The following is a 72089-nucleotide window of genomic DNA, read 5'->3' on the forward strand; positions in this document are numbered from 1 at the left end:
AACCATCAGGGGGGGTTTCCTATACAAATCGTGGGTTTGCGGGGTTATTACATTGAAATCAATGTAAAATCGGGTCTCAGGGACCATTTAACATTGATTCCAATGTAAAAATCTGGTTGATCGCGTCACCGCATACGATGCGATTCGATTTAAAATGAAATCGGATCGGATCGGATAGCATCGTATGCCATCGTACATCATCGAGTACCGAATCCGATGCGATGCGATCGGATTTCGTTACGGTGCCGTACGTAGAAAACCTGGGCGCCCAGATAGGAAACAAGTACCCATATTTCTCTGGAACCAAACTGCCCAGTTTCACGGGACCAAAATCATTTGAAGCCAACTCAAAAGTTCTTCAATATGATACTGGTCTCATGTAAATGGGTCAGTTGGTTCCGAAGATATAGCTGGTTGGTTAAAGGGGGGTAGGGAGATGGGAGTGGTTGTCTCTCCCCCTCACACCAGAAAATGCAGGGACTAGGCTGGTGTATAAGGGGTCAGCCTGGGAATGTCCCTGCATGATCCTGGGACCATATTCCTAGGTAAATCCATGCATTTTCTGTTGTGAAAGGGGTATTATTTCAAACAGCCGTGACCTGCAGTGCTCTGAATACAGCCGGGCAGCCCCCTGCTCTCTGCCCAGCAGCATCATGTGTAATGGTTACTATGGTACACGGCATCATGTGTAATGGGTACTATGGTGTGCGGCATCATGTGTAATGGGTACTATGATGTGCAGCATCATGTGTAATGGGTACTATGGTGCCATCAAGCAAGAACCCCCTAGCAATAAGCAAGTAGGTAAGCAGCACCTTTGTGGCAAATATGTAATGGGCATTACGGTTTGTTATATAGTATGTAATGGGCATCATGATGTGTGGCACAATGTGTAATGGGCATTATGGTGTGTGGCCTTATGTGTAATTGGCATTACGGCGTGTGGCTTTATGTGTAATAGGTATTATGGAGTTTGCTAAAATGTGTAATGGGCATTACTGTGTATGGTCTAAAGTGTAATACCACACCCCTTTTGTGATGCCACGCCTCCTCCCCATGAGACCACGCCCCCTTTTGCCACGCGGCTACGCCGCGCAAAGGTCACCGTACTATTGTGTCTGAATCTGGGACCACCCATTACCATAATTCTAGATTCGCCTATGCTCACACTGGACACTAGATATATGCCCTCACACTGGACACTAGATATATGCCGTCACACTGGCCAATGGATATATGCCGTCACACTGGACAATGGATATAGTCCGTCACACTGGACACTAGATATATATGTCCTCACACTGGACACTAGATATATGCCGTCACACTGGCCAATAGATATATGCCGTCTCACTGGACAATGGATATAGTCTGTCACACTGGACACTAGATATATATGCCCTCACACTGGACACTAGATATATGCCGTCACACTGGCCAATGGATATATGCCGTCACACTGGACATTGGATATAGTCCGTCATACTGGACACTGGATATAGGCCGTCACACTGGACACTAGATATATATGCCCTCACACTGGACACTAGATATATGCCCTCACACTGGACACTAGATATATGCCGTCACACTGGCCAATGGATATATGCCGTCACACTGGAAAATGGATATAGTCCGTCATACTGGACACTAGATATATATGCCGTCACACTGGACACTAGATATATGCTGTCATACTGGCCAATGTATATATGACGTCACTCTGGACAATGGATATATGCCGTCACACTGGACACTGGATATAGGCCGTCACACTGGACACTAGATATATATGCCCTCACACTGGACACAGCCCGTTACACTGGACACTGGATACAGCCTGTCGCCCTGGACACAGTCCCTGGACAATGGACACAGCCCCTGGACAATGGACACAGCCCCTGGACAATGGACACAGCCCCTGGACACTGGACACAGCCCCTGGACACAGCCCCTGGACAGTGGACACAGCCCCTGGACTGTGGACACAGCCCCTGTACACTGGACACAGCCCCTGTACACGGGATGCAGTTAAAATCCCGGCGGTCGGGATCCCGGCGTTCAGAATCCCGACGCCGGAATCCCGACCGCCGAAATGCCGACACATTCTCCCTCCTGGGGTGTCCACGACACCCCTGGAGGGAGAATAAATTAGCGTGCCGAGCGTAGCGAGGCACCGGGCCCGCTGCGTGGCGAGCGCAGCGAGCCCGCAAGGGGGGGCGATCCACGTCCCCCCCTTGTCGGCATTTCGGCTGTCGGGATTCCGGCGTCGGGATTCTGAACGCCGGGATCCCGACCGCCGGGATTCAATACTGAATCCCTGTACACAGCCCCTGTACACAGACCCTGACACACTGGACACAGCCCCTTGTATTATGGACACTGCAGCCCCTGTACACTGAGTGTACAGTCAGCAGCACTGCAGGCCCTGCTTGTGAGCACTGCAGCACCTTGTTTACAACTAAATACAAAATCAGTCACTAAATAAATCACAGCACGGGGCACAGAGCACGGAGCACGGAGCACGGAGCACAGATCCCAACCACCCTCTTCCCTCTCCTATAATGGAGTGAAGATGGCAGGGCGCGAGTGCGTCTTATATAGAATCCAGATCCCGCGAGAATCCGACAGCGCGATGATGACGTTTTGCATCGTTTTCGGTCCGGAATTCAGGCGGGAACTCCAGAGCCGACTCGGATCCTGACTCGGATCACCTTATTCGGGTCTGCCGGATCCCGGAGATCCAGGCCTGCTCATCTCTAATAGATGACCTGTATGTATGTACAATAGATGTAACCTGAATGTTACAATAATAATAAAATACAATACATAAAACTTTAAAGAAAAAGTATAAAAATAATAAAGTTCCACGCCACTGTAGATGGATTGTTAGTGTGGATAGGATAATATAGGGTTACCACTTGGATATTCAGGGCACATTACCAGGTTCTGTATCCAGTTCCTTCTTACAATTATGGATAGATGGTGTCCTCACGATTGAAGCAGCGCTGTTATCTGCCGCTGGAGGATAAAATGGGCTTCGCATGCTAGATGGTGGGTCCTCTTATTGGGGTGAACAGCTGTAGAATACGTCACCAGAGGGGTCCTTGGAGCGGTGTCCGCCAATAGCGGAAGCAATGTGGGTAACCCAGGCCAGTGACCCCTAATACCGGAGTGCCAGGTCGCCACCCTCGTATATATATATATATATATATATATATATATATATATATATACTATAGCAGCACATTCTATTGTGGAGTCTCTAACTACTGTATTTAGAGATAAGCTTGTTATAAAATTACAGGTCTTAAAATACCTTCTTAGACCTTTTTGACATTTTCCCATACTAGTAAATAAAAAAAAACATTTATGGGAAATGGTGATGATGATGATGGTGGACATAAAGTATTGCAGACTTCATGTACATACTTCAGCTATACATACAGCTAATCAATCCGCACCAGCATATACGTGGCATGGAAAGCTGCATCCATGGGTGACAGAGGATCACATAATATTTGAAGAGTTACAAGTGACTGACATATCAACAAAGGTTAGTAACAGGTACGGACAGCTCTTCACACACAGAAAGCACACAATCCTGATGATGACGTTGCTCATGCCACATCATGTGTTCTTGTGACAATCACCTGATATTTCTGTTTTCTAGGTGCAAAAGGAACAAGGCAGCTGTATGAAGCATACTGTAAAGGTCCATACACACTGGGCGACTATACACTGGGCGTGTATGGACAGCGATGACCGCTGTCATCGCTGAGGGGAAAGACGCTCGGTGCATACACACTGAGCGGCTTTCCCCCTGCCCGGCCCTGATGGAGGGGGGGAGGGCGGCGCTGCATAGTGGAGCCCTATACAAAGCTGTTCTGAAAGCCGCTCATCTGCTGGTATAACCAGCAGATGAACGGCTTTCCTGGCGATGTTGCGGGAGCGCGCAGCAGCACTCACCGCTCATCGCCGGGCCATACACACTGGGCGGCTTTGAGCTGAAAAACCTGCTGTTTTGAGCGACTTTCAGCTCAAAGTCGCCCAGTGTGTAGGGGCCTTTAGATTTAGTTGTTGTCTCCTATATACCGTATTATGTATACACCTGGATAATGGAAGAGCTCCCTGCATCTTTAAGGAAGGGACCGGAATATAAAAATGTTCCTGCACACTTTTCACACATTTCCACTTGCACAACATGTTTGGAATGTGCAACAGAATACATCTTAAAAAGCATATTAAAAAGCAAGAAAGGAGCAATATACAATACAGACACAAAGGCCCTTATTCAGATTCGCGCCGTACCGCCGATGTTTTCCGTCTGCACATGCGCAGAGGTCAATCTGCGCATGTGCAGGCGAATTCGCCGCACAGAAATTTACTACGCCGCAAAGGGGGCGTATAGGGGAGTGAGGGGCTTCATGCCCTCATTTCCCTATGTATACGCCCCGCGTTTCATGGGCGTTCCCATGCAAACGCGGGGCGTACGCATGCTAATGAGGGCATGACGCAACTCATGGGGGCGGAAAGCTGACGTCGCCGGATGTCAGCTTTCAGCCCCCATACAAGCTACCACACGGACGATTGTCCGTGTGGTCTCAGCTTGCGGGAGCTGCCGCGGCGTGCGGACCTGCCTTCGATGGTCGACGACCATCGAATGCAGGGGGCAGCTCCCACCATGGTGGAGGCGTAGCCTCCACCATTTTTATGCGGATCGCCAGCCGTCCGTGTACGGACGGCCGTGGCGATCCGTAGGGTGGGCGGGGATTCGTCTGGTGCGGTCGGAGCCGCATATGCGGCTCGACCGCACCAACCAGAATAAGGGCCCTTAGGTGTGGTACCATGCACAACATGCTAAATATTACACTAGTCACTGAGAGGAGTTGAAGGATGACGCATTATTGGTGTGTCTGGTGAGAGCACATGGCTGGTATAATCTCTTGTAGGTGTAATGAGCTGTATGATATATATTAGTTATTTTTTAGCAGTGATGTGTAATTAATGTTTTTATATAGCTGCACCTGCTAATTCTATACACTATGAATTTTCGGGACCCTATATAAGTAATGCTATTTATTTTCATAAACTCAAAACAATTGTTTATTTTGAAAACATTATACGGTACTTGTTTAGTTTCAAGACGGCAGATATATCGCATGCGATATCGCATGTGATTGCATGCTATGCGATGTGATTGGATGCGATTTGATGCGATTTTGTACCTGTTCATAACCCAACTATCCACTACGCATGGAGTTGATTTTATATAGTGTGGTGAGCACAGCGAGCAACCGAGCATGGTGAGCGTATCGCACCCCGCGAGGGGACTCGGATTACTTTACATGTATTCCCTGCCGAGCACAGTGAGCCCCGCAAGGGGACGCGGAATACATGTAGAGTAATCCGGGTACGCTCTGCACGCTTCGGGCTCGGTGGCTCGCTGCGCTCGCCACACTATATAAAAACAACTCCATGCGTATGTGGATAGTGGTGTTATGAACAGGTACAAAATCGCATCAAATCGCATCGCATGGCATGCGATTTATCTGCCGCCCAGAAACTAAACAAGTTCCCATTATACTGTAATTCATCAAGCAGGACCCAAATAGAGCCTTTCTCTATCAACTCTATAGTATTCTGTCACAAAATGTCTTGCAAAGAAAGTAATTGCTGAGGCCAGGTTTCTCTTTAATACTAAGCTGATTACATGCATGTAAAATAATGAGGGGATAGTAGCATATCTATAATGCAAAGTTCGAGATTTGGTTCACTTGCACTGGTTCAAAGAATTAGCGCTCTAAAAAATCCTTTTTGCAAAAATATCTATAATGGATGCAACCGGGCCCCTGGGAGCAAAGGGCCCCATACCACACGCCCATGTCCTACAATATTTTCCTCTCTGGAGTCCAGCGAAAGCACATGAGAACCCCTTTTGTTAATACGCCACAGTGTGGGTAGGAGCAAATGCAGGAATTCTGGAAGGTGGTTTCCATTCGTTTGCTTCTAGAGCGATGTTCACCATCCCATGAAGATGCATAATTAGTGTGTTACAAGCTATAGGGTGGGATGCACTAAACGACGCCGGTGCATCCCACCACACATTGCTGGGATTGACACTGTTAATATGCACTAACATACTGTATGCAAATATTAGTGCAAAGGACAGCTCTTCCAATATAAGCTGTCCTTTGCGTAGCTCCACACAGTGACAGCGGCAACCGCAGGGCATGCTGGGAGGGATCCGTGATAGATCCCTCAACCAGCTCTGAGGACATAAGCTAATAGGCTTCTATAGGGTAACATCAACTTTGCTGGCGACACCCACTGCAGCGAAACCCTGACATGTGGGAAAAACCCAGAAAACATGTTGTTGTTTTTTTAGCATTTTCCCTTTAGTGCATCCCGCACATACTCTCCCCCAAATTTGTAATAAAGTACGTCAGATATATGCTGGCCCAGTGATCGCATTAAGCCACCTACTGTACCAGCGTCTCTTACATGTGCGATGATTGAGGACTCAGATCTATATATACAACCACAGCAGACTTGGCAGGGAAATATGCTACAACAGGGAAAGTGCAGCAATTCCATTCCACTTTTACACTGCATGTAGTGGCCATTTGCCAGGCTTTGGGGAAGGGGACTATCGGGGTAACTGAAGAAACAGGAGACATTGGGGCAGATATATTAATCCTTAACCGGAGATAAATGCAAGGGTGATAAGGAGAGATAAACGTCCAGCCAATCAGCTTCTTACTGACTTTTTTTCAAACACAGGCTGTAACATGGCAGTTAGCAGGTGATTGGCTGGACGTTTATCTCTCCTTATCACCCTGGCATTTATCTCTTGTTAAGGCTTAATCAGAGGCGTAGCGAGGGCGGTGCCGGTGGAGCACACGCTCCAGGCGCATGGAGCTATCGTGGCGCCGGAGCGTGTCGGCACCGCCAGCTCGCCCGCTCTGTCTCCCCCGCCAGCTCTGTCTGCCCCGTCAGCGCCCGTTCCCCCGCCAGCACCCGGCTCCCCGCTATGTACGGGAGACTCGCTGGACCGCACTAGCCATTAGGCGCTTGCGGTCCAGCAGCCAATCAACTGGTGGCTGCTGGACCGCGAGCGCCTATTGGGTAGCGCGGTCCAGCGGGAGATGTGAATTTTAAACAGCAGCCCCGCGCACGTCTCCAGGACACAGCGGGGAGGGGGTGCGCCGATAGAGGCTTCCGCTGCGATGGCTCACGAGGGGGAGGGGACATGCCCATGGTCTTCCTCTCGCCATCCCGACTCCAATGTGCTGCAGGAGGGGGTGACAGCTACAGGCTCTGAACTTACGCCCCTGGGAGGAGGACGGTGCTGGTGAGTAGCTGCTGGAGTGGGGATAGAGTTATCATTGCTATAGAGAAGCAGGGCCGCCGCTGTGGTAACAAAGGGGTTAAGTGTCATCTGCAGCCTGACAGCTCGCTGGTGTAGTGATCACTGACTGGTGCATCCTCTGTTATATGCTGCACCATGTAGTGGGGTTTGCCTATTGGTTTGTGCCCATCAGTGAAATCTCTGGGTACATACAGTATGCATTGTGTACCTTTTGCAGCTAAGGTACAGTGTTGACTCCCAAGTAGACAGAAGGGTTAATGTGCTTTCATTGCTCTAGGCTGCCAGTAGCCGTAGTAATGAATGAAAATGCTCTGCATAGCCTGGCACCAATGTGCCAGCAGGAGGGAATAGGTTAATGCAGCTTCAAATGCCATCTATTACATTCCTGACTAGGGCTGATGGAGTTCATCTAATCCTGTTTTGTTTGTTAAATAGTATGTAATGGGCAGCATTACGGTGTTATATAGTTTGTAATTTGCATTACGGTTTGTAAAATAGTATGCAATGGGCATTACAGTGTTTTATATAGTATGCAATGGGCATTGCGGTGCGTTATATAATATGCAATGGGCATCATGTGTGGCCTTATGTGTAATTTGCATTATGGCATGTGGCTGTATGTGTAATTGGTATTACAAAGTTTGCTAAAATGTGTGTGGTATAATGTTGGGCCGTGCCCACTTTTCACTGTGCAGGAGTCTCACCTACTACAAATTGGGGGGGGGGGGCGCGAAACATGCCCTTGCTCCGGGCGCCGTGGCACCTAACTACACCACTGGGTTTAATACATCTGTCCCATTGACAGCTATCATATGCATGGTGCACAATGCATATGTCAACTCTCTTTCTCTTATGTTTCATCTGATATTTTTGTCTAGTGGTAACACACCTCTGCATTACAATTGCCTAATTCTCTAACAGGCATATGTGACTATTAGGGGGTCCTCTTTTCTGATATACAGCGTCCTGTGCGAGTAGCACCACCTCTCTCTCTATCCGGGTAACTGGAAACCCCCTGTGTATGCATATGGAGGGGCAGTAGTGGTATTCACCGTTGGAATGTGGCTGCAAGAGAATCCTGCCCAGAAGTTGTGAGAGAAAAGGAATATACGTTAATTAGTTTCCAGTGTGTTTATAATTGAGGATTGCACTCAGTGGTGTAACAATAGCCCCGCAAGATATTGTCACGCCACTGGTTGCACTAACGCTGTCATTGCGGGTGCCGACCTGCAGGAGGTGGGGATGTGATGCTGGTTCAGTGGTTGTTGGGGGGGTGTTGGTAGTGGCAATATTACTACCAGTAGGGGAGATTTGGGCAGCTGTGATTGTCGGTGCCGGAGCTGGTGGAGTTATCACAGGTGCCAGTGTCACTGACCTGCAGCAAGATCCACGCCTGCTGCTGGCAATGGTGGCGTAGAAGTAGGCGGACACTACTGGTCAGTGTTCCACCTACTTATGGGGGAACTTTCCCCTAAACCAGAACAACAAGTTGTTAAAAATTAAACGGGTATGTTTTTTACCAATTAGTTGTGCTTGGGTTTGGCAATTGCCAGGAGAATGTCTGTACATACAACATGGGGGTGGTGGCGTTATGCTGTTTCAGCTTGTTTGGCAGGGGTCCACTACTTTTAATGCATGGCCACATTCAGTGGCGCATTTTACCTATGGGCTGCAGGACTGCAGCCTCCTCAGCAAAATCCACCACTGCTGTCAGTAACAAGACGCCGTCCATGAGCCTAACCTGGCTTCTCTGAGACTTCCTATTACAAATCCTAGCTGCCAGTCACCCGCATTACATGCAGTCCCACTGGGAGGTGTTTCAGTCGGGATTCCATCAGTCCGGTACTCAGACAGTAGGTCGAGAGCAAAGAAGTACCACAGGGTTCTATTCTCCCTCTATGGGGGTTGCGGACCCCCACAAGGGAAAATAGCCCCTGTAAATTGGGATCCCGACTGTCAGGCTTTTAACAATCGCAATTCCGATGTCGGTCTACTGACTGTCGGGAGGTCATCCGGCACCCGTTTCCTTCCTTCGGGATTACAATAAGCAGAACACAGGCTTCCTATAGGAAGCAACTGCCTGCCTGATTGGGCAGCCCCAGACGGCTACTATAGATTGTGGTTGATGCAGCCTAAAGAAACCAGGGATTTGACCATGCACAGGACTGTCGCCACTACTGTGCCAGGCACCTCACAATTACATTATAAAGATGGCAGGACCTGGCAGTGCTCAGGGTCCAGGCACTGGGGACCAGATAGTGGGGCCAGTGGCAGACTCCCTCCTACACCCATAGACTGTTATGACCAGGGCTGGGCAATTGCGGCCCTCCAGATGTTGATGAACTACACATCCCAGGATGCTTTGCATTAGTTTTGCTATGTGGCCATGCTGAAACTGATGAAAGGCATGCTGGTATGTGTAGTTCATCAACATCTGGAGGGCCGCAATTGCCCAGCCCTGGTTAATGACAGTGATTCAGTATTTGCTTAAATTAAAACCATGTTGATGCCGGTGATCTATATGTTTTGTCTGCTGGTAACCCTTTCATTAACTGGTAGCAGCGAAAAACTTGAATTTCTCCAGTGCAAACTACTAGTTCAGATTCTTCACTGAATGCTACAGAGACCTAGGTTTCTATAGAGATATGGCTTAATAGTGTACAGTACCTTACACACTGCATAAAAAAAAAAAAAAAGTGCACTAAGAAGTAAATGTCAGCTTTTATTGCCACCTGGTGGTCAAGTCAGAAAGGTGATTCCTTTTATACTCCATTTCTAGATGCCAGTTTCATACACTGACATGAGAGCATCTGATAATCTGAACAGCTATATTACAACATTGATCATTTTTGTAACAAAATATATATTCAAACAATATTTCTTCGACCCAGGGACGTAACAGAGACACAGACAGAGAGACCGAACAAGTCATGGCACATCCCTCAGGTCAGTTGTTCCGATACTCATGGCATACTGTATGTAGTAACTTGTAATAAAGAAATTAAAATAAAGCTCTGCAGCTTCCATGTCTGACTTGGCAGTACCTCTGCGTATGCACAAACCCACCAGCAGCATGCTGGGAGGATACTACATTTTTTCCTTATAACATCCCACCCAGAAAGAGTGTGTCAGAAGGAAGGAGGGAGAGAGTGCAAGAGCGATTGGGTCAGGGAGGGAGAAAGTAGTGGGGGGTAGGTGGCGTGCGACACTACAGGAAGGACAGTGGGTCATGGACAAGGGAATGTTTGGACCAAAAGACCAGGCATAGATAGACTACCTATATCAGATTTTTAAAAAAAATATTTTAAAGATACAGTATGTACACACAATTTTCATTCGAACATACAGTATTGTGTTGGCTGTGCAGCAGATGCCAGATATATTGGTTGAGTTTACCTACAATCAAAATAAAGACCACCATTGGCCGATGGTCAAAATGCCATTTTTTGGTGTCTGTCAACATAGACACCATATACTAGACCGCATCTAGTTCAAAACTTATGCTGTGCTTAAGTAGCGGCATGTTAACTAGATGCAATGTGATCTAGTCCAAAAAGTCAGCGTAGCCCAACGGCAGCCTAGTGCAGTCAGCGTAGTGTCCCCGCGGTAGCCCTGCATCGTCAGCGTAGTGACTGTACTGGCCTTGCAACCTGCCACCCTGTCCCCGGCAAGCCTAGTGAGTGCCTGTCACACAGCACCGGTAACCGTCAGATCCCCTGCGCTGGCAGAGAGGCACTCCATCTGCCTGAGACACACTAGAATCTCAGTAAATCTTGCAGCATGGTACAGCAACCCTGCCCGCTTCCGGGAAATGGACAGGGTTAGGGATTTGGTCGCGCATGAGTCTCGTGCACAAAGGAGGGGTGTGCAAGTGCATCTCATGCACAATGAAAGAAAACATTTGCCAGTACTTCGTGTTACAAACTGGCAAATGCCTCCATTTCAAACTCCGACTATCCATGCAGCCCAAAGTATGGCGAGCACAGGGAGACCCGCAGCCTCCTGACTTGTTCATACCCCCACTATCCACGTGGACGTTAAGTTGATTTTATAAAGTGTGGTGAGCCCCATGAGGGGACGCTGAATACCCTGACACAAGTAATATGCGGGACTCGCCACACTTAAAATCAACTCCACGCCAATGTGGATAGTAGGGGTACGAACAGGTCAGGAGGACACACACCACTGGCTGCGGGAACATGACGCTGATACTGACAGGGACACTACACTGACTGCCACCATGAAACTACACAAGTACCCTTTTAAGGAGAGGTGAGTGGGATCGCTCAGTGCAAGCCCAACATTCTCCATGTGTGGGCACCTTAATGCACGTGAAGGACTGTGCTACAATACCAGCCTAAAGCCAATGTACATGAAGTAATGGTTCCATCCATAAGTTACATTAACACAGCCGTCTGACAGTCCCCTTAAGAATCTCCACCTCAGCACAGTTGGGATGTGTGATATTTTATGAGCATGGAATAAATTAGACCTTCATTTGATTACTCAGCTTTCACCTGCCGCCGCCCCCACCCCCATGTAACACTGAGTGCCAACATGTTAAAGATGTGCTATATTTCTGCAAAAAAAATGGCAGCGTTGCTCACGTTTGTTATATAAATTCAAACAGGTGTGTAAAAAAAAAAAAAAAAAAAAAAAAATTATATATATATATATATATATATATATATATATATATATATATATATATATATATATATATATATATATATACACACACACACACACACACACACATATACACACACATTACAGGTCATTATAATAAATAATAATGTTAACTTGCCAGATTTTACACCTACAGTATTTTGACAAATGCACTTGCTATGACACAGATTCATATGAAAATGGAATATAGTTTAATAAAATGTTTAAAAATTGACACCAGGTAGATAAGAGCAAACACATTACTGCAGGAAGGCAACAAAATCATGCTTTTGACACAAAATAAAAATGTAAACAATTCTTGTACAGTCAGCCACAGGTTCCTTTGTTCGGCTGATTATAAGCCAGTCATATCCAGGACCAGAAGTCAGATTTTTTAAAGTTATCTTTTTAAGAAAAAAAACAATTCAGTCATTTAAATCTTCAACGGATGCACAACTAAAATTCTCTTGGGATTGGTAATTGTAGATGCAGGACACACTGCTTTCAAATACACTGGCATAATGTGCAAATAGCCTATGGTTGTCTCAAGAGTTCCTTGTCCCAAGTGGAAAGTAGCTTGCTCAGTTTGTTCGAGAGAACAAAGTCTATGAAGTGTTGTATATGACCAGGTCTTATTCTTCCGTCTTTGATTTTTCCAGAAATGAACCTCACAAGATTCATAGCTGCAGCTAGTTGATCATTATCCATCTTTGTGTCTTTCACTGCAGACGTGATCCTCTGCCGTGCATTATGGAAAGCCGCCTGCGTCTCAAGATCCATCAGCACTGTTGCAGCTTCTCCAATCTCGTTAATAGCTTCCAGGAGGCCATGGTTGTGTAGTAATGGTTCTGGTTAGAGAAACAAGTAGTCAGATTAGGGTGTACTAATTGGAGGCATCTATTAAGGTTTCCAGTGGTGTGTATGACCAGTTAGAATTAAGCTAAATTTGTGATAAAGTACCAGGCACTTTATCACTTCTCCATACATCTACCCGTCTGAGGAGACCGGGACCCCACTTTCAAACAGTCAGTGCATTTATAACATTGTTACAGCAACCATCCAGCTGCTGCGTACACCACTCAGTGTGTGCCAGACATTAGCATTAACAAGGGACTGGCATAGCCAGTTTAGAGTTTAGGGACAGAAGGAAAGACTTCATAGACCTCTTGCTAAAGTGCTACAAGGCTGCTTCTGGCGCATATATTTACAGCAGACCTGTCCAAACTATGGCCCTCCAGCTGTTATGAAACTACAAGTCCCATCATGCCTTGCCACAGTTTTGCCATTAGGGAATGCTAAAACTGGGGCAAGCTGGGATGTGTAGTTTCACAACAGCTGGAGGGCCACAGTTTGGACATGCCTGATTTACAGTAACCTCCACAGACTAGGGGGCCAAGTCAGAGTAGCTCACAAATGCAGATTTCTTCTCAAATGGCCAAGACCTCTTGCACTGCAGGTGGAGAAAGTCTAACATGTGCATAGAGTTCGATTTGGGTAGTGGACATTCAAACAGAAAGCTAAAGTGTAAAAATAAAGCAGTCAGTGTTTACCATGCACAGAAATATAACTCACCCAAATCTAACTCTGTACACATGGCCTGCCTGCCCCACTTGCAGTGCACATGGTTTTGCCCATTTGAGAGAAAAAAAATTGCATTTGCGATCTACTCAACATTGGATGGCCCATTTGGTTCACAACACCTCTTCACCATTTATCACTTACATGTAGCATGTGCAATAAGATCTACAGTATAGGGAAGATAGATTTTTAGACAGCAGTACAAAAGTTTACACTGACCAAATAGCCGAACAGGGTACATTATGTGTACTTGTCTGAACATGGATTTTATACATCTGGTTTTTGCACAAGTGCAATACAGGATAATTTAAATGAAGCAGTATTTGGCTTGGGCATATGGTCTGACTTTCCTTGCTGGGATTTACAATTCTCTGAAACTTCATAAAAAAGTTAAGAGTTTTGTTCCCATCTTGAGGATATTTACATAGTTCTGAGTAAATTCAACTTATAATTTTTTGAAGTTATAAAAGGACTACACTCACAACAAAATTACCTAAAATGACTTAAGAAGAAGAACCTGCCTAGTTTAAATTTAAGGCAAGACAGGTGGGCATTTACCAGGAAAGATTACAAGACAAGGAAATTCAGTTGTAAGATTTTCCAAAATGACAAGCCATACAATGTAACTTAACCTTAGTATTACTCACCATCGTGGGCAACTGCCACCAAAAATAGGAACCCCAGCACTATCACAGCCACCATCCTGTACCATTAAATAGCAGCTAACCCTTGCACTAATCAATGGAGTATTTATAGGTCTGACCTTCCACCTGTGTATCAGCCTACACTGCTGTGAATGGCAGTGATTTTCTCAGGTGGGAATTTAACTCCTAAATGCCATGCACCTCAAAGCATAGTAGGGTGAATCTAAAGGTGCGTACACACGTACAGATTTTCTGTCTGATCTATCTGATGAGAACATAAACCTGGAAATGTATGGGAGCAAATGACAATCAAAAATTTCCGCCCAAATGCAGGAAAACATAAAAACAAAAATCTATGCTTTGATAAATGTGTTATATCAGAACGATTAAACAATTTGTCTGACTGATCACTGTCTGTTTTCAAGTGTTTGGGAACAATTTTTTGATTGTCAGTTGCTCCCATACATTTCCCGGTTTTTGTTCCCACCAGATAGATCAGACAGAAAATCTGTATGTGTGTGCGCACCTTTAAAATGAGTATAGCACACAAAGATGTATCTGTCCAATCTGTCTGGTGGGAACAAAAATCTGGCAATGTATTGGAGAAAATAATTGATCCTTTGCTCCCAAGCACTGTAAAACAGACAAGTCATTCAGACAAAAGATTTAAAAGACTTGTCCAATATTAGTTTATGGCCATTTTCCAGCATTTGGGAGCAAATGATCGAATTTCATATGATTTCATTCATTACCAAATGTGTGTTCCCACCATACAGATTGGACAGATAAATCTGTAGGTGTGTACCCAGCTTTAGATCCTTGTATCAAAAAGTTGCATGTGTAATTTGTCATTTATTTATTGCATATTCTCTGTACACTGCCGTGTGATGTAACTGGTACTTGTATAAATAATGGATAATTCTTATATTAGTAATAATAATAGTTAATTAGATATTTTAGCCTCGACTCATATAATCAAAAGATCCAACAGTCTACACCTCTGCAAAGGGTGGGGCTAGGGTGCGTGGTATGAAGGTTCGGCACTAACAAGGAGGGTTAGAGCTAGACTGTGGGGTGCAGGGGAGTGTTAAGAGAGGCAGAGACCAGTTAAGCATACTTCCCGGACCCCTGTTGGGATTAAGTCTATTGGGACACTGGCATTCTGTCCACCGTCCATTCATACGTATTCAGGACAGATTATATACTATTTGTATTGTAGCTTCAAAATTAACACATAGATCCTGCTCTCTGAATTTATGCGCCTGCTGCCTGCATCCCCCGGCTCTTTCGCTGCAGCCCGCTGCTTCTTCTATTCATTTGTCTGCTGCCGCACACTCGGCTGTCAGTGGCCTGTGCAGTGGAACGGATTGACAGCACAGGGAGAGGGGCCGGGGAGCAGCCTTAGCACTCAGAAATCATCCGTCATCCCCCGTGTAGCCTGCTTCGGAGCCCTAGTTATGCTACTGGTTGGGGTGGTTATTACTGTCTACCCAGGCCAAGCAGGGCCGGTGCAAGAGTTCTTGGCACCCTAGGCAAAACTTCTGCCTACTCTCCCCCCCCCCCCCCAAAAAAAAGAAGAATAAGAAGGAGAAGGTTAGGCTGCGGGAGGGGAGGTTCGGGTTAGGATTAGCTACTTGAGGGAACGTTAGGCTGTGGGAGGGGAGGATAGGATTAGGCACAGGGGAGATTAGGTTGCAGGAGATTATAATGGCACAGGAGAGAGGGTTATGGGTAGGTTTTGCATAAACGTGTGGGTGAAAAAGAGGGGGAATTAGGATAACTAAATCCCCCCTCCAACAAGAGAATTCAGAGAATAGCATGGGCAAACGCAGGATTTCTAAAAGAGGGTTTCCAAAATGGAAGTGGTCAGGTTGCCAGCATTCACTTTAACGACTCCAGCATCCCAACTGCCATAAAAACTCTGGCACTGGAACTTTGAAGAGATCAGGATGCTGATGCAAGAATATCGATAGCCCTCATCCCAAGTGTAAGTATGCTGAGGTTAGAGTCAGGCCGAGGAAAGGGGGTTAGGTTTAGGTACTAGTAAGGACTCGGAGGGGAGGGGGATGACTTTTGCTGTGTACACGGGGGAGATAGGGGATGAAATCGCTGGGAATATGGTTGCTGGCGACCATATTGCCAGTGATGGGAGTGTGCCCGGCGATAAATCGCCGGGTGCGCGCTCCCGTTTTCTGGCCCATTCTAATCGCTGGTCGCAGGAGCTTGCTCCTGCGACCAGCTGATTACCTCTGCGGCACCGCCGGCTGAGGTTCCTTTTCATCAGCGACCATCTCTGGTCGCTGATGAAAAGGGGACACTGAGCAATATATCTCCCCCCGTGTGTACGGGGCTTTAGGGTTTGACCGTACGGAGGGAGTTAGGCACTTACAAGTTGGGGTTAGGGATAGGCTGCGTGAGCCCTTTGAGATATGTCCAGTGTGTGTGTATGTGTATATGTATATATATATATATATATATATATATATATATATATATATATATATATATATATAACCATAGGAAAGAAGAGTCACTCCAGGACTTCAAAATGGTGAAAACTTGTTTACTAAAATGTCTACACCGTTTCAGGCGTTGGGGTTTTAGTAAACAAGTTTTCACCATTTTGAAGTCCTGGAGTGACTCTTCTTTCCTATGGTTATGTATGAGGGAGTCTTCTACTAAGCAGGCACAAGAAACAGACATTACCATAGAGCTGAGTGCTGTGAGACATTAAAGCATCAAAATGTTGTACAGTATATACACACACTGTGTGTGTATATATATATATATATATATATATATATATATATATATATATATATATATACATATACATACATACACACACCCATAGGAAAGGGGACATATGACACTGTGTGTGTATATATATGTAGCGCACGCAGGGGGGGTTTCTGAGTACCCAGAAACCCCCCCAGGAGTCTAAGGGCACTAGACTGAAAGCTGAGGGTCCCCTCTTTCCATGGGTACAAGAATTTTAAAAATCGGCTCTTGGGAACCGGAGATATCTGACTTCAAAGCAGTGGTCCCCATCCAAGCCTGTTAATTGCTATTCCCAGTCAGATATTTCAGGTTCTGTCTGACTGAGAGTTTTTTCTGAGGATATATTCCAAAAGCTGAGACTCTCCCCCTTTGATGGACACTAGTAGCTTGTCTCTACTATTCCCAGAACCAGAGATATCAGCATTCTAGCAGCTGGTTACTGCCCAGCTCCACACACCTGGTATGTAGTTTTATATTCTCGTTGGCAGATTGCTCTGCCTCCTGAACTCTGATCCCCTAGTCCCCAATACCATTTGGTAGGTGGGATTCTCTAGTTTTTAATTCCATTAAAATCTAAGAAATCTATTTCTGGGAACTGGAGATATCTGCAGTCAAGCAAGCTGTCCTCCCACCTGAAAATTATGAATAATAAGCCCACTCCACTATACACCCCTCCTCTGCATATTAAACATCCTCTACCACCCTGGAAGTTATGTATCAGGGCCCCTTCATTCAGCCCAATGCCCCCTTCTCCCAACCCATCTCCCACCATCTGTGCAGTAAAGGGGTAATTAGTGGAAATTACTGATCCAGGCCCTACATGCTGAGCGGTTGATATAATACCCCCTACCACCCCCAGGACATCAAAGCTTCCCCCACCCCTACCGCTGGAGGATCGGTAGGGGCCCCAATACATTGCTATGCCCAGGGGTCTACACTGCTGTTGACGCCCCTGTATGTATATATATATGTGTATGTATGTATGTATGTATATATATATGTGTGTGTGTGTGTGTACTTTAACTGACCCGGCATATACTGGGTCACCTAAGTGTCCATCTCCATGCTTTGCTCCGCCCCTCTGGAAACCCCCTTCTGAAAATCCTGCGTTTGCCACTGTATATATATATATATATATATATATATATATATATATATATATATATATATATATATATGTATATATGTATATATATATATATATATATATATATATATATATATATATATATATATATATAATATACACACATACATAGGAAAGGGGATGAAATGACACTGAATACTAACTTGCTGCTGATTTAATGGTGAAGACTAGAGTCTCCTGGAGCCGCTGTCTGCTACCCTCCAAGGCCGCTGCTGAGTGACAGGTGATGTCCTGCAACTTTATAGGAGTGCCTCTATTGACAATGTCCCTCTCTGCTGCTGCTGCTTCCAGGTGCCCGCCGCTGCCGCAAAAGCCGATGTGTCCCACTGCTGCGGCTCCGGCCGGTGCCCACCGATGCTCACTCAGTGCCTGCCGCTCCCCTAGTCACAGTGGGGAGCGGCAGAGCCGCGGACGGCACAGGCGTCTCTGCCATGCCAGGCACTCGGGAGCAGCGGCAGCAGGACATCGGAACTTAGCGTTCACATAAAAAAAAATAGGGGTGGGGGTTGCTGCTCCTTGCTGCTGCCACCGGGTTGGGAAGTCATGGTGCTTCCGCAGCTGCGCTGCCCGCTGGCATGCTGACGGTAGTAAGGGGTGGGCGGGCAGCTGCTTCATAATTAATGAGCTGATGCTCAATTTCTCCCCTATTGCCTACCTCGCGGAAACCTATTAAAATAAGAAAAACCTGCTGGGAGTGGTAGCTCAAGGGCGCCCTCCAGCGGCAGGCGCCCTAGGCAGCTGCCTAAAGCTGCCTAGTGGTAGCACCGGCCCTGAGGCCAAGACCACTCCAACAAGCAAGAGTGCAATGAACTGTTGCTCAAAAATATTCATAATAATTAGTATGCACTGCCTTTGAAGGAGAAAGAAAGGAGAGAGAGATAATGCAGTTATAATATGCTGATAAAGGGGTATATTAAATTGCAGTCGAAACTGCTGTCTTGTCGGAAAGACGGCAGTTTCCGACTTGAATAGGTTGGAAGGGTTTCCCACCTATACAATAAGGTCTGGAATAGCTGTGTAGCCACATGCTTTTGTTGGAAACACTGTCAAATCCAAAAGGTTTTTCCCACATTTCCAACAATCTCAATCTGACTTTAAAAAAGTGGGATTGAGGCAGGGAGGATGGTGCCGGGTGAGAGGGTGAGTAACCTGGCACTGTCCTTCCATCCGCTGTCCTCCTGCCAGCCTACTGCCACATCCCTGTGCCTCCTCCCGACGCCCACCGCTGGGGCCTGATGAGCAACAGCAGCTCCACCAGCGAAAAGGGCACCGTCCCACCGCCCATCTGCCTCTCACAGCCTCCTCAGTAGCTCAGCCGGTCCCAGCACCAGACAGGTGAGCAGCAGCCACAACCAACAATAGGGCATGTCCATTATAAATGGATCTGACTTTAATTGAATATACCCCAAATGACACAGTGGGAAATTAGAGGGTTACCAAATTCTATGGGGTTTATTTACTGAGATGAGAGTTCTATTTAAGATGGGATGTTGCTATGGGCAACCAATCAGGTACTATTTCTTATCTTCTAGGAGGTGTTAAATAAATAAGAAGTAAATAAGAAGTAGATTCTGATTGGTTGTGCATGGGAAATAGAACTCTAATCTCAGTAACTTTCCACCTGGGGGTTGTTAATCAAAATAATAAAAACCACAGAAACATTCTACACTTAAATATGCCTCTGACTTCTTGTGCAAACAAAAGATTACAGTAAACTGTATAGAGTGCTTGTCAGGGCTGCTTTACCCAAAGTGAGCAGCTGCAAGAGGGATAAGTAAGGTCCCTTAGGTAATATGAAACAAGAAAGAAATATGAAGCGCTCTTTGTAATGATTCAGTCACCAACGCGTTTCGCTGTCACTCTAGGAAGAGCTTTTTCAAGCTGTCACTCTAGCTGTTCCTAGAGTGACAGGAAAACGCGTTGGAATTTCCAAGGGACCTGTCTGAGACTTATTACCACCTACCTGCTTATTTATCCGGACTTGCACTTTATTTCCCTACATTTGGAACAAACTTTTCTCCAAGCACTAACGCCCTTTTGAGAGCATCCCCACAACATTGGTAGTCCTTCACGGACTGGAACACATCCAGCGAATTTACAGAGATCACAAATTTGAGTACCTTTCCCCAAAAAGCACAGCCGCACCTTAGAGAGGATCCCCACAAGCCATATAGTCCTCCACAGGACTGGGACACCTCCAGCAGCAATTTGGGATTACAATAATTGTACTCCACATATCAACCAATCGCGCTGGGACTTTGACTGACCAGAGCAGGTTATATTATATATTCTCATTGGCAGGTCCTTATGTTGTATGTTTTTTTCTATATTGATATTGCCACTCATTATTTTATTATTATTAATTTTATTAAATGCGTTTTTTTAAATATCTTTGACTGAATCATTAAAAAGAGTGCTGCATATTTATTTCATGCCCCTGACTTCTGTCTGGCTCCTGAGACCACCACACGCCTTCAGCCATCTCCCCCACTGATTAATTAGACATCCATTGTGTCATTTGGAGTAGAATATATCATATTGCACAGTGTGTAACACATCCTTACTCTTACATTTAGTTGGCAGAACTTTGTAATATAACTAAATATTGCCATTCAGTTCAGTTTTCCATGAGCTGCTTATGGTACTTTCTTTTTCAAATGTCATGTCACGAGGCTTGCAGGTATTTATTGTACGGCTACTGAACAAAACAAAAGGCAGTGACATCACAGGAAGAGGTGGTGTCAGAATCAGTTACATACGGTATATTCTTTTACCTGGGAATGTGAGGGCAGAGTGCTCATCCAATTACCTATTTATAATAAATACAATGACACCAATGTGCCCAAGGGACAGGAAGGACACTGAGTTGTGTATTGTTAGGAATCACAAGACAAAGTGCAATTTCTGTTCATTGTCAATTGTATCTACAGTATTGAATTACTGATATGGATCAGTCCCCACAATTATCTCTACTGGTTCTTTTAAAAGTTGTTACCATGACTCTGGGACTAATTCAGACCTGCTCGCTGTTTTTCTGATGTGCAATGGCCTGCTATCAGGTAGATGCGGCCCGCTGTAGTGAAATCCTGCCATGGGAAGACTTTGCAGCCGAGCGAATATGTCCAATTCCATAGCAAGCTGCTCACCATCGAATGATTTTTCCACTGGTCACCACTCATCACAAGCGCCAAATAGCCCTGCGATAAATACATAGATATCTGTCCTGGATTTGATGTCACACACCATCCCCTAAATGCCTTGGCACTCCTGCATTTTTCCTGACCAACCAACATTTTTTTTGGCACGTCTACCGTTTTTCTTAACGCTCCCACTAACTGGCCAGTTACCACCCCCAGACGCCTACTTTCTGTCAATCACCCTGTGAACGGCTAGAGGAGGAAAAAAGTATCAGTATTCCTTCACTAGCAGGTGCCCTGCACACGTATTGCGGTATATGCATGTGCAGTTCATCTGTAATCATACACTGTGCAAATTCGCAGAGCAACAATCAGGTCTGAATTACCCCTTCTCTCCCTAGAGATATACAGTATGATCCAGGTACATATATGTTTGGTTGTTGTGGTTTTAGTGTACATACTAACTGGAAGCATACAGCAGCTATATTTTTTATTACATGCAAGCTATGGTTTTTGTGTAGTGTCAGTTTAAAAATGATGATGACCAAACTCTGGGCCAAATGCACTAAGCTTCAAAAGGGATGAAATGGAGAGAGATAAACAGCCAGCCAATCAGCTCCTACCTGTCATGTCACAGGCTGTGTTTGAAAAGGGATGCAGTTAAAATCCCGGCGATCGGGATCCCGGCGTTCAGAATCCCGACGCCGGAATCCCGACCGCCGAAATGCTGACACATTCTCCCTCCTGGGGTGTCCACGACACCCCTGGAGGGAGAATAAATTAGTGTGCCGAGCGTAGCGAGGCACCGGGCCCGCAAGGGGGGGCGATCCACGTCCCCCCCTTGTCGGCATTTCGGCTGTCGGGATTCCGGCGTCGGGATTCTGAATGCCGGGATCCCGACCGCCGGGATTCAATACTGAATCCGTTTGAAAAATGTCAGGTAGGAAATGATTGGCTGGCTGTTTATCACTCTCCATTTTATCACTTTTTGAAGCTCAGTGCATCTGGCCCTCTGTCCCTAAGGACCTCCTAGCTCGTGACTGTCTTCATGTTTAAAAGACATACTTTATAAGACCCGCTGATGAAAAAACATGGGGTCAGATCTATGATCCACCATTATGGCTTAGAAATGGTGGGTGACATTTATTAGAGGTCGATGGTGGGTTTTTGGTGATTTTTATCCCCAAATCGATTTTTTAATGGGTGGCGATTTGTGGCATAAATCACACTTTTTGCCACGAAATTGCACTTTCTGAAAGTGCGATTTTTTTAACTCCGGAATTCGCATCCAGATGTTTTCCCCATTGAAAAAGATACAAATCGCATTTTTAATGAGATTCGAATTTGGAAATCGCCAACAAAAATGGTCTAAAGTGCCAAAAAAAAATAGACCTGATCCTGACTGGCGATTTTGTCAGAAACATGGCGATTTTGTCAGAACCATGCACAGATCATTGTGATCTGTGTATGGTTCTTTGGTAAAATATGTGTAAAAGTTAAAAAAAAAATTGGCGTGAGGTCCCCCCTCCTGTACATAACCAGCCCCGGGCTCATTGAGCCGGACCTGGTTCCAAAAATACGGGGGACAAAAAGCGTAGGGGTCCCCCGTATTTCTGAAACCAGCCCCGGACTCTTGGACCGGTCCTGGTTCCAAAAATACGGGGGACAAAAAATCTGGGGGTCCCCCGTATTTTGAAACCAGCACCGGGCTCCAACAGCCCGCAGTGTCATGCCACAGCCGGGGGACACTTTTTACATAAGGTCCCCCGGCCGTACCATTAGCACCGTGGCTGGTCAGCCTTGGACGGGGTACCTGGAGGAGTGGGGACCGCCCCAATAAAGGGGTCCCCCCCCCCAGGCTTCACCCGTCCAGGGCTGAAGCCCGGGGCTGTCACCGGCATCCCTGGCCATTGGACGCCGGCCTGATAGTGTTAAAATCACATTCCTAACATTACTTAATACAGGAGAACTACAAGTTCCAGCAGACCTCCCCCGCAGGCTGGGACTTGGGGAACCACAAGTCCCAGCATGCGGGGCATTAATGGGCCCGCTGGGACCTGTAGTCCACCTGTAAAAAGAATGTTAAAATAAAGCACACACACAGAAAAGTAGAACTTTAATACACATCCACACACACCTCACTTTTACACCGCTATACATACCGATCCAGGATCCAGCGCTGGTCTTTCTGCAGCAGAGCCGGACAGCCCGCACTGACAGCGGGCTGACCGGCTTCCTCCGATGCAGCTAACAGCTTCTGTCGCGCTGTCCCAGCGCGACACTGGCTGAGAGCGTCTCCGGCTTATGTGTCTCCATGGAGACGCATCGGCCAATCACGCTCTCAGCCTGTGTCGCGCTGGGACAACGCGACAGAAGCTGTTAGCTGCATCGGAGGAAGCCGGTCAGCCCGCTGTCAGTGCGGGCTGTCCGGCTCTGCTGCAGAGAGACCAGCGCTGGATCCTGGATCGGTATGTATAGCGGTGTAAAAGTGAGGTGTGTGTGGATGTGTATTAAAGTTCTACTTTTCTGGGTGTGTGCTTTATTTTAACATTCTTTTTACAGGTGGACTACAGGTCCCAGCGGGCCCATTAATGCCCCGCATGCTGGGACTTGTGGTTCCCCAAGTCCCAGCCTGCGGGGGAGGTCTGCTGGAACTTGTAGTTCTCCTGTATTAAGTAATGTTAGGAATGTGATTTTTACACTATCAGGCCGGCGTCCAATGGCCAGGGACGCCGGTGACAGCCCCGGGCTTCAGCCCTGGACGGGTGAAGCCTGGGGGGGGGACCCCTTTATTGGGGGGGTCCCCACTCCTCCAGGTACCCCGTCCAAGGCTGACCAGCCACGGTGCTCATGGTACGGCCGGGGGACCTTATGTAAAAAGTGTCCCCCGGCTGTGGCATGATACTGCGGGCTGTTGGAGCCCGGTGCTGGTTTCAAAATACGGGGGACCCCCAGATTTTTTGTCCCCCGTATTTTTGGAACCAGGACCGGTCCAAGAGTCCGGGGCTGGTTTCAGAAATACGGGGGACCCTTACGCTTTTTGTCCCCCGTATTTTTGGAACCAGGTCCGGCTCAATGAGCCCGGGGCTGGTTATGTCCAGGAGGGGGGACCACACACCATTTTTTTTTTTTTACAATCAGAAAATCGCACCTTTTCATGACTAAAAAATCGCACTTTCCATCCCGAAAATCACCCTACATCGCACTTTCTCGCACTTTTCATGCCGGAATACACACCTCATTAAATATTCGATTTCTGGAAAAAAATGCGATTTTAAAAAACAGCGATACAGGGCGATTTGTGCAAAAATCGCATTTTCGGTAAAACGGTAAACACAATAAATCTCGCCCGGTATCTGAGACGGTGGGGGGGAAATTTACTAAGATGTGCATTCTACTTCACATGAGATGTTGCTATGGGCAACCAATCAATCTACTTCTTATTTATTTACCACCCTCTAAAATAGTAGACAGATCTATTTGGTTGCCCATAGCAACATCACATGTGAAATAGAGTAGAATACACAGCTTAGTCAATTTCCCCCCATATGTGTGCTGATACCGCTTCTCCCAATGGGCAGGGTTCTCTAATAATCCCGGCCGCACATCGCCGGCACTCGCATTGTTAATAATTGCATATGCAGTAACATATGCGATTATTAATGAAAAGGCGATGTCCAGCGATGTGCATCGGGTCCCCCCTCCCTCCTTGAACCCTCAGCCGGCTGTGAGAGAGCTCCTCTTCCTCCTCCCTGCACTCAGAAGCGGTGCAGGCAGGAGGAGATCACTGGTCCAGGCAGCACAGCAGGAGGCTGCCCGGACACAGGTAAGGGGGATGCGGCGCGGATCGGCGGGGGGGCGCGCGGGGCTGCGGGGGATGCGAAGGGAAGCCCATAGGCTTCCATGGGGTTACGCCATATAGAACTGGCGTAACCCCCCGCAGTGACGCCCTGGCGGTGGGGCTTTGCTGCATACTGTATGAAAATGCGGTAAAAACCCAGAAAACTGTGTTTTTACGGCATTTTGTGTTTGGTGAATCTCGCCCAATGTATGATATGCTACATGACAGTTGCACCATTATCGGAACAGCTGTCTTTAAGGATAGCATGCCGATATGTGGAAGCAATGTAAGAACGGTCAGTAAGACTGATCATTCCGACACCTTTGACCCCTTGACAGCCACTGCAGTGGTTGCTGCCAGCTCCGGTCTGAGCACTGGAGATCATGAAAAGGGGAAGCCAGCGGCGGAGGAGAGACACAGTGCATCAGCACTAGGTATTGCTGCAAGGGAAGAATTTTCACCCCCTCACCAGCAGATAAGTTGGTAATACATCCCAGAGCAAGTGCTTTCCGCTTTGCATCGGTAGAAGTGGTAAGGGCCATACAGAAACTCTGTGCCCAGTGTTACGTACAGTTTCCTACCCATGTGTCACTACAGTCTTGTGCTCCATGTCCCATCCATTCTTGTGTCTTTCCAGCTACATGCTCAAGCATTGTGCCCCCTGCACCCTGTTTCACTTCCAGATCACTGCATCAGTCAACTCGCACTGCTTGGTCACTTTCTACCCCTTGTCCCCATGTACTCCTGCCCCCTACTTCATTCCCCATCCAGATACCTATGTCAGTCCAGCCTTCTGTTCCGTGTCACCTCCTACCCCATGTCACAATCCTACTGCCTCATACCAACTTTTTACTCCCAGTCTTTGCAGCCCCCTACCCCAGTGTTTCCAGCCTCTTGACCCCCTATGTCTTAACAGCCTCCTGTGACTGTGTCAGCACCTTCTGGGATTGGCAGTGCTCCAATCACACACTTCCAGCAGTCCCAATAGTCATCTTGCTTTGGTGCCGCACCCATCCACCTGGATCCGCCACTGCCATCATCATATATCTATACCATGAACTGTTGGGGATCTTTGAGAATACAGTTTTGCCACCACTACTTTAAAAGATAGAATAAATAGAAATATACTGTATATACTACAATTTTTAAATGGATACATATCACTGTAGTGCAATGGTTGTATTCTATGACTGCTAACTACTGTATGGGCCCCATTTATCAACAAGAAATAATAGCAATGGCATTTTTCATTTAGCATCACTGTAATACAAATTAAAATGCGTCTGATATTCAGTAAAGGGGTGTACACATGACACACATACTGTAGTCAAAATCGCTTAGAAAGTTAGTAAAAATCGCTGACAAGTTTAGACAAATTGCCCTATGTGCTATAGCGATGCGCGGCACCACTTAAGTGAATATCGCTTAGTAAAAAAAAAAGTTGCCAGGCAAGGAAATTTTGACTAGATCGCTGCCTGTCCAGTCAAAATCGCTGGTATTCACTGCTGAGGGAGATATTCATTAGGCGATCTGCAATTACAGTATATACCAACCCAGTATGTTAATTCTAGTATAGTCAAAATCGCCCCATAGACAAAGTAGGGAATTTACTATGATGTGTATTCCATTTCACATGTGATGTTGCTATGGGCAACCAATCAGATCCTGTCTACTATCTTCTAGAGATGAGTGGGTCCGGATCCCCGAGATCCCGCAGACCCGAATATCGGGATCCGGGTCAGGATCCGAGGCGGCTCGGAAGTTCCCGCCTCAATTCCGGACCGAAAAGGAGGCAAAACGTCATCATCGCGCTGTCGGATTCTTGCGGGAGCGGGATCTTATAAAAGACGCACGCGCGCCCCGCCATCTTCACTCCAATCTTGGAGAGGGAAGAGGGTGGTTGGGAAGCTCCGTGTGCCCTGTGCCATGTGCTCCGTGCTGTGCTCCGTGCCATGCTGTGCTGTGCTCCGTGACCTGCCCTGTGCCCTCACTGCCCTGTGCTCCGTGCACTATGTTGTAGACTTGTATTGAGTGAGAGTCAGTGACTGTTTATAGGCCTGAGCCCTGTAGTGTGATTTAACTAACTGCATACCTCCCAACTTCTGTCCGTATGAGCGTCCGAAAAGGGGGTGGGGCGTATGCAAATGAGGGCGCGGCTTATGCTAATTAGCCGCGACCTCATTTTCATACGAGAATAGACGCTGTGCGCATGCGCACAGCGTCTATTCTACTAGATTGGGGGTCTCCCAACTGCCACCCCCCCCGCAGCGGGACAATGCCTGCCGCGGGTGGGACAGCGGGACAGGACCCGAAAATCGGGACTGTCCCTCTAAAATCATGACAGTTGGGAGGTATGTAACTAGGTGCTGCAGTGCTCACACGCAGGGGCTGCAGTGTCCACTGTCCAGGGGCTGTCCTGTGGCCCGTGCCCTGTTGTGATTTATTTAGCCCTGAGCCCTGTGTTGTGTGATTTAACTAACTAACTCAGGTCTGCAGTGCTCACACGCAGGGGCTGCAGTGCTGCTGAGTAGTACACTGTGTACAGGGGCTGCAGTTATACAAGGGGCTGTGTCCAGTGTGACGGCCTATATCCATTGTCCAGTGTCACGAGTCACGACATATATCCTGTGTCCAGTGTGACGACATATATCCTGTGTCCAGTGTGACGACATATATCCTGTGTCCAGTGTGACGACATATATCCTGTGTCCAGTGTGACAGATATATCCATTGTCCAGTGTGACGACATATATCCTGTGTCCAGTGTGACGACATATATTTAGTGTCCAGTGTGACATCTAACCATTGTGTGACAGCATATATCCAGTGTCCAGCGTGACATATATCCATTGTCCAGTGTGACGACATATATCCTGTGTCCAGTGTGACTACATATATCCAGTGTCCAGTGTGACATCTAACCATTGTGTGACGGCATATATCCTGTGTCCAGCGTGAATATATCCATTGTCCAGTGTGACGACATATAGCCTGTATCCAGGGTGACTACATATATCCAGTGTCCAGTGTGACATCTAACCATTGTGTGACGGCATATATCCTGTGTCCAGCGTGACATATATCCATTGTCCAGTGTGACGACATATATCCTGTGTCCAGTGTGACGACATATATCCAGTGTCCAGTGTGACATATCCTGTGTCCAGTGTGACGACATATATCCTGTGTCCAGTGTGACGACATATATCCTGTGTCCAGTGTGACTACATATATCCAGTGTCCAGTGTGACATGTAACCATTGTGTGACGGCATATATCCTGTGTCCAGTGTGACATATATCCATTGTCCAGTGTGACGACATACAGTATATCCTGTGTCCAGTGTGACGACATATATCCAGTGTCCAGTGTGACATCTAACCATTGTGTGACGGCATATATCCTGTGTCCAGTGTGACATATATCCATTGTCCAGTGTGACGACATATATCCTGTGTCCAGTGTGACGACATATATCCAGTGTCCAGTGTGACATATATCCTGTGTCCAGTGTGACAACATATATCCTGTGTCCAGTGTGACATGTAACCATTGTGTGACGGCATATATCCTGTGTCCAGCGAAAATATGTCCTCATGGACATCCATGGTCTTATCCATTCCTATCGTACTTCTTTTTTGGATGGGATGTCCAGGATGGATGGCTGGGTGTGAGAGCCCCAGCAAATCTTTTTCTTGCTCTTTTTTCGTCTTTTTTTGGCTCTTTGGAGCAATAAATATTTTTTTGGGATATGATGGATGAATGGTGGGGAGAGGAAGTCCAAACAGCTGGGGATAATCATCCAATTAGACCGAGTGTGCAGCTTCGGGAGGGACACACGTGAACTTGTGAAGTGGTGAGGGAGGTAAGGGAACACACGCCTAGCCAGTCATATCAAACTAATTAACCTTAGCGGTAAATTGGGTGACAGATGTCGCAGACTGATAGACCTCACAACCTAGATAGGGGTCTGTAAGGGTAAACTAGATAGGGATCTCCAAACCAGGGGTCTTAGAGAGGTGGAGGAACTTGGTTATTTGCCACCAATTACCCCCCTCCCCTTCACCCATTAGGTGATGGATGAGGAGGCAACTGGTAATGTTTCCAGAGTTCATCAACCTGATCACGACAGATAGGGGTCTTATTAGATTTTAAACTGATCAGAACAGATAAACACTTGCCGCAGGTTAAAAGTCAGTCTCTGCACAGACCGGCGGCTGCGCAGGAAACTCATACAGGGGAATTGGCCCAACTACAGTAAATTAAAACAATTTTGTGAGCTGTGAAGTGATCAAAATTGACAAGAAATGAGTGGAAACTGTCGGCATATATTTTGTGTTTAGGATGCAGCAGGTATGTAAATGCTTAAAGGAAGGACTCAGGATCAAAATAAACAAATGCCCGGAGGGGTATGTTAACGGGGGCTGGTTCTTTAAAATGAGACAACTTAGCAAGAATGATAAAGGTGCTAGCATGGAATGTTAGAGGCATAAATGAAAAAATAAAACGATCCTTGGTCATTAACCAACTTAGACAATACGGAGCAGATATTATTTGCCTAACAGAAACCCATTTGGTGGGAGGGAAACTGATGACCCTGAAGAAACCATGGGTTGGACATGCTTACCATGCCCCGTTCACATCCTCCTCTATGTCTGTAACAGGGTCAATATAGACCCAGAGGGACGCTATGTCTTTATAGATTGTGTTATAAACTCAATGCCATTAGTACTACTATCAGTTTACATCCCCCCCCGCCATTTGCATTTGAAGTTTTGTTAAAAGCTGCAGATTTTGTGTCCTCTTCGCCACACTCCCATACTATATGTATGGGGGATTTTAATAACATTCTGGACCCCCATGCAGATAGATGGAAAAAGGGTATACCTTTTGCCAAATTTGCCAATTTTATCCAGAACATAGGCTGGATTGACCCCTGGAGGGAACGGAACCCTAAGGGTATACAATTTTCAATGTTTTTCAACGTCATACCAAGCCTTCTCTAGGATCAATCTTATGTTGATTTCTAGAGGCCTCATGCCCCAAATACAAAAGATCGAATATAAACCCAGAGGTATATCTGATCACTCCCCGATATATATGGAGTTTTTGGACATAAGTGAAAAGTGCGGAGGTTTCTGGAGATTTAATGCAGTGTGGTTACGATATATTGGCCAAGAGGCACAACTAACTGACCAATGGGGTATGTTATGGGAGATCAATCGGGGATCAGCCAGTGCGGCAATAACCTGGGACGCCTTCAAGGCATTCATTCGGGGCACTTTGAAAAAACGAACATCAGAAATAAAAAAAGGCAGTAGAGAGCGAGTACAGAAAAAGGAGGAAAAATGTATGGAGTCCGAGATCAAGTACTTAGCTGACAACTCTCCCGTATCTCGGCAAGCATGGCAGGAGGCACAAAAAGATTGGCTGGATACAGTAAAAGAGGAAAATACTAAAATGATGGCATATAAAACACAACAAAATTATCAAAATTCTGAGAGATCAGGAAGATACATGGCCTACCTGGCGCAAGTAGAGCGCCCTCCTAACTGTATAAATAGTATAAGGGATGAGGCTGGCAACCTAATAAATTCCAACCCACAGATTGGAGAAGTGTTTAAGTCTTATTTTAGCAATTTATATTCCAGTAGATTAAAACATAACTCCATACAGACACAGGAATATATAGAACAAATAGATCTACCAACGCTCCGTGAGAGTGAGAGTAAGGAACTAGAAACCCCGTTATGCCTGGAAGAGGTAAAAAAGGCAATTAAAGATCTACCGAGTGGCAAGGTCCCTGGGCTAGACGGACTACCTGCAGAGGTATATAAAAACTACACTGAGATCCTTTCCCCTATATTGTTTGAAACTCTGGTAAATTGTTTTGCTGAGGGGAAAATTCACATCTCTATGACAGAGGCAAAAATAGTGGTCTTATTGAAACAAGGTAAAAATGAGAGGAATTGGACTCATATAGACCAATATCCGTTATATCTTCAGAAGCTAAGATATTGGCGAAAATTCTCGCAGATAGACTAAACAGGCACATTTTGAAGTTAATCCACCCAGACCAATCGGGCTTCATGCCCGGGAAGGCCACATCCATAAACCTGCGGGGATTGTTCGGCCGTTTGCAGATGTGCGAGAAGAGTAACGATGATAAAGACCCAGTGGTAATATCACTAGATGCTATTTGACGCCGTGGAATGGCCCTTTTTATGGGCAATATTAAGAGCCTATGGTATAGGCCCAAATTTCATTAGATGGATACAACTACTGTATAATAATGCAGTAGCTCGGACATCTGTAAATGGGCGGACTTCCTCTACATTCAAGCTCGCCAGGGGGACGAGGCAGGGATGCCCTTTGTCCCCTGTATTATTCGCCCCGGCGATCGAGCCTCTTGCATGTATTTTGAGACAGCATCCAGAGGTTGAAGGTTTTAGGGTAGGGGATCGGAGGGATATAGTGTCATTATACGCTGATGATCTATTAATATATCTATCAGATCACAATACATTCCTCCCAGTGGTAATGAAATTAATCGAAGAATACGGTGATCACTCCGGCTTCAGAATTAACAGATCGAAATCCCTAATTTTTCCAGTGTTCAGTAGGACCAGTCAGGTCATCCGTTCCCCCACCTTATTAAATTGGGCTGAAACCTTCAAATACTTGGGGATTTGGATCTCTAGAGATCCAAAAGAATATACCCAATTGAACATCCAACCGCTGATTAGATGGCTGGAAGGTAAGTTTAAATCATGGAGCAGATTACCATTAACTGTGTCAGGGAGGGTCAACTTAGTGAAGATGATTGTTCTTCCTAAGTTCCTGTACGTACTGTCTCAATCCCCGGTGTACCTTCCTAAGTCCCTATTCAGGAAAATAAATAGTATCTTATCTTCATTCATCTGGAACTATGCCCGCCCTAAAATTCAACTAAATAATGTAATGAGGGAAAGAGGGGAAGGAGGCCTTGGCTTACCTGACCTTAGAAGATATTATATATCTGCCCAACTAGCTCAATTACGATCTTGGCTGATTGAAGAAACCGACAGCTATATTGCCAGGGCTTTAGTTGCCCACTCCATCCCGGATATTGGTCCCCTGGGCAGAATCCTACAAGGACATACTCAAGCATTAGATCCTCCTCTGGCAGTTCAAGCTATAAAAATTTGGCAAGAAGCCAGTATAGATATAGAGCAGGAGTTTATAGATAAGGAACATCATATTGCAGATATATACACATTTAACAAATTAAAAGAACTACAGGTCAAAGGGGTTTGGGAGCCCTACGCAGTGATCACTCTCGATCAGCAATACAATCTTGGCAGGTTGAAGTCTTTTCCACAACTACAAGAAGAATTCAACATACACCGTACACACTTTTTCCGATACCTACAGTTAAGACGGGCTTTGCAGGTACAGTTCCCCAGAATCTCCCCACAATTTGGCGAGTCCCTGATCAAAAAAATAATAAAAAGAGGTGAGAAGAAAAAGCTAGTCTCAAGAATTTATAAGAACTTGGGAAAATTTAAATATAAGGACTCTTTAGCCAGATTGAGGGGTAAATGGGAGGAGGATACTGGACCCATTCAGGAGGAGAAATGGCAAGAGGCCATGTCCTCAATACCTCGGGCAACTAATAGTATCCGTACACAACAAATACAATTATTTATTTTTCATAGATCTTATATGTCCCTAACTAGGATGGTCAGGTTTGCGGGAAGAACATCTGCAATATGTCCTAAGTGCCGAATGTACCCGGGCACTTTTATTTATTTAATCTGGGAATGTCAAATGGTGGCAGAATATTGGATGAAAGTCACACAGATAATGGTTAACACTGGGATTCCCAGAGAAATACTTACATTAAAGGGCTGTATCCTGAATATAGTAGACGATGGCGAGATATCGACAAATAATAAGATATATGTAAATAACGTATGCGCACTGGTAGTAAAAGTAATAGTGGCCAGATTATGGCTGTCCAATAAAGCCCCTGATCCGAATAGCTGGGTATCTCTGGTTAATTACACCGTTACACAAGAAAAGCACTTATATATAAGTAGAAATAATATTAGGAAATTTGAACAGATTTGGCACTTATGGATACAATCTTTGTACAACAATGACACTAATGTACACTCTTTTTTTTTCTCCTTTTTTTGGGGGGGGGGGGGTGGTATAGAATACACAAATAAAATTAAATATAGGGGGGAGGGAAGGAGAGATAAGAAAAAGAAAAAAAAATCATCACGAATTAAAGCCTCAAGAACTGTGTAGCAATACACAGCCTATATAGTCACTAGAATGAACAGATAGATTAAAGCGACAAACTTTAATTTGGGAAGCACATAACTGGAGATTCCATCTTGCGATTTGGACTAAAATTGGACAAAAAATGCCTATAGTGTAATGCAATAGAATTTGATATACCAGTGCGACAGGTTAACCGCTGTAAATTGATAATGTATATGTAATATTTGTAAATATATGCCTACTGTTATGTTATGTTTTGTTATGTATGTATGTCGTGTGAGTATGACTGTAATGCTCCTGCACTTGTAAGATATGGAGCAGTATATGTATATATTCTTTTTTATATATATGGGAAAAAAGATTGAATAAAGATTACATTTAAAAAAATAAAAAAAATGAGTGGAAACTAATGTTATTGAGCTCAATAACACTTTAGGGGCAAAAACAGGCCCAAATTCTGTTATTTTAGCAATTTTTAGCATTTTTCCAAAAAAAATCCAGATCCAAAACCGAAACCAAAACCCGCAAGGGTGGTTTTGAGAAAACCAATCCAGATCCAAAACACGAAGGGAGATCCAGATCCAAAACCAAAACACGAAAAAGTGCCCGCCGCTCATCTCTACTATCTTCTAGAGGGTGCTAAATAAATAAGAAGATTCTAATTGAAGTAGAATACTCATCTTAGTAAATTTCCCCCAAAATGTCTTAGTCAAAATAGCTGGTGCATCTACTCAAATTCACTTAGTCAAAATCGCTCACTAGCAAAAATCGCTCCATGTGTACAACATTTAAAACTTACTTCTCAGGTGGGGTCCAGCGCGGTCTCCACCTCATTGGCATCTTCAGTTCACCTTGCTGGAAGCCCGTATACATGCTCCTGCTATGCAATTGTTTCAATGGGGTCGGTGGCAAGTGCGGGTGTACATTATGCGGCATGCCATATTATGGCACTTCTATAGAACAACAACCGTAAACGGCGATAATTGACTGTAACCCAAGAATCTGAATACATTTAAAATTATTTATTTTTCACAATAATAAAAGGTTATTATTTCAACATTACCACCGGCCGGTGAGACAATCTCATACAATTTGTAAAATACAATCATCTAATGACTAAGAAAGTCATATAAATAAAAAAAACAAGCAATAAAATAAAATATGTATAATATAAGATCAATTTATGCACTACAGCAACACAACTTGATATAGTGGCTGGCGAAACCTCCAATAATGCTTTCAATTTGATTTTGGCAACACACACTGGGTTAAGTTCTTTGTTTAATATAGCCACATAAATTGCCTCTTGGAGCGGCTACAGTATTTGGATTTAAACCCACACTTGTATAGAAGCGACCATGTTAGCAGTGTCAAGCAATAGGTTAATATTTGTGACTTGTAAGCAGGTTAGTAATTGCAGCTTGTAAGTAGATAAAGCATCACACATGCAGGTCACTCAGGTTACTCTGGTACAATTGTCAACTCAGTAACACTCACTCGTGCAGTGCTGTGAACATGGAATTTCCTTTGTGCTTATGGTCCGTTTTAAGGAGACTATAGCTTTGTAATCCACTTTTGGGTGACTAATGCACGCCTGGAGCGGGTCCCCGGCTGCTGCGGATACCTGTGAAGCCCACGAAGGGACGCGTTCACCTGTGAAGGTATCCGCGTCCCCTCGCGGGGCTCGCTGCGCTCGCAGCGCTTCGGGCTCGGTGGCTCGCTGCGCTCGCCACACTATCTATTCTCAACTCCACGCCGACATGGATAGTGGGGGTATGAAAAGGTCGGAGGACGCGTACCGCCGCCCCTCGCGGGCTCGCTGAGCTCGCCACGCTTCGGGTTCACGTTGATCGTGGGGTGGCGTTAACAATTGGGGGGGCCCAGGGTGGCTATTTGGGGTCTGTGGGCCATTTAACATTGTTCCCAATGTTAAATCGGGTCAATTGACCCATTTAACATTGTTCCCTATGGAAAATCGCGGTAATCGCGTCGGTCGCATCACATGCGTTTTTTTGGCCGCATGCGATGCGACCGACGCGATTTACATTTTTAACATGGTTTTCAATGGAAAATCGCAGGCATCGCATCGGTCGCATCGCAAATGGCATGCGATGTGCATGCGATGCCCGCGTTGGGCACCCTTCTAGGTAAAGAGTACCAAAATCGCATGCGATGCGATCGCATGCGATTTAAAAATGCTTAAAAACTGCAAAAATCGCATCCCATTGCATGCCACTACATTTGGCATGCGATGGGAGCCGTGAAAGTACACAAGTACCACATATTCAAGCCTCGGTTTCATTTTAAACAGATTTGTGCCTAATGACTATAATATATCAATCAAAACACACAGAGTTAATATCCAGATTCTTTGTTTGGTCTAATCGCCATGTTTATAATCAATACATATATGTTAGGATCCGGGGACTCTCTTGCCACCCCTACCTCTGTTGCCTCGAACCAGGATTGGCGGACGTGTGCAGAGAGCTAGGCTTCACCAATAATAGCCGCGTTCGTGAGAGCCCGTTAGTCAGGCTCCCACCTCGATGCCACCTGGTCTTACGTGGGGACAACACGGCCGCCAAGGCTAATAGAGAGCAAGGGTACAACTACCTAAACCCGCGGAAGGCAAGGAGGCCCCGGATACCCACGGGGTAACCCCGCAAGAAACTAGACAGATCCAAGGGGTATACAGACGTAACAATATGTAAAGGTGGAATAACTGAATAAGATTGGAAATAACGGCAATGATGCCCAATAGATAGAATATAATAATACAAGGTACTAGCAACAATGCTACAAGATGGAATATAAGAATATAAAGTACAAGCAACAATGCTGACAAGATGGAATATAAGAATATAATAAATGCAAAGACTTATCCGAATAACAGCGAGGATCACGGCACGGGGCACTGTAATAAAGCTGCTGGAACCAGGAACACCAAGGCTGCGGTGCAAACCAAAGCTATAACCAGCGTCTGTTCCCAGCAGACGCCGGCTATTTATTCAAAAGGTGCCGCCCAGGGTTGTGCTGACGTCAGGGACGCTGACGCCGCACGCTAGCCGGATGTTCGGGTGGTCGCCTAGCAACCTCCCGACGCCGGCCGCACGAAGGAGGAAGCTCGGGACGTTGCTAGGCAACGCCCGACGCTTTCCTCACCGAAGATGGCGGCGCCCGCTCTGTCCCGCGGCTCCGGCGCTGCCTGCTATGGCGATGCGCTTGGAGCTGCCTGGACCTTGCAGCGGCGCCTGACAGTACCCCCCCCTTGAGGAGAGGTCAACCGACCTCCAGCTCCCGGCTTCAATGGGTTTTGACTAAAAAATAACTTTTTCAAGGACGGGGCATGAAGATCCTTATCCACAACCCAGGATCTTTCTTCTGGACCGTAACCTCTCCAGTGAACAAGAAAGAACAAACGACCTCGGGAAATCTTAGAGTCCAGAACACTCTCCACTACAAACTCCCTGCGGTCCTGACGAATGACCGGTACCGGTCTGTGAGCACAAGGCCGGCGGGCAGGTTTAAGTAATGAGGCATGGAATGTGGGATTGACCTTCAGGGAACGTGGAATCTGGAGACGGAAGGCCACCGGATTGATCCTCCTAACGATCTTGTACGGACCAATGAAGCGAGGACCCAACTTCTTAGATGCCTGATGGATATTGATATTCCTGGTGGATAACCACACCCAGTCTCCAACTTTAAGGGAACAAGGTCTCCTGTGACGGTCGGAGAAGCGCCTTGCGGCCGTGGTCGCAGAGAGGAGAGCCCTACGGACCATAGCCCAGGTGCCCCTCCTACTGGTCACCCACCTGGGATTACCTGTTCTGGCGGGAACAGGATAAAAAGAATTTGCCCGAGGATGGAAACCATAGTTACAGAAGAAAGGAGACATCTTGGTGGCGGAATGCCAGCCATTATTATAGGCGAATTCTGCAAATGGTAGGTTCTCCACCCAATCCCGTTGGGACTTAGATACATAACACCGCAGGAACTGCTCAAGTGTCTGGTTCACACGTTCCGTCTGCCCATTAGATTGCGGGTGATAAGCAGAAGATGGACTGAGCTTAATTTGTAATGCGGAGCAGACAGACCTCCAAAATTTGGCCACAAATTGAACACCCCTATCCGAAACAATATCTGCAGGAAGGCCGTGTAAGCGAAAAATGTGACACACAAACAAGGAGGCTAACCTTTCTGCGGAAGGTAACCCTTTCAAGGGGACAAAATGTGCCATTTTACTAAACCTATCTACCACTACCCAGATAGAATCAAAACCTGAAGATTGCGGTTATGAAGTCCATGGAGATATGTGACCATGGTCTCCTGGGTATCGACAAAGGAATTAACTGCCCTATAGGAGGACAACGAGGAGATTTGTTTCTAGCACAGACATCACAAGCCGACACCCATTCTTTGACATCACTCTTCATGGTGGCCCACCAGACCGATCTTGATAGTAAGGATAAAGTTTTCTCAATACCGGGATGACCCGCCGACTTACAGTGGTGAAACTCTGAAAAAAATTTTCTCCGGAGCTCAACCGGAACAAAAAGTCTACCCTCTGGGACGGCTTTGGGAGCGGAGACTTGTGCCCCAATGACTTGATCAAGAATACTGTGAGCAACGCCAGCAACGATACAAGAGGCAGGAAGAATAGGTTCCAACTGTAAATGAGAGTCTTGAACAGCAGAAAAACTCCTTGAAAGAAAATCAGCAACGACATTCTTAGATCCGGGTCTGTATGTAATAATGAAATTGAATCGAGCAAAGAATAACGTCCACCTCGCCTGCCTGGCATTAACTCTTTTAGCCGATTGAAGATAGGCAAGATTCTTATGGTCAGTAATAATAGTAACTTGGAACCTAGCCCCCTCCAGCCAATGCCGCCACTCCTCCAAGGCTGTCTTTATAGCGAGAAGTTCCCGATTACCGACATCATAATTACCTTCGGCTGTGGAAAACTTTCGGGAGAAAAAAGCACAAGGATGTAAAAGGCCGTCCAGACTATCCACCTGTGACAGGACAGCTCCAATCCCTACCTCTGAGGCATCCACCTCCACGACAAAGGGCAACTCAGGATTAGGATGCCGCAAGACCCCAGCAGAGGTAAAAGCTGCCTTCAACCTTTTAAAAGCCTCAATGGCGGTATCAGGCCAGACCGAAGGATTGGCGCCTTTCTTAGTTAACGCAACTATGGGAGCCACAATATCAGAGAAGAATGGAATAAATCTCCTATAATAGTTGGCAAACCCCAAAAACCTTTGAGTGGACTTGAGGCTTGATGGTTGGACCCAATCCTTGATAGCCTGAAGCTTTGCTGGATCCATTTGGAACCCCTGAGGAGAAATAATATATCCCAGAAAAGAAATACTCTCCACCTCAAATTCACACTTCTCAAGCTTGGCATATAAGTTGTTCTCCCTCAGTTTTTGGAGAACTGCGCACACGTGCAAACGGTGTTGTTCCAGAGATGACGAGAAAATAAGGATATCATCCAGGTACACTACGACAAAGACTCCCAAGAACTCCCTAAGGACGTCATTAATAAAATCCTGGAACACAGCAGGTGCATTAGCGAGACCAAACGGCATTACCAGATACTCATAATGCCCGGTGTGCGTATTAAACGCTGTTTTCCATTCATCACCCGCTTTTATGCGAATTAAATTGTACGCCCCCCTCAAATCAATTTTAGAAAAAATAGATGCCTTACGTAGCTGATCGAAGAGGACCGAGATCAGAGGAAGAGGATATGAATTTTTAACAGTGATGGCATTGAGTTGTCTGAAATCAATGCAAGGGCGGAGGGAGCCGTCCTTTTTCCCTACGAAAAAGAAACCCGCCCCGACGGGCGACTTAGAGGGCCTAATGAACCCTTTTTTTTAAATTCTCTACAATGTACTCCTCCATCGCCTTCTCCTCGGGAAGAGACAAGGAGTATAATCGCCCCTTGGGTAATTTGGCATCCGGAATGAGTTTTATGACAGGTCTTTCTCAAAACAGCTTCTTTATTCTCAAGAGAATAAAGAAGCTGTTTTGAGAAAGACCTGTCAGTGCCGTGCTTGGGACATTGAGGTGACTGGTGTTCCCTACCTGCTGGTGTACTATATTCTCAAGGGCACGCAGGCTATTGCTTGAGCTGGTGAGAGTGCTGTTCCATTACGCTGCTATATATATATATATATATATATATATATATATATATATATATATATATATATATATATATATATATATATATATATATATCTGGGTTCACAGTGGCACTCGGGACTTAACCTTACAAAGAAACTCACATAGCCATTCAAGGTGTGGTTGACGTTTCAGCCCCTCCGGGCTTTTATCAAAACAGCTTACATACAAACACAAGGTGAGCTTACCTCTATATATGGTGCAGGATCATTGATGTGAGCAAGGACCGCGTTCACTCGTGCACGCCGTGGGCGCTCTGAGAGTGATGTCATTGTCGGATGGACCGGTGCCGCGGCAACGCGTCTGTGCAAAAAAGAATCAATAAAGTTTTATTGACAAAGCAGAAAAAAAAAAAACTCGGAACGAGTGCTTTTAAACTAGGTGTATGTGTGGCGAACAATGCCGCTGCCTTAACTCAAATCAATGGTGCCACACTGTAACAAAATACAAAAAAACAAATTCATGTGCAAATAAACGAACAGGCAGTAGGCTACAAAAGAATATGCATGAGACATATAATGGTGTTTAGATAATTGCATAATTAACAATGAAAAATGAGCATACTTAGGCCCTTATGCTGGTTGGTGCGGTAATATCCGCGTGCGTTCGTGCCGCCGATGTTTTGTGTCTGCGCATGTGCAGAGGCGTCTCTGCGCATGTGCGAGCGGGGCGTACAGCCAAATCCCGCATGAAATGTGAACACTCCGAACAGGGGGTGGAGAGGGGCGTGAAGGGCTATTTGGGCTCATTACCATATGCATACGCCCCGCGTTTCATGGGCGTTCCCATGCAAACGCTGGGCGTACGTATGGTAATGCAGTCGTGACGCACGTGTAGGGGGCGAACATATGACATCGCCGGATGTCAGCTGCCCGCCCAGATCCCTGCTTTTGCATGGAAAAATGTCCGTGTGGTCTGAGATTGCGGGAGCTGGTGGACCACTCAGTCCTGCATTCGATGGTCTGAGACCATCGAATGATGGGGGAGGTTCCCTGAGATGGAGGAGGCGTATTCCATGAAAAATACATGTGCGGTCCGTTCGGCCAGCTTCTTACCGCGTACGGACGGAGTTGGCGATCCGTCTGGAAGGCGGGGTTTCGCACGCACGGTCCTGGCCGCATATTCGGATCCGGCCGCACCGATCAGAATAAGGCCCCTAGTGAAGATATGGGTTGATGTAGACAGTATAGTAAAATGGCCAAAATCTAGGTGCCTGCAGCGCTTGGATTATAGAGATGTAATATATAAGCTAAATATCTCTGCTGTAAATTACAATGCGGAACTGCTCTACTATTATAATACCAGTTAGGGGTCGACTCAATGGCATATGTACTAGTAATATCGAAAATTAATTAACGTGTTGCTCTCATCAAGCCTGTGTCAGAAAAAAACGTACTAAATATAATTAATAATGTTATGTGGCAACTAGATCTCACTGTACAGCTCTGGCTCAAAAGGAATATTATTGTCTTAAACCTAAACTTGTCATGTGTGTCTCTCACAGAAACCAATGTAAACCCAGCTGGTCGTTGAGTCCCCTGGGGGCCAGGGTACCCAACTTGTGGATCCAGCGGGTCTCAAGCTGTAAGAGCTTCCTTCCTCTATCGCCACCTCTAGCTAGTGGTGGCACGTGGTCAAGAATCATATATTTGACTGAGGACAGGGGGTGTCGGGCCATGGCATAATGACGGGCAAGGGGTTGGTCACTTGTGCCCTTATTGATCGCTGCCCGAATGGCGGAGCGGTGTTGAGACATCCGCTCTTTAAATTGTCTCTCCGTCTTGCCTATGTAGGCCAGAGAGCATGGGCAAAAGATAATATATACAACGAATTTTGTTGTGCACATGAGGAAGTGCTTTAAGGGAAACCGTTTGCCGGTGTAAGGGTGGGAGATGTATGACCCAGTTTGCATAAAACTACACGATGTGCAGTTGGGGCATCTAAAACACCCTTTTCTTGTTTTGCCCAGGAATGTATTTACTGGAGTTTTACCCATGTTGATTATTTCGGTTTTTACCAGGTGATCCCTCAAGCTCTTCACTTTCGTGAATGCCGGCATCAGGGATTTGTCACCCAAGTTCAAATCTGAATCGGACTTGATTATTGGCCAGAGTTTTTTGACTTTTTGAATTTTCTTGTGTGATTCGTTGGTAAATAAATTCACCCAAATGAATTTATCAGATTTTTTTATTGGAATTTTTGGTTGCCTTCAACAAATCATCTCTAGTTTTGAGTAAGGCCTTTTGCTGTTGTCGCAGTAGATCTGTGCGATCATAGCCCCTCTCAATGAATTTGTCTGTCATGACTGACAGTTCCTTGAGTGCTTCATCTCTCTCACTAACGATCCTCAACACCCGCAGATATTGGCTATAAGGTAAGGATGCTTTGTTGTGCGTGGGATGTGAGCTACTCGCCAGAACAAAATTGTTTCCGGTCGGTGGGCTTTCTGTATAAGGCAGTTTTAATTTTGGACTGTTCAATGGAAATTTGTACATCCAGGAAGTTAATAGTTTTGGAATTTATAGTGTGTGTAAATTTGACAGGACTCTCAGTTTGATTATGTCTGTCAATGATATTTTGCATTTCAACTTCCGTGCCTAGCCAAAAAACCAAAATGTCATCAATATAGCGAAAATATTTTAAAACATTTCTCGCTATATCGAAGTCTCCAAAGAAGAGGTCCTTCTCGACTTCGTACATGTAGACATTGGCTAGCGATGGGGCCACATTGGACCCATATAATCCAAGCGCTGCAGGCACCTAGATTTTGGCCATTTTACTATACCGTCTACATCAACCCGTATCTTCACTAAGTATGCTCATTTTTCATTGTCAATTATGCAATTATCTAAACACCATTATATGTCTCATGCATATTCTTTTGTAGCCTACTGCCTGTTCGTTTATTTGCACATGAATTTGTTTTTTTGTATTTTGTTACAGTGTGGCACCATTGATTTGAGTTAAGGCAGCGGCATTGTTCGCCACACATACACCTAGTTTAAAAGCACTCGTTACGAGTTTTTTTTTTTTCTGCTTTGTCAATAAAACTTTATTGATTCTTTTTTGCACAGACGCGTTGCCGCGGCTACGGTCCATCCGACAATGACAGCACTCACAGAGCGCCCACGGCTTGCACGAGTGAACGCGGTCCTTCACATCAATGATCCTGCACCATATATAGAGGTAAGATCACCTTGTGTTTGTATGTAAGCTGTTTTGATAAAAGCCCGGAGGGGCTGAAACGTCAACCACACCTTGAATGGCTATGTGAGTTTCTTTGTAAGGTTAAGTCCGGAGTGCCGCTGTGAACCCAGCTATTTATATTTGGGTCAGCACATGCTGCCCCACTACTGAAGGCACCGGGCCCTGAGAGATCTATCTGGAATTGAGTGCCAGCCACACTACGCTATATATATATATATATATATATATATATATATATATATATATATATAGATATATATAAATAAATAAAAAATAATAAATAATAAAAATAAATAAAAATAAAAATAATAATAAAAAATGAAAATAGAAATGAAAATCTGGTGCTGTAGCTAGTGCCCTGCGCTTGGTTAAACCACCCATAACCACCCATTATTTTACTTCTATAGAATGCTGCTAAAAAATTTAGCGTTTGAAGTAGATTGAGACCAAATGGAAGGCCCAGGGGTTTTGGACATATTCGCAACGGCTGTGAATGGCTGTGTAGCCGTACTTATCTATTCACACAGTGGTCACATTAATTTGCAAGGCAGGATTTTACTCTAGTGGGGAAGCTGCTTTACATGAAAGCTGGTTGTTCCATTTGATGGCCATGCAGTCGGGGATGAATTACCCCCTATCCTGTCTAAACGTGGGATAACCAAGTAACCAAGTTCCAATTCACATAAACTGTAGTAAGGGGCAATTGCGTAAGAAAGATCAAATCCGTTTCACTTGGGTTGGGGCAGCCAGATTATAAATTGAGCCATACTGTGGACCAGGGATGGGTGTCACGGTTGAAGATTGAGATGGGGTTGTGTGATGCACAGGGACTGGAGACGAGACAGTAGCAGTAGGGTTAAAACGAGCGGGTTTAATGAATGATGTCATACAGGGACTCAAATACTTCTTTGAGATAAAGGCAGGCAAAATAATAATAATGAGTAGCAATGATAAAGAATTTCCAGATAACAATGATGAGTAATGTCCAGATAACAATGATGAGGAATATCCAGAGTACAATGATGAGGAATGTCTAGATAACAATGATGAGGAATATCCAGAGTACAACGATGAGGAATGGCTGAGACCTGAGGATGCTGGAGACGGATTCTTGGAACATCCAGGAGCGGGACCGGAGTTAGGAATCCAGGAGGTAGCACCCAAGAGTACCAGGGAGAAGCTGGCGACCAGCGTGACTGGAATGAGCGATGGGGTCAAATAGCCAATAGCAAGCTGACGGGCACAGTGGGAATAGCAAGGGCACAATGAGTCAGGAGCCTTCCAGGAAGTGCACGGCACAGAAGACTCTTTGCACTGACACTGAGCTACCTAGGCAGATCCCCTTTATGCAAAGAGGGCGGCTGCCATTGGCTGTCACAGTGAAACAGGTGAGACTACCTGACCTGGCCCAATCCCCTGTTTGCCCTCAAGCAAGATGGCGGAGCTGGCCTCCCGGCATCTATAGCCTTAGAGCAGAACCATGCTGCAGATTCCCATGCTGCCTTCCAACACTGCCGGACCTCTGCCTGCCGCCTCACCTGACATGGAGGCCGACACCAGCCGGCGGCGGACGCGGACGGGTGAGTACAGTACCCGCCGTGTACCACCGCGGCGGCGTGTGACAGATGGGTCTACAGTATGGCTCCAGCTGTTGTTCAACTACATGTCCCAGCATGCCCTGCAACAGATTTACCATAGCCAAATAGCAAAACTGTGGCAGGGCATGCTGGGATGGGAAGTTCAACAACAACTGGAGGGCCAATGGTTCCCCATCCTTGCTATAGACCAGTGGTTCCCAACCTGGGGTACTAGTACCCCTGGGGGTACTCTGCAGACCAGTTGGGGGTACTTGAAAATAATATTGGTAATGGCGGATGGTGAAAAGGTCTTTTGATGGCTGAAGAAGACCCATTGCCATGGAGACAAACTATGTTGTGTCATATGTCTGACCAGCAATCCACTGGGAGCTTCCCTTGCTGCCCTCAGACATCAGCCTTCATCTACCCAGCACTGACAAAGGTGGAGAAGGCAGCGGCATTAATCCTACCGGTGTTAGCGGGAATCCTGGAGATAGTACACAACGAGTCTCTAGACACAGAAGGGCATGATTCCTTGCTGTATACTACTCCTCCTCTCCTCCTTAATATAAGGACATGCATAACGCTAAGTACTGTCCATACTTCAAAATGAGAGGAGGGGGTACTTATCAATGAAAAGCCTAATCAAGGGGTACGGGAGAGAAAAAAGGTTGGGAACCACTGCTGTAGACAATGCATTGAGTAAAATGCAATCTAATAACTGAAAAACATAATATAAACACAGTAAATGTCACTGAGTCTGATGCCAAATGTACACCTTACAGCCAAAGTTAATTACACTGTCTTTTCAAAATTACTGTACTCATAATTAGTACATTTATATTGTGAATAGTGAGTGACCTTTAATACAATGCCCTATCGTTTGAAAAATTAATCCTTTAATTGTGGGTGAGGGCCAGGGGCACTTTTCCAGTATGATTTGTTGTTTTTAACAGGAACACAATAAATAGCGCTGTGTTAGAGCAATTATAGGACACTATTGATTCAGAAGTTCTTAGAACAGAAGCACCATGTTTAGCTGTGTCACTTTCCTAACGCTTTTGGCACTAACATGGACTGGCCAAGGTAAGAATGATGCACAGATTTGCTCTATTCGGGACGATATGTCCTTATATTTGTGTATCGCTCTACTTACAAGCATAATATAGAGCACCACTATACCAGCACCAGTTATGTAAAAGGAATAAGGGGGGTATTCAATCAACGGCAAGCATCTCCCGTCGGGGAGATGCCCGCCGGCCCATATTCAATGCTGTCTTCCCCGACAGCATTGATCAGGGTATCTCGGCAGAACGAGCCCGACATCACTAGCTGCAGAGAACGGCCGGGAAGTGATGAGCTGCCGCCTGCAGCTCGCCTCTTCCCGGCCGCAAGTCGCGGCCACGCCCCCTTCTCGCTCCCTGGCAGGCGGGACATTGAATCCCGCCTGCATGTTCTCGGTCGAGCTGACCGAGAACGGGACTGGGTCACATTGAATACCCCCCTTAAACCGTCTGGTAGGAACAAAAAGTTGGTAATGTTTGAGAGCATATGGGAATTGAACATCAGGACTGCAGGTGCACATTTAATGTCTGAGTTTGGCCTCCAAAGTGAAGGATTTAGCACTGAGTATGCAAATACTTAAGTAACACACCTGTGATACTCCCATAACTATAGCATGGACCAAACCCGGGCACTATTGTTCATCCTAGTCACCGCCCAGCAGTAGTTAAAGTGGGGGGAATGGGTTGGATTGAGTTCCACCATATGTAGTGGTAGGTGGAACTAGTTTCACCTTCATCATGGCCATGCACCGTGGCCCAGCACAGTAATTCTTACAGAAGAACATCACTCATGTCAATGGATGATGCAGCCACATCCCAAATCCCCCTTCCTCAGGTCCTTGTGGTTCCATGGTTCTTCTCCACCTGCGGCCTACCTCTCCTGGTACTCACCTGAGTTCTGCCACCTCTCCTGGACCACTTTAAACCCTGCCGCCCAGGAACCATGATATTGTGCATCTCAATCACAACAGCGCATTTGTGCCTCTACTCTCTGTAACACATGTACAAAGGAGGTTTTTTTGTGATTTTTGTGTGTGTGTGTGCACAGTCATGGCCAGCTCTACTCTTAGGAACCAGCCTTGGGTGCTGGGGTTACAAAATGAAGGAAGTCTAGGAGGAAGACATTCTTGTACTTAATACAGTTGGAGGCTGTGGAACTTCTAAAATGCCACCTTCACTCTTTCACTTGTGGGCCTGGAAAGTGGGTATTAGTGGCAGTGCGGGGTTGGAGGAGAACAGTAGATTCACATTTTGTCTAGGGTGCAGTGAAACCTTGAGGCCCCCATACACAATATACATGCACTTTGGTCACTTTTTATGCGATTGCAGCGATAAATCGCATAAAAAGCGTCAAAATTGCTCATCAGAGTCTTCGAGTCGCCCTGCCTGCCGAAGCGGTCTGTCAAATCGCAGCCAAGCCAGGCAGGATTGGCTCTGATCACATGTAATATATCATATGCATAAGGACTGCATACCATGATATATCGTATGCGCTCCTGCCAGCCGGAAGATTCCAGGGAGGCTCAAGGGGCAATTGCGGGTGACTTCTCTGCTTAGTTGCCTAGTGTATGGCCAGTTTTACACTGGCCCTGGGCACAGTAGCATATAAAGCCTCTCAAGTTGCAGCCGCTGTCTTTATATGGTCAGATACCTGCTAAGAAATAACAGAAGCTAATGTCACACAAAAAGAAGCCAAAGGAAGTCCTGCTAAATGAAGGACATATGATTGTGAGGTAGATGTGTCAAGCAGGAGATAAGTGTGCCATGGCATCCAATCAGCATTGAAGTAATATTTGTCAGTTGATTGGTTGATACGACAGACAGCTCACCTTCTACACTTCACCAATCGTATCACTGTCATTTATAAATGCTGTTTTATACTTCTAATATACTTAAAAATATATATTTATATGGACATTTAAAAAAGTAATTATGTACTGCTTGTTGGCTAATATATTCCTAGGGCGGCATAGTAATACACCCATCAAACACTTAGACCATATCATGGACATATCATGCATTGTTCATCTAACGCAAGAACATGTTACAAAATAACGTTACTCACAATGGCATAATGTCTTCCAGCCTATTCCTCTGCAGGTCACGATAAAGCACCAACCCAAGAGCAGAGAGAGGTGATTGCTCTCATTGATAAAATAAATGATATGTTATTCAGTTTCATTCATTCACAAGAAATAAAAGATCTGGTTAGCCATTTCACCAAAAAGCTGAAGCCCAAGATCTGTGAAATGAACATTGACAGGAACGTTGTTTCTGTAATTTCAACGATGGCAGACAATATCATGAACAAGATAAAGAAGGAAACATTGACAGACGATGCCGTGGAAAACTACCTAGGCAAAGGTCCTCTCAAACACTTTGTGGAATTCATAAAAAGTGTCTGATAAAAAAAGCAATATAAAGGTGCCAGGTGTCTCAAGGGGAAGGTAAGCACAACAGAATATATATAAAAAAACTGTAAATAAATAAATGTCGACCTGTTGCATGTCAAACATTTCCATATGTCGACTTTTTGACTTTTGACTAATAGTGACCAAATTACTGTTGACGCTATGACCCAAACCCGAATACACCATAGTCTTAGAAATGACGTATGTATAATAATTAAGCACATGATGGTGATACTGTCTACATAAACCACATTAATGTCCATGTGAGAGGTGACCCTGATACTAAAAGACAATGTCTAAAACTCAATAAGAACTACAGTATACTCGGTATAGTTAATTTGAAATACTATACATACAATTGTAAAAATGTTTAACTATCTATGTTCTTGCTACTGGGGAGTGATTCTAGGTTAATAAATTCATTTAGCGCTACAATGCTATCCCAATCACAGCCAGGGTCTAAGGGGGTCGTTCTGGTTGGATCGGTAAGCTGCGAGGGTCACACGAGACGCCGCCTGTCCCGGTGCCCATCCAAGCGCCCACTCCGCCAACGAGGATTCCCCTATGTAACTAAAACATATCCCCTCGCAAGTCTCTGCAGCAGGAGAAATTATTTGATGGTCTCCGAAACTGACTTATTTGTGGTGGCGGGGACAAAGACAGGGCAGGCGGCTCGCGTCCTGAGACTTCAGCTGCCCACCCTCGGCAGGCCTTGGCCCACCAGCGTAGCTGTGGGAATGGCCAGCGTTTTCATAAAACACTGTGTGTTCCCATGGGCAACCCCCATCCACCCCCGGCCAGCCCCGATGTTTGCAAAGGGCTCGATGACTATGCAAGTCACTGAAGTCATTTGCAAAGGGGAACTGCACAGGCGCATAATAGACCATGCACAATCCCACAAACATCAGGATGGCGCTGAACTCCCAGGAATGCGAGTCAATCAGAATGACCTCCTAAATTCATTATGTTAAAGGAGATTATTATGCCAAGAAGAGGAAGGGACAGGGGTGTGTCCTGACTGCCCACTTCAATTGGCCAGAGAGCAAACCAATCACCCATGTACATCAGTGGTCTTACTTTCACGGCCGGCTGGTGACAGCTTTGGAACTTCTTGTGGTTCTCAAAGTCCCTGCATGCAGGGAGTTTTGCTGGGACATGTTGTTCCACAACAGAACCTAATACTTTCTTCTAAATTTTTACACTTGGGTGGCGGGGCAGCCCCGGGCTCTAGCTCGGTTCAAGATTCTCCTAGAGGAAGGACCCCTTTATTGAGGGGGTCCCCACTCCCCAAGGGACCCGTCATGGGCTGACTGGCCAGGGTGATCATGCTTTGGCCGGGAGACCTTTTGTAAAATTTGCCCCCCAGCTGTGGCATGGCATCGCTGGCAGTTTAAGCCCGATGCTGGTTTCCGAAATAAGGGGAACCCCTACTCCTTTGTCCCCCATATCTTTGGAGCCAGGACCGGGCCAAGTGCCTAGTGCTGGTTATAGAAATACAGAGGAACCCCAGGACTTTTTTTACACAAAGAAGCCTGCACGGATCTGACTGATCAGTCAGCCAAATATGCCTGTAAAATGAGGATTATATTCGTCGTATTTTCTGCTGACTTGCCGGCCGAATTCAGCAGTACGAATTATAGTAAATGACTACACCACCATAGAACTCATGGTCATATATACGGCCGCGTTCTAGCGATGGTGTATTCATTCGTACACCAGAATTCAGTTGAGCTTTGCGCATATAAATAGAGCAAATCAGACGAATTCCGCTGTCAATAAATTAGCAGATTATTTACCTGCCGAATTTCACATTGAATGGGCGTGAATAAGTGTATTCGTACCCATTCGATCTTGGTATATTTCCCACAGCACCTCCCTGCAGACAATGTGTCCTACTCAGGGGTTAAAGTCAGGGGGAACGGGGTGGAACTGAGTTCCACCACCTCTAATGGTGAGGTAGAACATTTTAACCTCAACATTGGCCCTGCTCAACAATTCTCAAAGCATTCTAGTTTGCAGGGGGATGCCCAACACCCTACCACTGGCCCTGTCTCTGCCTAATTGGGGGAGGGGATGGATGGTGGGTAATTAGGTTGCATAGAGAAATGAGTTCCCCCACCTCTGCATGACCACTTTAAGCCCTGGTCCTACTGTATACCATGTGCAGTATGCACAGAGAGGAGACAGTGCTCTCCAACAATAGTATGATAGCATTAGAAAACCAGTGAAATTAGGTAAACATTTTCTTTACATTGAGACTATCACAATATTCTTGTGTATCATAATGTCTCCAAATTAGAAAAAAGTTAACTTAGTACACTAACAGAGTGTTGTTGTACTTGTAGTGCGGGCCATTCCATGGTAACAAACGTTACATTTTTTGACTAAACAGATCATTTTTTGAGTGTGCGTTTTGATTATTTTGTGCAAAGTAAATGTTGTTTGTGTTGCACATGATATGGTTTCATTTGGATGCGAAACTTGTCATAAAAATTGATAACAAACGTTACATAAAAAGGGAAATTTCCATGGAATGACCCTGCGATATCAGCCGATATATCGGCCGATCCGATGCGATTTTTGACCTTTTCATAACTATCCACTGCGCATGAAGTAGACTTTATATAGTGTGGCGAGCGCAGCGAGCCACCGAGCATGAAGCGTGGCGAGCGGACGCAGATTACTGCACTCGTCATACTATATAAAATCAACTCCATACGTAGTGAATAGTGGGGTTATGAACAGGTAAAAAATTGCATCGGATTGGCCGATATATCGGCCGATATCGCATCCGATATATCGGCCGCCGTGAAACTAAACAAGTACCCATTCATTTGCTTACTAGTCTTTTAAATTAGAAAGATATAAGTGCATGCATGTTCTAGTACAGGGGTAGGCATTGAGGTACACTAAAGCTGCTGTGGGACTGCATTGAATGCCCAGCTGGAATGTCTAGTTCCACAGCTGTTAGAGCGCTGTGTACTAATATTCTGATGTCTCATGGGAAATGTGGGTCATTATTCGGTACATGAAACTTTCTTCTCTTCTTTCAGTGCCGGGCATTGAAGAAGACCAAAGAGTTCTCTGAAGAAAATATTATATTTACATGTCATTTCATAAATGTTAGTAAATCAGAAATATACAAATCAAAAGGCTTCATCTTCCTTTCTTCCAACACTATACTGTACAGTATATGCCCCGCTTTCAGGCATCCCAGTCACAGCACATGATGGTCTGCTCTATGGCCCTTATTCAGATCGGTGCGAATATTCCCGCATTCTTACGGAGCGGTCCGCACGCCACGGTGTTTTGCCGCATGCGGCCATCGTCCGTAGAAACGCCCACGTGTCCTCCGCATTCGGACGGACTCACTCTTTAAGAACAGGGCGTGTTTACGGACGACATACAAACCATGCGTGTGCGGGAGAAACACTCAGATTCTGCACGGTATTACAGAGTATTACAGAGTATGCTCGGAAATACCGCATCCGACCGGGAGCCAAGCGGTGCTACCGCCCGTAAGCGGAGTATTTACGCCAAACAACCCACTATTATGTATCTTCTGCAATACATCACATGACCCACTTATTCAATTACCTATCCTCATAAAAAACTGCTTATTTGGAATTGGAATCAATTAGATGCCAATATATCCTTACAAGCATGCCTAACACATGCATTGCACACATTAACCCTTACAGCAATTGAAGTGCAATGGTTTCAATTAAAGCACTGACAAGCGTCCTATTAGTGAGTAATGAGTAAAGGAGTCGATTCTATTGGGTTCAGGTGTTAATGCTTGTAGTCATTAGGCGTACGTTCGCCTACCGCATGAACGAGTGGTGTCCGCAAAGCAATAGTACACTTGTGGACACCGCACATTTCTTCCCTTTTTGATCGCGTGCATTCGGAGTGGTATCCGAATGTACGCCCCCCAACATAAGTGTACTCCCCCGTGTCCGCCCATGTTTCCGCCCCGTTTTGCCCACTTTGAAACTACGCCCATGTGTCATTCCGCATGACGCCCATAATACGCCCATATTTCCCGACTGATTGCGGGGAACAGTTTGGGACGGGATTTGGCCGAACTGGTACGGAGTCAAGGCCTGGCACATGCGCGTTGCGTTCTCCACGCATGCGCAGACGGCGTAAAGACGCGATCCGAAAGTATGCGGTAAAGTCCGCGTCAATCAGAATAAGGGCCTATGCCACAATAGAATCCACATCATGCAATACACAGCTTAACCGATTGACAAATGTTCCATGGATATAAAAACTAAGGTACTGAATACAATAATGTAGCAGTGTATGGAGATCCCTGATAGTGCGGCCAATCACATTCAGTCAGTGTAAACAGTCTCTACAGTGCAGGGTTTTTAAAGACTATTGTATGTTCACACAACTAATATTTTTAATACTATTGGCATACCTCCCAACTGGGGAAATGGTCACTAGCTCGACATGCATGAAGGTTGACATGTCTGAAGGTCAACATGGAGTTAGGGTGAAGGGTCATTAGGTCGACTTGGGCTAGGTCAACAGTCAAAAGGTCGACATGAAAGGCATAGTGCATGTCGATCTTCCTCTTGTCCTCTTGAATGTCTTGAGTCCTAGCCACGGTCATCGGTGTCCTGAGGTGTGGGGGGAGTCGAGAATCCCCTAAGTCATTTTCTGCTCTGCCTAGCATTGGACAGCCCGCCCATCCAACCAACCTCCTGCCCATCCTGTAGACAGTAGCCAAAAGCCGTCTCTGTATACATGCTAGTGAGGCACAGATTTGTTTGTCTCTGACATGCCGCGGCCGACTCGCCGTCAGCGCACGGGCAGCAGCAGGCGGCACTGCGGCAGCATGTCAGACACAGTCAGATCATAGGTGTGCACAGCCCATTTTCCACATGCCATAATGCCCATTACAAGTTATGCCAGGGCCCGACAACTTTAAAAAAAAATAGGGACAGCAGAAACAGTGTGTGCGAAGGTGTGTGACAAAAATTGACACCGTAATGCCTATTACACATCACACACCCATTATATAGTACCACATGCCATAATGCCCATTACATGTTATGCCACACACTGTAATGCCTATTACACATTATACTACACACACAAAATGCCTATTACATTTTATGCCACATAAGTGGCGCTTACCTACATGTCGTTGCTACGGGTTTCATGCTCGATGCCAGGGGTTACATGCATTTACTGTGTGGTCTGTGGTAGTGTTGCAACTCTGTTTTGTGCAGGTGGCGGTGGCTCCTCCGCGGGCAATGGGCAGGCAGGCCGGGCGAGGTGGGCGACGATGGCCTGGGCTGGCCTGCCAGGCCTGCTGGTGCTGGGCCTGTGGCTGGGTGAAGTGTAGACCGAGTAGAACACCAAATAATAACTGACAGTCTCCTTTTGACTGTCTGATTGTCCCCTTTTCAGTTTTCACTGAGCTGCTGGTAGTGCTTTGACTGTCTGACTCTGACTGTCCCCCTTTTTTCCATTTTCCCTGAGCTGCTGCTGGCTGCCTTGCCAGGGCCCACGGGTGCGGTGCGAGCAGCGGGTGGACTGAATGAGTGTCACATTGAATGGTGGCAAACTCAGTGGCGTAATATATACACCTTTCTTTCTTTCTTTCTTTCTCCCCCTCCTTCATTGCGGCAGGCCATGGTGCAATATACCTGCTGAAAAACCCCTCTTATGCCTCTGACCCAGCACCCATCTTCCAGAACAGTACCCATCACCCAGCAGCACAAATCACAGCAGCGGCCAGCAATAGCCAATACCCCTCACCCTCAACAATTTGTATCTAACACCCCCGCATACATAACCCCTCTACCTTCTAGCAGCACAGCAGCCCTAACCAAGCAGCTGATTAAGCAGCACCCATCACCAGCCATCCCTCATCTGCCACCATGCCCCTAGGCAGTGTCCATCACCCATCACCAGCCATCCCTCATATGCCACCATACCCCTAGGCAGTGCCCATCACCCATCACCAACTATCCCTCATCTGCCACCATGCCCCTAGGCAGTGCCCATCACCCATCCCTCATCTGCCATCATGCACCTTTCTGCTCCCCCCCCCCCCCCCACCCGCGGCCAGGGATAACATTGCATGTACACGGGGCTGGCAGTAACATACAAGTGATGGCGTGGTCTCCAAAAATGGTAGGCGGGGGGCAGGGTCAGGGCTCAGGGGAAGGAGCCCAGCTATGACTGTCAGAATGTGAGAGATCCGGCTATCAGCCGATGCCGTCTCTCCAGTCTCACCACCCTGTCCCAGACATCACAGAGCAGCGACGCTGGAGCAGGAGAAGAGCACATAACACACATTGTCCCTCCTCCTCCCAGTGCGCGCCGTGGCAGTGTGTGTGTGTCTGTGTCAGTCACTGTCAGATCATTGTCAGTGCACCGGCCGGGTGCCGGCCACCCGGCGATCACGCAGACCCCACTGCCGCTCACTCCCCCAAGTGGCATCGGGGGCTGCCTTACACAAGCTATGCCACTGGTAGCAATGATGAAATTGTTATTAGACAAACTGATAAGGTTCCATCGTCATGCAGAATTGGGTAAACTATGATACTGAGATGATGAGGCAAAGCGTTTATATTTGTTTTATCTGTCTTTTTGTCTCTTTGATGACATCAGTCATACACATGCGCTTACTGTTGAAGTTGTGTCACTTCCGGTAAATGGGTATATAAGAGAGAATCCTTCTATGGGAGGATTCTGAGGAAGCCGCTGACCTTTGTAAGGAGAGGCGGTGAAACGTGTTAATCACATTTCCGACCACCGGCTATCTTTACACCCTGCTGCCCGGGTTTCTGCGCTCCAGAAAAAGCTGCACCTTTGGAAGCACCAGCGGCCGGGAGAGAGCCCGAGGACGCTGACCACAGGGAAGGAAACGTGGAGCTCAACTCACAAGTATTTCAAAAAACTTTTTAATTTTTACTTTTTTCATGCTGCATGATCTCTAAATAAAGTCAGGAGTATGATTGTCATATAAATCTGGCAATTACCAGAAACCTTGATTATATTTAACATCCAAGAAGTTCGAAGAGCTAATACCCTGAACTGTGAGAGAGTTCCTTAAAGGGATATACTACCCATTACTGTGTCCAGAAAGACTGCAAACACACTCAGATATTTTGCCATTTTAAGCACTCAATTAATTATTATTTTTAGCTGTGAGAGAGCTCGTTATATTATATATTGTGTTCTAAAATTAAATAATACCGGCCGGTATACATGAATTTATTGCTCAAGTGTGTATAAAATTGTTATTTTAATAAATTCCATATTTTTATATTCAATATATAATTTGTTGGTTTTAATAAATTAGTTACATTCAAAAGCGCTGCTTTCTTCTGTTTCTTTGTTACGTCTAAATATATGGGCTGAGTACCCCTAAATCAGCAGCTGCATATTGAAAGTAACTGTGAATCTGTGCTTAGTCCATGTTTTGTCTTTGGTATATAGGAGGGGCCCAGGGATACTCCTACTGTGACTCTAGCTCAGCATTTAGTGTGTGTGTATATCACATTACCTTGTGTTGAGCGTGTCTTGATAAAGGTTAATTTTGAACCAAAACATCGACTTTTTAATTATTGATCGTTGTGACTGACCAGTGATGCTGTTGACTTACCTTCAATAAAATTGGACTTATTTGGAAAATCTCCATTAACATGAAGTTATATGTGTGGAGTCACATTCTGTGACCCATGAGGTGTGATTTACCACCAGTTATTTTTTTCTTGGATCAGGATGGCCGGATCTCAGGAACAAGACTCATTTTGAAGTCTGTCCCATTTATTTTAAGACAATTATACTGTAGGTATTCCAATTTAAAAGATTTATGTCAGATTTAAACAGTTCCATATTTGGACTGGACCATATCATGTCAACAAGGGCGTAACTACCATTGGTGCAGGGGGTGCAGCTGCTATGGGGCCCAGAGCTGAGAGGGGCCAATTTTGCCTGTCAAAGTTACATGTGCTGTATATATTTTTCAGCATTAGGTGATAAATAAGGGGCCCTTACAAGCTTTTGCTATGGGGCCCACATGTATCTAGTTACGCCACTGCATGTCAACCTTGTGATCTATGCCAATTGCTTAGATAATCATTTTTAATTTTGGAAGACATTTATAACAAACACTATACTTTGTAAATGTTATTTTTTATTAAATCTTTTCACACTATTTGCATAATACAAGCTAATTACATAATTATATAGCTTTTATTCAACCACATAACACAAAGATACAGTAGTAGTAGTACGTTTATTTCTAAGGCGCCGCAAAGTGTCTGCAGCGCCGTACATAGCAAACAAAAAAACAAATGACAAGGTAACGTACAGGGTGTGTTGAAAAATACAGTATGAATAGGGGTATAGCTGGTAGAAATAAAATCAGCATCAGTTCAGAAGTAGGTGTCAAAATTGTCGAGGAGACTGAAGATGAAGTAGAGGAAGGGAAGAACAGGACAGGAGGACAGGTGAGGTAAAGAGGTAGGGTGAGTACGTGAGGCAGGAGGACCCTACTCATAAGAGTTAACATACTAAAAATAGGTGGGTGGACGAACGAAAAACAACAGGATAAGTAGGAACGGAGGGGAACGGAGGCAGGATAGGAGGATCAACAGAGGTTAGGAGGAGGGATAGGCTAGTCGAAAAAAGTGGGTTTTGAGGGAGCGCTTGAAGGAGGTAAGGAAATCAGAAAGCCTGATGGGTGGCGGGAGGTTGTTCCAGTGCAGGGGGGCAGCGCGAGAGAAGTCTCTAAGCTTCAAAAGTGATAAAATGGAGAGTGATAAACAGCCAGCCAATCAGCTCCTGTCTGACATTTTTCAAACACAGTATGTGACATGGCAGGCAGGAGCTGATTGGTTGGCTGTTTATCACTCTCCATTTTATCACTTTTGAAGCTTAGAGAATCTGGCCCATAATCTGTGATCAGTTTTGAAGACAGATACAAACGTACATTAGATCTCGCTAATTGTTTTCTATTACGTGTATTTCTAGTTTATTGATCAAAGTTTATCTTTGTATATTTAAATGAATGTACATTGGTTTCAGGTGGATATACAACTATATATTCAAACTAATAGAAGCACATACTGTATATAGTTAGTGAACTAAATGGATACCCAGAGAATGTAAAACACATTGATAAGTTCTTCCTGCGTCCATCTTCAGATTTTTGTTGCCAAAGATCAAAATATATGGGCACACAGTTAATAAGACAGAGAGAAAAAAAATTGACAGGATCATTAGCCAATGAATATCGCCCAGAAGGTAGCCCAGGAATTGTGACAAAAATAAGAGTGCATTAAATACAAAGAGAGTGGTGACTGTCCTGGCTGCCGTATAATGAGCCTTCAGACTGCTGCTGTTGAACCCAGCAGGGTTCTGTTGTAAATGGTGCACATGTCCATGTAGAGAGAGAAGAATCGCCTTTACTGACATGAATGTTATCAGAATCGATATAGAAATAAATGCACAATACACCTGCACCTGCAGTGAATTGAATGGCAGTTGGCTTTCTTTAGAACCAGAGAATGTATTGGACGTATTAGAGACCACCTTATCCACATTGTCAGAAAGGAAGCAGAGTCCAATGGTGATAGATAGCAGTGATGAAGATACCAGGAGCCATGGAAGTACAGCATTAAACCTGAGCTTCAGCCAGCTGTACAAGACTGATAAGGAGGATACTACTGTAACTTGGTAGTACAAGGAAAGCCAGGTGGATGACCATAGACTGTAGCACAGAAATGACATGAATACAGGATCAATTATTAGCTTATATTTTTCTCCAGCAAAGCTCAGAAAGTCCATTACAGTTGAAAGAAATATAATTGTAATGTTACTCAAGCACATAAAGAATGATATGGTAATAAATGGTGTGAGTCCTTGGTTGGCCCCTTGTATGATGCAGTGGGTTACAATGACTATGTAACCAGGGCCTCCCGCCACCAGGGCAATCCAGTCAAACAGCAATAATATTATTGTATCCATCTCCGACATGTCCTGTAGTCTGTGTTCCGAGGACAGGGATGAGCAGTACAGCTTCTTCCTTCTTTACAATAGTGTACAATAGTAATGTGAGTGTAAAACAGAGTGCATGACCATTAAGTCTGATCAATTCCCTCCCTTTCACTGTAATAAAATACCACTTTATAAATGCAAATATTTTTGTTAGACATATGCAGGTGGCCAAGCAATGACCTGCATTACACTGCGTATTGCATATGTTTCTGTAGTGACTAGGAAACATTGACCACATTATATATATATATATATATATATATATATATATATATATATATATAGTCCAGCAGAAATGATGTGGCACTCCAAAGTTTTGATGCTAAGAAATTTAATATCAGCAAATAGCAACGTTTCAATGCCTACTCGGGCATTTTCTTCAAGGCTTACAATACAAACAAAAGTGTCCTACCTTATAACACACACCAAGACTCCGCAGTGCCGCGAAACGGGACCACGCACCCGGGCGGCGGCGCAGGAGGAGTGACGTCATCACGCTGGCGCTTGTCACAGCGTCAGCGGCGTACGTCGCATAGCAACCCTGCGGGGGAAACAACAAAACAAACCCACGTGAGAAGAACATACAGACATATAATAAACATATAAAAACGTTTTGTCGTAAGTGGGTTGCCATTGTTAACAAATGTTCCTTTGATTTAATGCTGTTGATTATCGAGTATTCTACACAGGAAGTAAAATTAGCCAAGGAGAAAATAACGGATTTTGAATTAAATCATAAAATCAGTTTGAGTGAGGACCCTTCTACGGACTGGTATGCCAAATTGAACGAACAGTTACAGGTCTACAAAAGGAACCTTATCAAATTTAAGAGGGACAAAAAAGCCAAGGTTGAAACTGATTACGACCTCAATCTAGTGTATCAGTGGACCAACCCGCATCAAACGGGTGGACCGAAGAAACCGTTCTTTCGTAGACAGAACCGAGGTACCAGTAGGACACAAGGGTCTTCAACTGAATTTAATTCTTCAAACAGCGAAGGAGAATGTGTAGGAGTGGGCCTTCCATCTTCCAGTCTGCCCCACCCTTTAGGGGTTCGCAGCAGACGCGCCCCACAGGGCGGAGGCGACCGTACACCCGCAGAGGGGGCCAGGCCGAAAGGCAAAAACGCTGGGAGAAAACCGCCAGGAGGGAGGGGAGGGAATTGATAGTAAACCTGTCCTCATACCCCCTTACCCCAGTGGAAACCAGTCTTCTCTCAAAAGGCCTGTCATATATTCCCACGTCACATTTTGACAAAAACAACTGGCAGATCGAACATCATAGATTAGCCAGACAGCTCAGGCTTAAAGATTATTTTTCAAAGCCTAGAGATCCTTCGACTATTTTGAAAGATCAAGTGATTGGATGGGACACTATACCACCTCAACTTAAGAAAATATTACCAAAATCCCAGTTTGACCCCCAATCCTTTAACCCGACCATCAAGACGTTTATGCGACTCCTCAACAATGAGGTATCCGCTGAAGTCCCTAAAAAATTGCCTACCAGGAATAACCTCCCTAAAGTAGAACGTTTGGCTCTACAAGAGCTATCTAAAAATGACAAACTTATCTTTCGACCTGCTGACAAGGGGGGAGCCCTGGTCCTCCAAGATCGTGACAAGTATCACGAACAAGTGATGGTACATCTTAACGACGTGTCAACATATAGAAAACTGTCTAAAGATCCATCTATGGTTTATAAAGAGGAACTGGAACAAGTACTCCAACAAGCAGTCGACAGAAAATCCATCACTAGTCAGGTGAAGGAGGCTCTACTTCCTGCTTTCCCCTTGGTTCCCCTTATGTATACCATACCTAAAATACACAAGTCCTTGGTAGACCCTCCCGGCCGCCCCATTATCGCGGCCCGGGATTCACTGTTCCAACCATCTTCCATTCTGATCGACAGTGTGTTACAGCCATGTATTCGGGCTCATCCGAGATACCTCTTGGACACTACGTCATTATTGTGCAAATTACAGTCCCTTGATTGTCTTGATGATGATGTATGTATGTTTACAGTGGATGTGTGTAGCCTCTACACGGTCATTCCCCACGATTTGGGGATGGCCGCGGTGAGGGACTACATCACAGGCCACCCTGCATATGATGGACCCGATATTGAGTTGGTACTTCAGCTGCTTGAGTTCATTCTGACTAAGAATTTTTTCCTGTACAATGGGGGTTTTTACCTCCAGTTAACAGGGTGTGCTATGGGGGCGGCGGTAGCTCCCTCATATGCAAACATTTTTATGTTTCACATGGAGGAGGAAATCTTTTTTAGCAATCATCTTATAGCGGGGCGTATAGTTTTTTACACCCGCTATATAGATGATTTGCTGATATTTTGGAAAGGGCCAGCAGAGGACCTGATTAGATACATTGAGCAACACAATCTCACATCCAGTCCGGTAAAATTTACCTTCACTCAGAGTCAAGAAGTGATTACCTTCTTGGATGTGGAGATTAGGTGTGAGTCTGGGAAATTATCAACTAGCCTTTTTTCTAAACCTACAGACCGCAATAATTTGCTCCACTACTCCAGCTGCCACCCTAGGTCATCTATCCAGGGATTGCCATATTCCCAATTACTGCGTACTAAACGCATCAATTCTGATCCCATCAAAGCTGAACAACAGATGGAGGGCATGATCCAAAAATTTGAGGATAGGGGTTACCCCTCCTCAGTTTTGGAGATTGCCAAAAAACGTGTAGATGTCCTGCAGAGAAAGGATTTATTAGTGCCTAAGCCAAAAACCAATACTTTGGGGGATCGTATGCCCTGGGTCACCACCTTCAATACTAGCAGTAAAGTAATTAATGCCACCTCCAAAAAACTCTGGCCCATGATCAAGTCAGACCCAGAACTTGGGCTAAATAACACAGATTTACTGGCCTGCTATAAGAGACCCAAAAATCTAAAGGATTGCCTTGTGAAAACTGAGGTCACTATAGGCCCCAGTACTAGGAATTCTAAAAAAGGCAACATCCGTTGCACCTGTACCACCTGTCGGTTCTTAATGGTTGGCAATACCTTTCCTCACCCACAAACTGGAAGGAATATGTTCATTAACCATACACTCACATGTAACACTAAATATGTGGTGTATCAGATAGTCTGTCCCTGTGGTCTGTCATATATCGGTAAGACCGAACGGTCCTTTAAGGAACGTATGGCAGCCCACAGGTCAGCTATCAAGAATGCCCTCCAGACTGGTCACAGTGAACAACCAGTGGCCCGCCATTGGGTCACTGCCTCTCATGCGATGTCTCAATTGAGATATCGCATGATTGATCATGTGCCAGGATCCCTCAGGGGGGGCAATAGAGGCTTGAGCTTATTGAAAAATGAAGCTAGGTGGATTATGAGATTGGGGACTGTAACCCCTAACGGGTTGAACGAATATTCAGGGATAAGTGTATTGTCCTTGTGAAGTATACTATCTCTTCTCATTTATGTTTACCTATATCCCTTTTCTCCTCTCTCATTTATTGTCCACTTCTTATGTTTAATTTCTTCAGCCTCATTAGCCAGCCCCTCAGTTCATTTGCATATTTCTGTGTTGAATTATCTATTTTTGTCCTTGCTCATTTATATATATTTTTTATATATACTTTTTGCTCCACATTACCAACGTGATGCTGTTAGGGACTCTAAGCCCCAATCTATAATTCTGTGAGTGGCGTGCATTCAGCTGCACGCACCCCTACCTGTGTAGCTTTGATAGGCTCCTGCATTATGCATTACGAGTGCTACTTGACATCAAATTCCATTCATTTAGTCATATCTATGCTTGCTATTGTATATATATTTCTATTCATTGTGCCGTGTCCTGTTTTTTCATGTTTTTATATGTTTATTATATGTCTGTATGTTCTTCTCACGTGGGTTTGTTTTGTTGTTTCCCCCGCAGGGTTGCTATGCGACGTACGCCGCTGACGCTGTGACAAGCGCCAGCGTGATGACGTCACTCCTCCTGCGCCGCCGCCCGGGTGCGTGGTCCCGTTTCGCGGCACTGCGGAGTCTTGGTGTGTGTTATAAGGTAGGACACTTTTGTTTGTATTGTAAGCCTTGAAGAAAATGCCCGAGTAGGCATTGAAACGTTGCTATTTGCTGATATTAAATTTCTTAGCATCAAAACTTTGGAGTGCCACATCATTTCTGCTGGACTGTCTATACCCCTTTGGAGGCACCCAAGTATTACCGTCTATTGGAGGATTGTGCCGGACTCTCTTGTACTGTATATATATATATATATATATATATATATATACGGTGCGGGGGATGTAGCACTCGCGGCGACTTTGACAAAAAAGATTCTGGAGACGGTATGTGAACCAATCAACGTTTCATTCAATCAAGAATTTCGTCAGGATTATATCAAAGTATTAAACATTATGCTTACCTTATATCCCCCATTGCACGCTGGATTGTCCCGTCCCCTGACGCTGGACCCGGAAGTGGCGCTTCCAGATGACGTCATGACGTCTGCAGCCCGGCCCGCAGACGCTCTGACACTGTTCCACGTCCTTTCCCAGGGTCAGTTGTCATAGAGACGGCGCACTGTCAACCAAACAGAGTGAAGATAGGGATAAGGCAGCTATATAAACAAACATATAACATTACAGTATCCAATATAATAACAACACACTATCAAATAAAGCAGACTAAAGAAGCAGAAAAATATCAAAGCAGAAAAAATATATATCAGACCAGTAAAAGTATACATATCATCATAGATGTATATTCATAATAAACAAGAGATAGGCATGGTATCGTTTAGCCCTCTGGGGTGAATAGTATCTAATTTATTAATCCAAAAAGCCTCTCTGCGTAAGAGAACGAGGTTTCTATCACCACCACGGGACAACGGGGGGATGAAATCGATCATCCGATATTTCAAAGATGTAAGACCATGCCGAAGTTCAAGGAAGTGTCTAGCCACCGGTTGCTCGCTAGAGCCGGAATTAATGGCGGCCTTAATGGCCGATCTATGTGCTGTCATTCTCTCCTTGAACTAGGAGAGAATATCAGCACATAGATCGGCCATTAAGGCCGCCATTAATTCCGGCTCTAGCGAGCAACCGGTGGCTAGACACTTCCTTGAACTTCGGCATGGTCTTACATCTTTGAAATATCGGATGATCGATTTCATCCCCCCGTTGTCCCGTGGTGGTGATAGAAACCTCGTTCTCTTACGCAGAGAGGCTTTTTGGATTAATAAATTAGATACTATTCACCCCAGAGGGCTAAACGATACCATGCCTATCTCTTGTTTATTATGAATATACATCTATGATGATATGTATACTTTTACTGGTCTGATATATATTTTTTCTGCTTTGATATTTTTCTGCTTCTTTAGTCTGCTTTATTTGATAGTGTGTTGTTATTATATTGGATACTGTAATGTTATATGTTTGTTTATATAGCTGCCTTATCCCTATCTTCACTCTGTTTGGTTGACAGTGCGCCGTCTCTATGACAACTGACCCTGGGAAAGGACGTGGAACAGTGTCAGAGCGTCTGCGGGCCGGGCTGCAGACGTCATGACGTCATCTGGAAGCGCCACTTCCGGGTCCAGCGTCAGGGGACGGGACAATCCAGCGTGCAATGGGGGATATAAGGTAAGCATAATGTTTAATATTTTGATATAATCCTGACGAAATTCTTGATTGAATGAAACGTTGATTGGTTCACATACCGTCTCCAGAATCTTTTTTGTCAAAGTCGCCGCGAGTGCTACATCCCCCGCACCGTATACTATCCCTTTATGATAGGGGCACCGGGCGCAGCTATTTCAGTTATTGGGAGTGCCGGGCTACTGCAGCTGTATATATATATATATATATATATATATATAGAGAATAGGGGTGCGCTAAATGTACCACTTTGTGGCTATACATACAATAAATAAACAGTTATTTAAAAAAAAAAACAGATAAACATTTATTGATGGTTCATCCAGCAGTAAAAAAATTTCATTTGTTTGGAGTTTTTCAGATACATGCCACATATACTGTAGATCCGCGGCCCAACGCGTTTCGTCCCTTAGGACTTCATCAGGGGCAATGAATCAATCTAATAAGGAGAAATCTCCTACACAGTCTGTGGGTGGGATTATATATTTTTTAGAGGCTTTTATACGAGTTGTAAATAAGTCTCTCAGGCTAAAAAGCCCTGTCCACAATGAAAGATTTGTACCTCCTCGGAATGGGTGTGGTCTTTTTTGACCAAAGGATGGATTTGCATAAATCAGCTGATAAAATAGTACCAGTGTGGTATTCTTCAGGTTCTAGCAGGTGTGTTTATACAACCCTTGGGGTGGAAAGATGGTCTCCAACACCAACAAGGGATTCACACATATACAAAATGGGGTATCTCTCTGTTCACAATAAATGCAGTATCTCAAAAACGTGTAAACCAAGTATCACGGGGTCTCCAGGAACCTGTGTCTATATATATATATATATAGAATGGAATAAGGATGACACTTAGAGGTCGATATAAAACGTGCTGTATTGTGTCCAAATTCTCACTAGCACTTTGACAAAGGGGTTGACACCCCGAAACGTTGGTTGTTTATTTGGACACAATACAGCACGTTTTATATCGACCTCTGAGTGCCATCCTTATTCCATTCTGCATTTACTACACTAGGAAAGGGGCACCGGGGCAGCTGACTGACAGGAGGAGTGCCGGGCCGCAAAACACAAACATATATATATATATATATATATATATATATATATATATATATATATATATATATATATATATATATATATAGATAGGATAGACCTTCCCCAGGGACGGATGTCAGGTTGCTGTTCTGCTGATGTTTGATACTTTGATGCACTTTTCCTGATGATGGTCTTATATAGACCGAAACGTGTCGTTACGTCGGATGGTATGTCGACTTGATGCAAATAAAATAACACTTTGATTACCTAGTCCTTGGTGAGTGCCCATTCTATTCCTATATATATATAGATAGGTAGAAAAGATGGTGGCACTGGCAGGCTTGATGAAAAAAGTTTAAAGTGCTTTAATTCACATCACAGCAAAGCAAAAACATGCATAGGTGTCCGACGTTTCGGGGGTATTTCCCCGTTTTCAAGGTGCAGAAAAAACAACAAAGTAACAGTGGGATGACTCTTACCTTTATACCGTAAGAGAGTTAGAGGTGGGAGCCCGTTCCCTGCGGCGGCATCCGGCGTATGATCGAAAGTGGTCAGTGCTCAGCTTCCGGCTCTTCCGCCGGGAACACTCAACGCAGGTATCCAAGGCAACCTGTGTAAACATATGCCAAATGTTAGTGTGCTCACTGTGTGAGAGCAATACGTATGTGACAAAATACAATACTAGAAAAGAAAGTGCAAATTACATATCTGATTAGGGCGCTATTACATTGTTTGACTGCAATTGCTGTGCCACTATTATTAAAAACAGGGGATCTGAGTCCATTCTGTATGGACTACCGGTTATATACGTGGTCGACAGCTGTGTCAACACTGTGCTTACAAAATTATGTATTGGGGATTGCGCCAATTCTTGTGTTGTGGTCATTGTCCCAAAAGTCCTGTTATTGCTGCTTGAATATCTGTTTATTACTCAAACAGTGGAGGGACCAGCTAATAAAGGAATAGTGTCCTTAGATGTAGGGATGGTGTCCTCAAATGGCTCCAGTCGATTAGAATACACTCCAGGGCATCCTTTCGTTCATCCCATGAGGAAAGATAGTTTTTAGTCTGAAGATCCATCTGGCCTCGGAAGATGGATCTTCAGACTAAAAACTATCTTTCCTCATGGGATAAACGAAAGGATGCCCTGGAGTGTATTCTAATCGACTGGAGCCATTTGAGGACACCATCCCTACATCTAAGGACACTATTCCTTTATTAGCTGGTCCCTCCACTGTTTGAGTAATAAACAGATATTCAAGCAGCAATAACAGGACTTTTGGGACAATGACCACAACACAAGAATTGGCGCAATCCCCAATACATAACTTTGTAAGCACAGTGTTGACACAGCTGTCGACCACGTATATAACCGGTAGTCCATACAGAATGGACTCAGATCCCCTGTTTTTAATAATAGTGGCACAGCAATTGCAGTCAAACAATGTAATAGCGCCCTAATCAGATATGTAATTTGCACTTTCTTTTCTAGTATTGTATTTTGTCACATACGTATTGCTCTCACACAGTGAGCACACTAACATTTGGCATATGTTTACACAGGTTGCCTTGGATACCTGCGTCGAGTGTTCCCGGCGGAAGAGCCGGAAGCTGAGCACTGACCACTTCCGATCATACGCCGGCCGCCGCCGCAGGGAACGGGCTCCCACCTCTAACTCTCTTACGGTATAAAGGTAAGAGTCATCCCACTGTTACTTTGTTGTTTTTTCTGCACCTTGAAAACGGGGAAATACCCCCGAAACGTCGGACACCTATGCATGTTTTTGCTTTGCTGTGATGTGAATTAAAGCACTTTAAACTTTTTTCATCAAGCCTGCCAGTGCCACCATCTTTTCTACCTATCTACCTACTTGTATTGGGAGGCACGACAGCACACTCCACGAGGGAAGAGTGCCGGTCCGCTGTCACTGTGTGTGTGTATATATATATATATATATATATATATATATATATATATATATATATATATATATATATTAGGGCGGAGTGAAAAAACTGAAATTAAGAAATTTAAAATCGGCTAGTGTGGGAAAGTTGTGACTTGACCTGAATAAGAAACGTGCAAAAGCTTTTTGATCTGAGTCAACATCTTCTGTTCTGGCAAGAGGCCTAAAGTTTCACTTTTTAGGTGAAAATGACGAAACCTATGAAGATGCTCCGATCTAGTTATAATTATGTCAGGATGTCTTAGAGTGGTTCATTAATATACTTTAGCATAGTAAAAAACAGTACGAGCTTGTCCTAGTGCAAAGTGACTGACTGGCGGGAGAAAAAATCCCTAATAATTGACCCATTTTCATGGTCACAATTGTGAATATTGTGTGTTTTCTCCTGAACGTGTTTATAATAGAAGAAGCACAAATACTCTAAATGGAATTTCATTGACACTGTGTGAAATATAACACTGCATAATAGCCCTTAATCAGACCTGATCGCAGTACAAATATGTTCTCAAAATGGGCAAAACAAATGCTGCATTGCAGGTGGGGCAGATGTAACGTGCTGAGAGAGTTAAATTTGGGTGGGGTGTGTTGAAACTGAAATCTAAATTGCAGCAGGTATTTACCCTGCACAGAAACAAAATAACTCAACACAAATCTAAAGGTGGCCATACATCTACAGATCGATTGTCAGATCTGGCTGGTTGGAACAAATACCTGGTAATATCTGAATGACAGTTTTTGGCAGTTTTCCAGCATTTCAAAGCAAAGTGCTCTCATCCATTACCAGTATTTTGTTCCAAACAGACAGTTCGGACAATAAATCTGTAGATGTATGGCCACATTAACTCCCTCTGCACATGTTACATCTGCCCCACCTGCAGCTGCATTACAGCATATAATTATGCCAAAGATAAGCCAATATATTAACAGTTAAATACATTAAAGTGCATTATGCTGTAATAAGTATTGCTGATCAATCCTGCCTAGCAGGGCTGTCTTTTTGTATGGGCTTAATGGGCACTTGCTCAGGGGCCCCCGGCGTATAAGGGCTGTATCCCTTTTTCCAGGGATACCAAAATTTTGAAAATCGGCCCTGGGGAACTGCAGATATCCAACTTCAAAGCAGCAGTCCACATCCGACCTGTTAATTACAATTTCCAGTCATATTTTTCAGGTTCTCTCTGACACTAGCGGCTTGTCTCTATCATGCCCAGAACCAGAGATATCAGCCTTCAAGCAGCCGGTCCCTGCTCCAGCTCCAAATGTCTGGTGTAGTTTTATATTTTTGTCAATGGATTGCTCTGGCTCCTGATCTATGATCGCCAAGTTCCCAGCACCTCCTGAAAGTTGGGACTCTAGGTTTTTATACTAGGCTAAGAAATCTATTTCCAGATAATGGCGATATCTGCAGTCAAACAAGCTGCCCTTCCACCGGAAAATGACGAATATTAAGCCCACTCCATTATCCAACCGTCCCCTGTGTATAAAACACCCCCTACCTCCCTGGAAGTCATTTACAAGGGACCCTTCATACAGCTCAGTGCCCCCTTCCACACGTTAGTGTTCACCCTCCCACCACCTGTGCAGTAAAGGAGTAATTAGCAGAAGTTACTGCTCCAGGTCCTACATGTTGAATGGAAGATAGAGCACCCCCTGCCACCCGTGGGACATCAAAGCTGCTGCTGATACCACCAGGGGTGGATTGGGAATAAAAAGCAGCCCGGGAAATATCTTCAAGCAGCCCTAATGGGGGTGCAATTTTTTGTTTGGGGCGTGACCTAGCGTTATGGGGGTGTGGCCTATTTCAACAAGGCCACACCCCATTGTTCGCCGCTGTAGGGGCATGGCAAGTGGCTCTCTGAGCTGCTGGCTATGTCCCCAGCCCCTCAGACGCACAGCGTCTATTCTGCAGCCTGTGGGGCTGGGGAAATAGAGACAGGGGGGTGACAGGGAGTCTCCCAACTGCCCCACCACCACCACCACGAGGGGTGAGAGTAGAGTTGTAGGGTGGAAGAGGATGCAGGGAGGGAGTGGGGAATGCAGGGTGGCGTAGAATGCTTGGAGGGGAGATGCAGGGTGGCTGAGGACGAATGGAGGTAGGACGTATGCAGGATGGCACAGGACGAAGAGTGTGAGGGGGGCATGGTGGCACAGAATGCAGGGTAGGAGGGGGAATGCAGAGAGGCAGAGGATGCAGGGAGGGGAGTCGCAAAGTGGTGGAGGATGCAGGGAGGGGAGATGCAAAGTGGCGTTGCATGGTGGCAGAGGATACAGGGAGGGGGGACGCAGGGTGGCATAGCATATGGGGTGACAGAAGGGAGATGCAGAGTGGCATAGGATGTGGGGTGGTGGAAGATTCAGGTAGGGAGGGGGGAAGCAGGGTGGCGGAGGAAGCAGGGTGGGAGGGGGTATGCAGGGTGGTGTATGTGTGTGTATATGTGTATATATATATATATATATATATATATATATATACACACACACACACACACAGTATATATATATATATATATATATATATATATATATATATATATATATACACACACACAAAATGGTCGAAGTGGAAATTCTGAAGTGGGGGTATGGAAAATGAAGAATGTTGTTCAGCTCCAGAAAAGGGGGCATGGCCACATAAAAAGGGGGCGTGGTCACACAAAGCTAGCGGAGCAGCTTCATCACAATAGGGTGTGGCCATGAATGCCACATACCATACTGAGCCTGGCACATGCACCTCACTTACTGCTGGGGTGGTGCTGGCCGCTATTTGGGGAATGGAGGTGGGTCAGGTGTAGATGGGGTTCTGAAGGCACTCTCTGCAGGCTTGGCTGGGATGTGAGAGGGTCAGTGGGGTATGATGCGGCATCCCTATACTGTAGGACAATGGGAGTGCGCTATGCTGGGGCGACAGGGGTGCAGGGCAGTCGGGGAACACGTTGTACCTGATGGTCGGCTGCCGTTGCCGGCTCCTGCCGGTCAAGATGCTGGGCACTGGCTCCGGCTTGTAGTAGCTCCCCCCCTCTGTTGGCAGCGGCCGTCTCTGGGGCTGCTGACCGGACCTTCTCCAGGGGCTGGCGGCTTCTCAGGCGGGCCTCCGTCAGACAGTTTGGCTGGTGCCTTCTTCCTTGGCGCCGTCACTAGGCGCACCCGACCCCTCTCCTCTGCTGGGGACGGCGGCTGTCCGTCACCGCCAGGTACCGCTGCAGCTTGTTGCGCGTCTTCCTCTCTGCTGGTCACTGCCCAGCAAGCTCCCTCTTGCTCCCTGCACGTCTCCTCTTCTTCCCACGCTGGTCTTTCTTTTTACTTGCTACTTCTCCGCTCTCCTCCATCAATCAGGCTCCTTGATCCGCCCCCTTGTTGGAGAAATGTACATCAAAGTGATGAGGGGAGAAAAAAAAGTTCAGTGCCCGAAGTGCCAGTATGTCATACTGTGTATACTGTATACCGGCCCACTTCGAGTATATATATATATATATATATATATATATATATATATATATATATATATATATATATATATATATATATATATATATATACACACACACACACACACACATATACACATACATACACATATATACATACAAATACATATACACATACAAACACACATACACATTAATTCTGTGGGACAGGCGATTTATCTGAGCCCAGGACACCCGTCCCCCCCCCCCCCAAAAGAAAATCGCGGCACCCCTCCCCCCACCCGTTAAATTCGCGGCACCCCCCCACCCGCGAAATTCGCGGCACCCCTCCCCCCACCCGCGAAATTTGCAGCACCCCTCCCCCACCTGTGACATTTGCGGGCACCATCCCCCCACCTGTGACATTTGCGGGCACCATGCACGCCACTTTCAGCAGGGGCTGGCTGCTGTAGCTGAGTACAGAAGTACTCACGGTTGATGTCTTTGCAGGAAGCCACTGGAGGAGGAAGGTGCTGCTGAAGGGGATCTGGACACTACCGTACTTGGCAGGAGGAGACAGATGAGCCACTGCAGGGCTCCCGACTGCCGATGCATGTTCTCCTGTCTGCGGAGCTTTCACCCTGTCAGCCGCTGCCAAAGGCCTGCTACTGGGTCACGGGCACGTCCCGGTGTTCTTCAGTCAGTGTGCTGCTCTCTCTGGTGGAGGGGGCGTGGCCACTGCTCTTTATTAGTGAGGATGGTCGGCCGGCCGGAAAGCATGGAGAACGGCCCGACAGAAGAGAGTTTGGACCGACCCACCGGGAAATGTCCCGGGGTCCCGGTGGGCCAATCCGCCCCTGGATACCACCCCCCACCCCTAGGAGGGGAGAATGGGTAAGGGCCCCAGTGCATTGCTTTGCCCAGGTGCCCACACTGCTGTTAAGACGGCCCTGCTGCCTAGAAATGAACACAGTGATTGGCATATATGCAGTGGTGCAAGTAGAATTTTTTTCTTGGTGGTACTAATAGCCTCCACCAAAAATGGGCGTGGTCATGTGTCATGAGGGGGCATGGTCACACAAAGCTAGAGGCGTGACTAAATGACAATAGTGGCTTGGCATCAGGAGACAAGGAATGAGAAACAGGGAATGTCAGGGGGTGGGTTGGCTCTTGCTTGGGGGAGTGACGGGCAGCTTGTGCTTACAATTGTGGAGCCTGCTCTTCATGCTGTCGTAGCTGCTGATGCCTGTTGGTGTGACAGGCTAAATCAGCAGTAGCCGATAGCTGCATACAGCACCAATCATAACGCTGGCTGAGCGGGCTGCGGATGCATTATATTTAGACTTAAAATAAAAATAGAATTGACAGTGGATCAGGGGTAAGTGGTACTGCGTACCTGCAACATATTTCTTACAGGTACTCCGTACCACCCCGTACCACCTTACTTGCAACACTGCATATATGTACTGCTGGACACCACTCATAGAATGATTAACCTGTTATTTTTTGAATCAATGTTCTTGTTTTCCCCCCCCCTAAACATTAGATGTATTTGTTTATTTATTTATTTACAGTTTCTTATATAGCTCAGCAGATTCCGTTGCACTTTACAATAGTAGACAGTGATAAAACAAACTGGGTAATGACAGACAGACTTGGGGGTTAGAGGGCCCTGCTGCAAGCTTACAATTTATTACATCATAATACACTTCAACGTATTTAACAGTTAATATATTGGCTTATCTTTGGCATAATTATATGCTGTAATGCTCTTAGTATAGGGGATGCAACACTGTTTTTCTGTCAATAAACAGAAGTGATATGTAAAATGATACATTAGACAGTTTACACTTACTTGTAATACTTATTGTAACAGTTACTGTTTTTCAATAACAGACTGCAACAGTTATTTCTTATTTATATACACAGGATTGTCTATCTTTGTATATGCACTGCAAAGAGAGCAGCATAAATCCAATACACTGTAATTTAGATTTCAGTTTCAACACACCCCACCCAAATTTAACTCTCTCAGCACGTTACATCTGCCCCACCTGCAATGCAGCATTTGTTTTGCCCATTTTGAGAACACATTTGTACTGGG

General features: G+C 45.4%; 1 protein-coding gene and 1 long non-coding RNA gene across 2 annotated transcripts; one reads left to right on the top strand and one right to left on the bottom strand.

Annotated features, from left to right (window-relative positions):
* Window positions 1-12229: 12229 nt before the first annotated feature.
* Window positions 12230-14418, bottom strand: LOC146007243 (uncharacterized). Its single transcript, XM_083145596.1, has 2 exons — window positions 14266-14418; window positions 12230-12888 (listed from the first exon to the last, which is right to left on the bottom strand). The coding sequence occupies exons 1-2, from the start codon at window positions 14318-14320 to the stop codon at window positions 12575-12577; spliced, it is 369 nt and encodes a 122-aa protein (XP_083001722.1). The 5' UTR covers window positions 14321-14418; the 3' UTR covers window positions 12230-12574.
* Window positions 14419-45414: 30996 nt separating this feature from the next.
* LOC146007244 (uncharacterized) lies at window positions 45415-51051 on the top strand. The gene is made up of 3 exons (XR_014444297.1): window positions 45415-45507; window positions 47571-47932; window positions 50950-51051. It is a non-coding gene; the product is annotated as an uncharacterized LOC146007244 (long non-coding RNA).
* Window positions 51052-72089: the final 21038 nt, after the last annotated feature.

This window comes from Crinia signifera, chromosome 6 (genome assembly GCF_055691185.1).
Source record: "Crinia signifera chromosome 6, ASM5569118v1, whole genome shotgun sequence".
NCBI lineage: Eukaryota > Metazoa > Chordata > Amphibia > Anura > Myobatrachidae > Crinia > Crinia signifera.

Excerpts from the sequence above, each read along its gene's own strand:
- LOC146007243 (XM_083145596.1), bottom strand. The coding sequence starts at position 14,320 with ATGGTGGCTGTGATAGTGCTGGGGTTCCTATTTTTGGTGGCAGTTGCC. Across the intron at positions 12,889-14,265 it reads GGTGGCAGTTGCCCACGATG|AACCATTACTACACAACCAT; the intron begins GTGAGTAATACT and ends TTCTCTAACCAG.